This window comes from Protomyctophum bolini (assembly GCF_963924005.1).
Source record: "Protomyctophum bolini genome assembly, chromosome: 23".
NCBI lineage: Eukaryota > Metazoa > Chordata > Actinopteri > Myctophiformes > Myctophidae > Protomyctophum > Protomyctophum bolini.
The window spans coordinates 22039342-22102558 of NC_137884.1; the positions used below are offsets into that span (position 1 = coordinate 22039342).

The 63217-nt window shown below is 43.0% G+C and overlaps 2 protein-coding genes across 2 annotated transcripts; both read left to right on the forward strand.

The window, feature by feature from the left end:
* Positions 1 to 15813: 15813 nt before the first annotated feature.
* Positions 15814 to 36407, forward strand: mapk11 (mitogen-activated protein kinase 11). The gene is made up of 13 exons (XM_080757888.1): positions 15814 to 15985; positions 24270 to 24399; positions 24953 to 25011; positions 26115 to 26226; positions 27342 to 27371; positions 27833 to 27880; positions 28534 to 28648; positions 29049 to 29120; positions 29756 to 29835; positions 31145 to 31223; positions 32335 to 32508; positions 33857 to 33921; positions 36358 to 36407. The coding sequence occupies exons 1-13, from the start codon at positions 15873 to 15875 to the stop codon at positions 36391 to 36393; spliced, it is 1113 nt and encodes a 370-aa protein (XP_080614014.1). The 5' UTR covers positions 15814 to 15872; the 3' UTR covers positions 36394 to 36407.
* Positions 36408 to 41514: 5107 nt separating this feature from the next.
* mapk12b (mitogen-activated protein kinase 12b) lies at positions 41515 to 52023 on the forward strand. Its single transcript, XM_080757156.1, has 12 exons — positions 41515 to 42129; positions 43550 to 43679; positions 44206 to 44264; positions 44775 to 44886; positions 47430 to 47459; positions 47811 to 47858; positions 47964 to 48078; positions 48475 to 48546; positions 48936 to 49015; positions 49320 to 49398; positions 49749 to 49922; positions 50855 to 52023. Exons 1-12 carry the CDS (start codon positions 41990 to 41992, stop codon positions 50917 to 50919), a joined length of 1104 nt encoding a protein of 367 aa, XP_080613282.1. The 5' UTR covers positions 41515 to 41989; the 3' UTR covers positions 50920 to 52023.
* The last annotated feature ends 11194 nt before the right edge of the window (positions 52024 to 63217 follow it).

Genomic DNA, 63217 nt, shown 5'->3' on the forward strand with positions numbered 1-63217 from the left:
TGAGAAACGAGGATAACTTTTTTTTCCTAAATTTCAAAAAACATGGGCTATAACCCATCGTTTTTGTCATTTCGTCATTTTTTTCAAATCCTCGAAAATGATGAAAAACGGCGCGCTATAGTATGCCGTACGATATGGGCTATAGCCCATGGTCCAAAATAATGAGAAACGAGGATAACTTTTTTTTTAAAATTTCAAAAAACATGGGCTATAACCCATCGTTTTTGTCATTTCGTCATTTTTTTCAAATCCTCAAAAATGATGAAAAACGGCGCGCTATAGTATGCCGTACGATATGGGCTATAGCCCATGGTCTAAAATGATAAGAAACGAGGATAACTTTTTTTTCAAAATTAAAAAAAACATGGGCTATAACCCATCGTTTTTGTAATTTCGTCATTTTTTTCAAATCCTCAAAAATGATGAAAAACGGCGCGCTATAGTATGCCGTACGATATGGGCTATAGCCCATGGTCCAAAAGGATGAGAAACGAGGCTAACTTTTTTTTTTATTATTTAAAAAAACATGGGCTATAACCCATCGTTTTTTTTTTTTTTTAAATCCTCAAAAATGATGAAAAACGGCGTGCCATAGTATGCCGTACGATATGGGCTATAGCCCACGGTCCAAAATGATGAGAAACGAGGCTAACTTTTTTTTTCCAAATTTCAAAAAACATGGGCTAGCCTATAACCCATCGTTTTTGTCATTTCGTCATTTTATTCAAATCCTCAAAAATGATGAAAAACGGCGCGCTATAGTATGCCGTACGATATGGGCTATAGCCCATGGTCCAAAATGATGAGAAACGAGGCTAACTTTTTTTTCCAAAATTTCAAAAAACATGGGCTATAACACATCGTTTTTGTCATTTCGTCATTTTTTTCAAATCCTCAAAAATGATGAAAAACGGCGCGCTATAGTATGCCGTACGATATGGGCTATAGCCCATGGTCCAAAATGATGAGAAATAAGGATAACTTTTTTTTCCAAAATTTCAAAAAACATGGGCTATAACCCATCGTTTTTGTCATTTCGTCATTTTTTTCATATCCTCAAAAATGATGAAAAACGGCGCGCTATAGTATGCCGTACGATATGGGCTATAGCCCACGGTCCAAAATGATGAGAAACGAGGCTAACTTTTTTTTCCAAAATTTCAAAAAACATGGGCTATAACCCATCGTTTGTCATTTCGTCATTTTTTTCAAATCCTCAAAAATGATGAAAAACGGCACGCTATAGTATGCCGTACGATATGGGCTATAGCCCACGGTCCAAAATGATGAGAAACGAGGCTAACTTTTTTTTCCAAAATTTCAAAAAACATGGGCTATAACCCATCGTTTTTTCATTTTTTCATTTTTTTCAAATCCTCAAAAATGATGAAAAACGGCGTGCTATAGTATGCCGTACGATATGGGCTATAGCCCATGGTCCAAAATGATGAGAAACGAGGATAACTTTTTTTTTCAAAATTTCAAAAAACATGGGCTATAACCCATCGTTTTTGTCATTTCGTCATTTTATTCAAATCCTCAAAAATGATGAAAAACGGCACGCTATAGTATGCCGTACGATATGGGCTACAGCCCATGGTCCAAAATGATGAGAAACGAGGATAACTTTTTTTTTCAAAATTTCAAAAAACATGGGCTATAACCCATCGTTTTTGTCATTTCGTCATTTTTTTCAAATCCTCAAAAATGATGAAAAACGGCACGCTATAGTATGCCGTACGATATGGGCTATAGCCCACGGTCCAAAATGATGAGAAACGAGGCTAACTTTTTTTTCCAAAATTTCAAAAAACATGGGCTATAACCCTAACCTGACGCTGCCAGATGAGGGCGGTATTGCGGAAACATATTCCCCAACACAACACTCATCTGGGATCTCTGACAGAGTTGAGCCCTGAGTCAGATCTGCTTCGCACCGAACCAATCAGCGTGAGCTAAAGGCGGGATGCGGATGTGACGGTATATAGACACGTCGATATGATTGGTTGTGTTTGCACGCCCACACGGTGATAGACAGACGCTCCCATCCAATCATCTACCATGTATCTTGAAAAAAAGGAACAGCCCCGTCATCGAATTTGCTTCCGCGATCCCAGATCCAAATAAGCTGTGAAACAAATTTGTGTAGCAAGCTTTTTGGATCTGGCAGCGTCAGGTTACTATAACCCATCGTTTTTTCATTTTTTTCAAATCCTCAAAAATGATGAAAAACGGCGTGCTATAGTATGCCGTACGATATGGGCTATAGCCCATGGTCCAAAATGATGAGAAACGAGGCTAACTTTTTTTTTCCAAAATTTCAAAAAACATGGGCTATAACCCATCGTTTTTGTCATTTCGTCATTTTTTTCAAATCCTCAAAAATGATGAAAAACGGCGTGCTATAGTATGCCGTACGATATGGGCTATAGCCCATGGTCCAAAATGATGAGAAATGAGGATAACTTTTTTTTCCAAAATTTCAAAAAACATGGGCTATAACCCATCGTTTTTGTCATTTCGTCATTTTATTCAAATCCTCAAAAATGATGAAAAACGGCACGCTATAGTATGCCGTACGATATGGGCTATAGCCCATGGTCCAAAATGATGAGAAACGAGGATAACTTTTTTTTTCAAAATTTCAAAAAACATGGGCTATAACCCATCGTTTTTGTCATTTCGTCATTTTTTTCAAATCCTCAAAAATGATGAAAAACAGCGCGCTATAGTATGCCGTACGATATGGGCTATAGCCCACGGTCCAAAATGATGAGAAACGAGGCTAACTTTTTTTTCCAAAATTTCAAAAAACATGGGCTATAACCCATCGTTTTTGTCATTTCGTCATTTTTTTCAAATCCTCAAAAATTATGAAAAACGGCACGCTATAGTATGCCGTACGATATGGGCTATAGCCCACGGTCCAAAATGATGAGAAACGAGGCTAACTTTTTTTTCCAAAATTTCAAAAAACATGGGCTATAACCCATCGTTTTTTCATTTTTTCATTTTTTTCAAATCCTCAAAAATGATGAAAAACGGCGTGCTATAGTATGCCGTACGATATGGGCTATAGCCCATGGTCCAAAATGATGAGAAACGAGGATAACTTTTTTTTTCAAAATTTAAAAAAACATGGGCTATAACCCATCGTTTTTGTCATTTCGTCATTTTATTCAAATCCTCAAAAATGATGAAAAACGGCACGCTATAGTATGCCGTACGATATGGGCTATAGCCCATGGTCCAAAATGATGAGAAACGAGGATAACTTTTTTTTTCAAAATTTCAAAAAACATGGGCTATAACCCATCGTTTTTGTCATTTCGTCATTTTTTTCAAATCCTCAAAAATGATGAAAAACGGCGCGCTATAGTATGCCGTACGATATGGGCTATAGCCCATGGTCCAAAATGATGAGAAATGAGGATAACTTTTTTTTCAAAATTAAAAAAAACATGGGCTATAACCCATCGTTTTTTTCATTTTTTAATTTCTTTCAAATCCTCAAAAATGATGAAAAACGGCGTGCTATAGTATGCCGTACGATATGGGCTATAGCCCATGGTCCAAAATGATGAGAAACGAGGATAACTTTTTTTTTCCAAAATTTCAAAAAACATGGGCTATAACCCATCGTTTTTTTTATTTTTTCATTTTTGTCAAATCGTCAAAAATGATGAAAAACGGTGTGCTATAGTATGCCGTACGATATGGGCTATAGCCCATGGTCCAAAATGATGAGAAATGAGGATAACTTTTTTTTTCAAAATAAAAAAAAACATGGGCTATAACCCATCGTTTTTTTTCATTTTTTCATTTTTGTCAAATCGTCAAAAATGATGAAAAACGGCGTGCCACAATGATGTCAGATCATATGAAGTATTACTTTTAAGATAAAATGCAGCGTTGTGATGTACTATGATATGGTAGCAGTCCATGGTCGTGCTCTGTGAGGAGGCCGGGTCCACAGTCACACTCTTCATAGGCTGAGTGAAGGCTCTGTGAAGAAGCCTGGTCCACAGTCACACTCTTGATAGGCAGCTGGGGGTCCATATTACAAGTCCATGGAACTGCAGAGTGTGAGACAAAAATAAACACCAGGGAGTGGCTCCCCGGATGATGAGTTAGTGGCAGGCCTTGCTGGACAGTGAGTCTGTAAAATGTTTATTTATTTATTTGACAGGGAAAATGCTCATTAATCAACATGTCAGTTTTCACATCCATGTAAATGGGCCAGAGTTAGCCAAAAGCTAGTTTACATCTGTAGTCCCTGAGTAGGCTTATTATTATGATAAAACTATCCATACAAAAACACATACAATAAGTGTTAAACAAACAAGTGTTAATAACTGGGAAAAATAAAACTTGTACTGTACTGTATATAGAGCAAAGGTCCGACAGAGATACTATCCAGAGCAAGCAATTTTACAGGCAAATACATTACAATATAATGATATAATTGTGAATACAATTATATATTATCTGACCACATTGATATACCATAACAAGAGGTTGTCATGATAGTTTATTTGAAACAATAAAAATGAAAATAAATGGTACAGGGTATGGTTAACGATGAACGTGTCTGCTTTACTACATATTTTCTAAATTTCACATGACTTCTGCAGATCAGCTTCCACCACATAATTCAAGGAGGTGGTGTTAGGAGTTGGTATTAGAAGGAAATAGTATAGAGGAGGTGGTGGAAGCTGATCTGCAGAAGACAAGAACATGTGAATTCACTCACTACCGCTTTTACCTGCACGTGCTATCTATACAACACTCAAATATCATTCCCAACACAAGGATTAGCCGTTACAGCTAAACATCAAATGGAGAGACACTGATCCAATAAATAAACTTTTTCATGAAAACATTCAATGTTAGTTTCCGTCTGACAGATGAGGCATAACTTGTCCACAGGTCTTTCCAGTGTGCTTGTCTTGGACTGCACACAAATGACCAGCTCCTTTCCTCAGGTACTGTATCATCTGTGTGAGTCTAGACATACAGTAGCACTATAGTATCGATGCATAGTTTATTATATAGAAATTTTAACGGTTAGGTTCTTCACTTACATATGATACTTGATGACTATTCCCAGGCAGGCAGACACTCTGTTGCTGGCTCCATGAAGAGGCCTGGTCCACGGTCACACTCTTGAGGCAGCTGGGGGTCCATAGTAGAAGTCCATGGACCTGCAGACTGCAGAGGGGGAGACATACGCTCCCCGGACAATGAGTTAGTGGCAGGCCTTACTGGACCGTGAGTCTGTACAGTGTTAATAACAACCGCACTGATGGGAAACACAACCAGGATCATACCGATCAGTCCCCAAGACACTTTACATGTAGCTAAAAGGACCGACGGATACTAGCCAGAGCAAGCAATTTTACAGGCAAATACATTACAATATAATGATATAATTGTGAATACAAATATTATCTGACATAATTTATACCATGACAAAAGCTTGTCATGGTAACGTTTATTTGACACTTATGTAGTAAACTTATGTAGCCGCACACGCAGGCCACACACGCAGGCCACACACACAGGCCGCACACGCAGGCCACACACACAGGCCGCACACGCAGGCCGCATACGCAGTCCGCACACGCAGTCCGCACACGCAGGCCGCACACGCAGACACGCATGCCGCACACGCAGGCCGCACACGCAGACACGCAGCCCACACACGCAGCCCGCACACGCAGCCCGCACACGCAAATCTACAAGCTCACAATATTAAATATAAAGGTATTTAAGTTCAATCTGACTTGCCTAAGCCTACCCTGTTACATGTATTTTTCAGAATGGACAAAATCAGGTATCATCTGTGTGACTCTATGCATAGATACTGCTACTGTATGTCTCGTTTCATTACATAGACATTTCAACAGTTAGGTTCTTAGCTTACATATGATACTTGACTATTTCCTACTAATTGTAGAGGAGGTTGTGGCAGCTGATCTGCAGAAGACACGGAAATGTGAATTCACTCACTACCGCTTTTACCTGCACTTTCTATCTATACAAGGGACTATCATTCCGGGTTACAGCCATAGCTAACGTCATCAAATGGAGAGATACTGCTCCAAAAAAAAGCTTTATCATGAAAACATTAAACGTAAGTGTCAGTCTCACAGATGAGGCATAACTTGTCCACAGGTATTTCCAGTGTGCTTGTCTTGGCCTGCACACAAATGACCAGCCCCTTTCCTCAGGTATCATCTGTGTGACTATGCATAGATACTGCTACTGTATGTCTCGTTTCATTACATAGACATTTCAACAGTTAGGTTCTTAGCTTACATATGATACTTGACTATTTCCAGGCAGGCAGGCACTCTGTTGCTGGCTCCATGAAGAGGCCTGGTCCACGGTCACACTCTTGAGGCAGCTGGGGGTCCATAGTAGAAGTCCATGGACCTGCAGACTGCAGAGGGGGAGACATGAATGAATTGTGGACCCTGTTGTAAACAAGTGTAATGATTAATTGGGTCGTCTACTCATAGTTTACAGTCTTTGTATTGAGTTTGTGCTTGAAATGTACTGTAATTCTGCAAGCTGTTAATAAATATTTCAATCAATCTGATTGATTAATCAGAAGGCGGGATAGAAGTGACATCACACATTGTGTTGTGTTGTGTGTATGGGTGGGTGTGTGTGTGTGTGTGTTTTGCCCCTACAGTTTAAACCTGAGGCAGTGTAAATGTTTAAATGATTAAATGTCCATTTTAGAATAAAATTACATTAAAACAAAAAAAGTATTTTATGTATTTGAAATACAGAAAATACTCAATTTGAAAGTATTTAGATACAAAATACATCTCATTTCTTCCATCCCAGCGAAATACAAATTACAAAATACAAAAAAGTATTTCAAATACGTATTTCAAATACATGTATTTCAAATACTGCCCATCTCTGTTTGTGCCCACGCGCCTACTGTGGCCTCTAAACTAACCGTACACAGCAGATTAAACATCAAAATAATACCAAAAGCAAATAAAGTGCATAGCAGCAACATCTAAAACACATCAATCAATATTAATATTGGCCCAGTATGCACCCATGTCCTCAGCCCAATCATTGCACATTAGGCCATGGGACAACGGCTTCTAAAAGCTTTAGATTTTGAGATAGTTTGCCCCCAGGCAGCACACAGCAAATAAACAAATCAAAATAAGGTCAATATGTCAAACCAAATTCACATAGTAAAGTAAATATATTGTAAATATATATTTTATAAATAAAACATTAGGGCAATAATCAGTGAGGCAAGATACTAAGATAATAAAGTTACAAGTTTATAATTACTAGGGAACATTTGATTATTAAGGTCAAACAAGACAACATGGAAACAGACTAAAGTGCACAAATGAACAATATGGCCAACAGTGGCATGTGCTCAACCAAACAAAAGCCAAATTAGCAACATTGGCTGAAACCAACAAGGCCTACCATGTGCTTTCTCCTTCACCCTGCATGAGAGGGTACCCCATTTCCTGCAGCAGAGGCAAAATGGCTCTCAACTAGGAGGAACAAGACTTTTGTGCTTCCTGCTGGTCATGTGACTAGGTCAGGTGCAGTAAGTGCACCCATTCACCTGGATTCCCACATACATTTTGACCATATTTGAAAATAGCCGATCTACAAGCTCGCAATGCAACTCATTGTTTGAGCTTGTACAGCTGCTATTTTCTAAAAGGTTTTTATACATTTGAAAACTTGAAATGGGACATTCTGCACAATGAGCATAGGCGGATCCTCAAAAAAGATGAAAAACGGCGTGCTATAGTATGCCGTACGATATGGGCTATAGCCCATGGTACCAAAATAATGAAAAACGTGGATACATTTATTTATTTTTAATTAAAAAAACGATGGGCTATAACCCATCGTTTTTTTCATATTTTTTCAAATCCTCAAAAATGATGAAAAACGGCGTGTTATAGTATGCCGTACGATATGGGCTATAGCCCATGGTCCAAAATGATGAAAAACAAGGATTAAAAAAAAATTCAAAAATTCAAAAAACGATGGGCTATAACCCATCGTTTTTTTCATCTTTTTTCAAATCCTCAAAAATGATGAAAAACGGCGTGCTATAGTATGCCGTACGATATGGGCTATAGCCCATGGTCCAAAATGATGAGAAACGAGGATTTTTTCTTTTTAAATTACATCTGGCCACAGAAGATCACGGGATCAACTGAATGTCACTGTCATATAGACTCAATATGTTTGTCTAGTAGGACTATAGTAAATAACAATAAAAAAGAAAACGCTATATGATTTTGTAAAAAAATGAAAAAAAACATATTTAGCCCCATAAAATCGAAAGAAAGCAGCAAATGATAGAAAATGTACACTCATCTTTTACTTTCTCTAATAACCTAAAACATGAACCTTGGTTGAAAAAAATATAAAGTAAAAGTATCAATAGTGCTGTATAATAGTGCTGTATAGAAATACTCAAAGTCATAAAAGTCCAGAATTTAAAATGTACTTCAGCAAAACTACAAAAGTATTGGTTTTATAGCTATTGAAAAATAGCAGATCTACAAGCTCATAGCACGGGTGTCACCCAGTGCCGTGCTACGAGCTTGTACACATATGCTATTTTTTTTAAATCATGAAGATGTGGTGCAAATATTTGAATGTATATTCTTTTACATCAAACTTTTTTAACTAAAATAATCTTTACTTCGGTCACTGGAAAAACATATTTTCAGATGGGGGTCGGTGGCCAATTACATATATTTTTGGGGGTCCTTGACATGAAAATGTTTGAGCACCACTGACATAGAAACATGGGCTTTTCAGAAAACTGTCAGGATTTAGAAGGCATTTGTAGAATAGTCCTCAGGTCTAAATGGTTAATGTATGTTTTGTAATAAATATTTAAAAGAAATCTGCAAGTAACTAGTAACTAATGTTTTCAAATAAATGTAGTGGAGGTAAAAGTATAATATTTGGATCGGAGATGTAGTTGTTAGTAGAAGTAAAAAATATTGGGAAAAAACTCAAATTGCAAAAAAGGAATGACCGAAAGTACTCAAATTCCCTCGAAAACCGTTTATAACATTGTAGTAACCTTGCAATAACATTGTAACACTGTAATAACATGATTGTAACATTGTAACACACTCACCGGTCTGCCGGGTCCACAGGCCGGGGAGAGGCAGGGAGCCAAATCTGTACCTCTCCCCCCGCTGTTCTGAGAAGGGTTCCAGACAAGAGCACCAGGCATCATTCTCCTTTAAAAACAAACAAAAAAAGTATATATATTATAAAAAGATCAGACCCCGTCTGATGTGAGTGGTGCTGTACTGTACTGTACTGTACTGTACTGTACTGTACTGTACTGTACTGTACTGTACTGTACTGTACTGTACTGTACTGTACTGTACTGTACTGTACAAGCCCTCCTCCCTGGCCTGTGTGGCCTTTGTGGTGAACAAACGCTATAACACTATTTTCGTGCTCGGACCCAGGGACACAGCCACACACATAGCTGTCTATAGGAGTGGTTGCACCACTCAAAAATCACACCCGTGTGAAGTGATCATCATCAAGAATGGTGGTCCCTTAGTGTTCCTGAGTGTTCCCACCGACATCTGACTGGTTAGCGGATTTGCTTGTCTACATACGACATACATTTTTCCTTCATTGTCAATGGCAATTTATGTTTTGATGTTTAATTTACGTCATGTTTGAAGGAAATTTGACCTAATTTCTCCTGTCATTGGCAAATATTGAGACGTGTGGGGACAAATGCTGTATTAAAAAATAATCACACTCGTGTGAAGTGAGGGGTGTCTTATCATCGTACATCATCATGACGTAACGTATGTCGATTTGCTCAGACACATATGACGTAAATTCACCATTCATTGTCAATGGGAACTGAAAAAAATAAACCGAACAAGAAAACTGTGTTTGAATTGATTTCGGACCAAAATTGGGCATAGGTTCGCCGTGACATTACTCCTTTAACCCATTTTGGACTGAGGTCGTTTAAAAAAAGGCTTCTAGATCCCAAAAGAAAATCTGAAAAGCCAGTCTTTCTTTGTCAAATATAAAATAGCAGACCTACAAGCTCGTAGAGCGCCACTCAGCTTGTAGATCTGCTATTGTTATATAGGGAAACTGTTGGACGTTGTTATATAGGGAAAAACATAAGTAGGCTACAACAGTAAAAAAAAAAATTACTTGAGTATTTCAATTTCCAGTACTTTTACTTCACTTTCACCACTCTCAGGGGCAAATATTGTACTTTTACTCCACTACATTTATTTGAAAACTTTCCTTACTGTATGTTAGTTTGTACATTTAGAGCAGTGGTTTTCAACTCTTCATATCAAGGCCCAGTATTTATTTATTGGGCATTTGAGCCACTGAACCACCATTTGACGACATTTAGCCTCTCAGACCCAAAACTAAAGAATATTTTCATGTCGTTGGATAAGATCTTGCTGTATTGATGTTGGTACCATTAGGAGAGATAACAGGCAGACGTTGATCAAAATAATTCTTCTACATTCTCTAATTGTGTGGACTTCTGATCAATTAAGTAATGCAGATGTTTAATAATTTAACTCTCGAGAGCGTAAAATGATACCAGGTCCATTTGGTACACGAGTAAGACGCGCGAACGCGGGAAGCGAACGCAGATCGTAAATTGCAATAACAATTAGAAAAATTACGAATTAGTGTCACTCAGCTCCATATATGGGCACAAAAGGGGCCAGGTCCACAACAAACAAATCACTGGCCCCTTTTGTGCCCATATATGGAGCTGAGTGGACCTGGCCCCTTTTGTGCCCATATATGGAGCTGAGTGGACCTGGCCCCTTTTGTGCCCATATATGGAGCTGAGTGATTGCTGATGCAACACACTCCATATTTGGATAGCGGGACAGACACACGGACAGACAGACAGACGCACGCACAGACATGATCTGCTAGGTCTCATAGTAAGTGCTCACTGCGTTCGCAATCATTACTACAAAACACACATCAACCACATTAAGCCCTATATACACTTCGGCCATTTGAAAATTGCTGATCTACAAGCATGCGATGCGACACATTGAGTTTGTAGATCTGCCATTTTCAAAAATATTTGTATACAATTTATACATTTGAAAACTTGTGTGAAATGGGACATTCTGCATAGTAACTATGATCACTATGAAAACCTGCAAAACAAGTGGCTCCGTCACCATATACGGGCGTCAGTCCATCACGACTTGTGACACGAGGACAGAGCGACACGGAGGCTGCCATGACACTCCATATATAGGCATTGCATTGGGACTGGATTACCCAGAAGCCCTGAGAATTAGACCAGAGGACGATTCTACGAATGCCTTCTAAATCCTGACAGTTATGAATATTTTATAAGAATATTTTCAAAAATAGCAGACCTACAAGCTCGTAGCTTGAGCTTGTGAGCTATGAGCTTGTAGATCTGCTATTTTTCAATGGCTAAAGTATAACAATGCTTAAAACACCAAAAGGGGTTCCCGCCACAAAATGGGTTAATATTCATCAAAACCAGAGCAGAATTCCCACCACGGGACTCAGGCAATCAATTAATACAGTTGCAACGACTATAGAAATTGTGAAATATCCCTTCAAGAAAAAGTATCAATGCTTCCATGTGGAAATATATCCAGATTTCAAAATGTACTTGATTAAAACACTGTAGACATGTTATTTATTATGAGCTACTTTCTGTCAAGAAATTCTGTGCAGGTGATTATTTTTTCTAAAGTGTTGGAAGCGCTCATTGAAGTCACTGAACAGCCCTGCGTACCACCCGTTTTGAATTTGCATAATGCAGGAGGCAGCATCACGGCCAGTTACATTTTGTGCAGGAACCCCTTTTGGTGTTTTAAGCATTATGTTATACTTTAGCTATTGAAAAATAGCTACTCTACAAGCTCATAGCACGGCACTCGGTGCCGCGCTATGAGCTTGTAGAGTAGGTCTGCTATTTTTTTTTTAATCATGAAAATGTGCCTCAAATCTTTGAATATATATTCTTCAATTTCAGTTTATGTATATACTAATAGAAAGACTACTTTCCTTAGTGGAAGCACTCTGAGCCCCCCACCACACGTATAAACTGTACTTTTTGGCCAAAAAGGGATTTTGTTTCCACCGGAAAAAAAAAAAAATTTAGTTACTCCGCTGCGCCCTCTACTGATATTGCCCAGAGAACTGCCTCATAGAGGATATTTTTCCTCCGGTGAAAAAATATCCCTTTTTGGCCAAAAAGTACCGTTTATGTGGTGGGGGGCTCAGAGTGCTTCCACTAAGGAAAGTAGTCTTTCTATTGACACAACCCGCCTTTGTTTTGGTGAGTAGCAAAAACGTTCTTTTTATTTACGCCAAAGAGGAGAGGCTGGTCTGATTTCGATTTGAGATTTAACATTGGAAGTCCCATATCCTTGTACTGCGCGGGGCAGAATCGTAGAAGCAGTAGAAGGATATGGATCAGATCTAGTAGCTCTTCTTTTCTGACTTCCAACATGACTGTACTGTACTGTACTGTACTGTACTGTACTGTACTCCTCCCTGGCCTGTGTCTGTGTGTTAGGCTGTGCAACAGTGACACTTGGTGAACAAATGCTATAACACTATTTCTGTGCTCAGACACAGACACATATACCACTCAAAAAGACAAAACGCCATACAAATATGAACATGAACACCCCCTCCTCTACAGTGCTTTGGCCCTTTCTAATCAACAGGATTACCAACAACACTGCAGATGAGACGGGCCAATGACCCACAAATAATTTAGATTCCGCAGTGTCAACAAATTAATTTAAATAATGGACCCTGATGTGAAAGGGGTTGAAAAGCACTGAGCTAAGCTAACAGTAGGCTAACACCGGCAAACACTCACGGTGACTCACCTGCAGTTTGATGCAGCTGATGGACATAAAGGCCTACTTCTGTTTCCACAGCTTCTTCTTTATAGTTGTTTGGTTTTTCACCAGCCATGGTAAAAAAACACTGACGACTCTCATTAACTCCATGTAGGCCTACATGTCAATAAAAGTTGCATTCCGAGGTGTTTAATATTAAAACAAACGGATTGTTGTAACAAACACTGTCTCTAGTCTAGAGCAGCGTGTTGGGCGTGGGTGTGGTAGTCGTGGTGGTGTGACGTCACTGTGACCAAAAGGTGGCGTGCACGAGCTACATGCACGTGCGTTATCATGGATCCCACTTCAGGCACAGCTCAGAACCCCGACTGCAAAGATGCGCGCACGCACACACACGCACACGTACGCTCGCAATAAACTCTTATATGTTCAACAGCAGTAGATAGGGAAGATGAAGAGAAGAGTTGTGTAATTTCAGAGTTCAACAGTGTTACGACTGTGGTCGTAATCGTATTCTGTTAAGCGGCTGCGGTTGTATTCTGTAATGTGGTCCTATACTGGCTGCAGCCAGACATGAGCCTAAAGAAATCGTAGGCGCAGACGTCTCGGCGGTTTTTAGACAGCTGGTGGATGGAGAAAAAGCTCCAGTCCGCCGACGACTTGCGCGCAACGGCCAGCCCACAGCTGACGCTCTCCTCTGCGGCAGAGACAGCTGCCGACAAGCGTGTGTCACCCGGCAGTGATAGGCACTAGCCAATGGAACAGATGCAGCCGCAGCCCATCCACTGGGCGGGTATTCACTTGTAGTTTTCTTCTTTCACGGAGTCAAACGCCCCCTGGGCAGTGGGCACCTCGAAGTAACATTCTGTCCACTCCAAATTGTTAACAAAACATTGAAAAATCGTCTGAAGAAATGTAAAGCAGTGGTTCTCATGTTTGCTTCAGATCACCCCTGTAATCTTTTCATCCATGGCACCCCTGGCTGAATTACATTGTCATTTACTGTAACCCTGATCCATGATGACATTGAAAATAACTTTATATTTATAAAATAGCGCGTTCACTTCACCCTCCACAGCCCTTCTCATCATCAATAACCTCATTCTCCGTGGTGTAGTGGTTAGGATTCTGCGCTCTCACCGCGGCGGCCCGGGTTCGATCCCCGGTCAGGGAACACTGTTTTATGATGAATTCCTGTTCTGTTCTTTAACTATATAGAAGTGTCTATTTATACGTCTCTAAATGTTTTGATGAATTGAACCATGTGGACCCTGTTGTAAACAAGTGTAATGCTTAATTGGGTCGTTCACTCACAGTTAACAGTATTTGTATTGAGTTTGTGCTTGAAATGTATTGTAATTCTGCAAACTGTTAATAAATATTTAAATCAATAAATCAAAAATATCCTTCTCCTTCTCACCGCCGGGTGACACACTTCATTTTTATGCTTGTCGGCAGCTTACATCTGACGCGGAGGAGAGCATCAGATGTAAACTGGCCGTCGCGCAAGTCGTCGGAAAACAAAACTATTGTAGCTTCGGCAGGGAGGCGAACCAGGGTTGCCAATTCCAAAGGCATATACATTAACCACTCGACTAGAAAGTCATAACTTGACAGCCATGTTGCAACGCAGCAGCATATAGCCTACACTAGAATGCGCCTTTGTCTGTCAACATCTTGTCACTCACTCACTTGTCACTCTCACGCCCACTTCGCCAACCAAGAAATAGAAGACTACATGCCATTGAATAGGCTTCCGGGTGCGTCCCCTCTCGGGACCGCCCACTTTCCGCAGAGTAGAGCGGAGACGTCTGCTACCTACGATTTCTTTAGGCTATGGTGTGACTGCAGGGACTGTGACATGACTTTCTGCCCTGGTTTGAAGTGGTGCGCGCGCCCTGCGCAGCGCTCTGTGCATCGCCCAGATGGAGATGGCACCGTGGTTGTCAATTAGGGTGTTGAGAGTGTAAATGTGGTCTGTTGTGCGATATTTTGGTAGAAAGCCAATTTGTGATTTGCTCAGCCTCAGGACGTTGCTTTCTGTGAGGAAATTTAGAATTCTGTGGTTGAGGATCATGCAGAGGATTTTTCCGAGGTTGCTGTTTACACAAATCCCGCGGTAGTTATTTGGGTCATATTTGTCTCCAGTTTTGTGGAGTGGCGTTATAAGCCCTTGAACCTTGATTCCATGTGCTGGGGAAAATCCCAGAACTGAGCACGATATTTAGGAGTTTTAATATGGCCAGTTGGAATTTGAGGTCGGTGAATTTTATCATTTCATTTAGAATTCCGTCTGCCCCACAGGCCTTCTTGGTTTTAAGTGTTTTTATTTTGTCTTTAGGTTGATTTGGTAATCTAGTGGATTCTGTTTGTAAAGAAGATGTTTAGTTGGACCAATTCCATGTCCCTGTACCAACAGGAGGCGTCCACCAGATGGTGGTGCTGCATGCCGTTTATACTGCAGTGGAACAGAAGTCAGTCGGTTTAACGTTGAATCACACTGACACACTTTAAATTAACTACAGTTTGTTTTTGTTTTTAATAGAGAGAGATGGACACTCAATAGTCTACATTACAACGATTATAGTGGCAAAAGTTGTTGTTTTGAGAGAGAGAGAGAGAGAGACCGGCTGCCCAGCAAGACAGCCAGCAGGGCGAATCGTGCATCATGCATTGCAGTCAGTCTGTGTTTTCTCTTGGCAGACGAGTTAAGGGTTAAGGCTGGGACCGACCGACCGAGGCTATAGTATAGTAGCATAGTAGCGTGTGTGCGTGTGCGTGTGCGTGTGCGTGTGCGCGTGCCTGTGTGTGTGTGTGTGTGTGCGTGTGTGTGTGTGTGTGTGTCAGACAGTGAGCAGCCCAGACATACCGGCTGCCTTGCCTTGCCTTCTGATCAGATAGATAAGACAGAGATCTCATCGTATCTGCTGAATCATTCCGGGGTTAGATCAGATCATGTCCGCCAGACCGGGCTATTACCGCCAGGAGCTCAACAAGACCGTGTGGGAGGTTCCCGAGCGGTACCAGAACCTGACTCCCGTGGGCTCGGGAGCCTACGGCTCCGTGTGGTGAGTAGATAGCCTACTATAGACAGTCACATAGCGGTACCACCACAACCTGACTCCCGTGGGTTCCGTGTGGCGAGTACCTATGTAGACACAGCGGTACCAGCCCTATAGCGAGTTATGGACCAGAGCTACCACAACCTGACTAGTCCCGTATGGGCTCGGGACTCTGGAGGGCTCGGTGTGGTGATAGTACCACCAGAGGCTGCAGACTCCCGTACGGGCTCGGGTCCTCGGGAGCCGGTATGATGAGTAGACGGAGGAGGGAGGGATGGATGCATGGATGGAGGGGCGAGGCTGCTGTTCACATATAGAATGATCCGATCAAAACATAATTAACCATCCGATCCATCGCTGCACGTAGAAATGTTATAGCTGTAACCTACTATTATTGTTATTATTATTATTATTATTATTATTATTGGAGTAAATGTTGATGCAGCAGCAGCTATAGGCCTGCTATAGATCATCAAAGACTGAGAAAGGACTTATTATCGTCTGGTCTGGAAAGAAAGATGCAACTTTGATGATGCATGTTGTTGTTATTACAGTCATTAGCCTGTAAGTGTTGTGCTTTTTACGCTGAAACGTGCTGGGTCATTGCATAGTTTGTAGATTGTAGAGAAAACACTATAGCATGTAATATATATATATATATATATATATATATATATATATATATATATATATATATATATATATATGCTATATATCATACATACATGTATACATACATACATACTGTACATACATACTGTACACACACACACACACTTAGGCTTTAAATAGTGTATAGTTGTACGTCTCTAAATGTTTTGATGAATTGAACAAGGTGGACCCTCTTGTAAACAAGTGTAATGCTTTATTGGGTCGTCCACTCACAGTTAACAGTTTTTGTATTGAGTTGTGCTTGAAATGTACTGTAATTCTGCAAACTGTTAATAAATATTTGAATCAATCAAAAACACACACGCACGAGCGTGCACGCACACACACACACACGCACACACACACACACACACACACACACACACACACACTAGGGGGATATGTAGAAAAGATATACATTCTATGATATAGATTATAGGCTATAGGTAGGATCTGGTCCATAGCCCTAATGCCCCTTGCTGCTGTTGGGCATTAGAGCTATATGGACCAGAGCATAGGCTATAGGTAGGCTATACCAGCATGTCTAGACTTCAATCAGAGCTCTATGGGACCAAAGGCAGGCCAAACCTATACCCTCCTGGGCTGGACTCTATGGGACCAAAGGCAGGCCAAACCTACCCTCCTGGGCTGGGCTCTCTATGGGACCAAAGGCAGGCCAAACCTACCCTCCTGGGCTGGGCTCTCTATGGGACCAAAGGCAGGCCAAACCTACCCTCCTGGGCTGGGCTTTCTATGGGACCAAAGGCAGGCCAAACCTACCCTCCTGGGCTGGGCTCTCTATGGGACCAAAGGCAGGCCAAACCTACCCTCCTGGGCTGGGTTATATGGGACCAAAGGCAGGCCAAACCTACCCTCCTGGGCTGGACTCTATGGGACCAAAGGCAGGCAAAAGCAAGGACTTTCTATGAGGACAGGAAGCGAAGACCGTATACGGTGGACTCCATGTTGCTCCCTGGAAGGAAAGAAACATGCGCAATTGAGACCAAGGAAGCTGAACGCATAAGTGTTGGCTGCAATATAGCCCATTGCGCATGATTCTGTCCTTCCAGCGAGCAACCTTAGAGTATATATTAATAGAGACGCCACCAGATTTCTCCTCCCATCCACTTGCATTAAGTTGCTCAAAAGCACATGAGGCGATTTCAGTCATTTCACTCCTCCTTCCGGGTAGGAACAGAGTGCATTCTGGGATGGATTGGGCCCAAACACTAAAGACTTTTCAGTGGTTAGAGCGGACGTAGAATATGCACATCGACAGGCTGGGTGCTGGGCTAAAGACCATTCAGTGGTTAGAGCGGACGTAGAATATGCACATCGACAGGCTGGGTGCCTGTCGATGTGCTAAAGACCATTCAGTGGTTAGAGCGGACGTAGAATATGCACATCGACAGGCTGGGTGCTGGGCTAAAGACCATTCAGTGGTTAGAGCGGACGTAGAATATGCACATCGACAGGCTGGGTGCTGGGCTAAAGACCATTCAGTGGTTAGAGCGGACGTAGAATATGCACATCGACAGGCTGGGTGCTGGGCTAAAGACCATTCAGTGGTTAGAGCGGACGTAGAATATGCACATCGACAGGCTGGGTGCTGGGCTAAAGACCATTCAGTGGTTAGAGCGGACGTAGAATATGCACATCGACAGGCTGGGTGCTGGGCTAAAGACCATTCAGTGGTTAGAGCGGACGTAGAATATGCACATCGACAGGCTGGGTGCTGGGCTAAAGACCATTCAGTGGTTAGAGCGGACGTAGAATATGCACATCGACAGGCTGGGTGCTGGGCTAAAGACCATTCAGTGGTGCTAGAACGCCACACCTTAGAGTATATATGAATAGAGACGGCGCCCGGAGGAAACCCTGCGGAGAAATGGACATAGTGGCCGAATTTGGTATTGCAGCTCGAGCCAGCGCTGGTCCGTTGACTATCATTGCGCACGTTCATGTTATCGGGGCCATGACACGTGAACGAATGTTTCACACAAGAAAGCGCACAAACGGCACAATGATAGTCAACGACCAGCGCGTTCATGTTATTGGGGCAATCCATCCCAGAATGCACTGTGTTCCTAGGAGTGAAATAGCCTCATGCGCTTTTGAGCAACTTAATGCAAGTGGATGGGAGGAGGAATCCGGTGCCGTCTCTATTCATATATACTCTAAGCGCCACACCCATATGTCCAGTAGCATGGAAGCCAAAAATAAACCTCTACTACTAAACCTCTACTACATCAATGGAACTTAAAGCGCAAATAACATGACCTCTATACCAGGTGTTCCCAAACTGTTTTGGACCAGGTACCCCTTTTGGGGTAGATCTTTTTCCAGGTACCCCCTCATCCTCGCAACACGGATAACAATATATTTACAACCACAAGCAGTGTTTCCTGCAGGAATGTCTAAATGTAGACGTCTAAATGTAGACGTCTAAATGTGTACGTCTAAATGTAGACGTCTAAATGTAGACGTCTAAATGTGTACGTCTTCTCTTATGGGGGTCCCTGGCATATCTTTTCAAATGGGGGTCCACGGGCTAAGTAGTGTCAATTTGGGGGTCCTTGACATGAAAAAGTTTGGGAACCACTGCTTTCAACACTTTAGCACTTTATGAACATGAACAAAATAGATGGGTCCCCCCTGGAACTCCCTCAGGTACCCCTGGGGGTCCCCGGACCCCACTTTGGGAACCACTGCTCTATACTACATCATTGGAACCTTTAATATTTAATATTAAACCTCTACTACATCATTGGAACCTAAATATTTACAGGGCGTTTTGCTTTTACCAGATTTAAAATCCATCAAACGATATGTCGTCATGAAACAACTTCCCGTATTTTCTGTATAGCCTTGGCCTATATTGCTCCACTCGCAGACATGTTGTAACGCTGAAATGGCTTTGTTTGTTTTGTTAGTTTATTTTCTTCTTTTTGAGGGGGTGCTAGCCCCTCCAATGTCCAGCTTGGACGGTTTGTGTATAAACACAAACATTGTGTTAAACACAAACATTGATGACAAAAGTGAGGACGCAAATTGTGATTGGCCGGAACGAGATGATGTATATGGTAATAAGAGCGCCCCTCACTTCACACGGGTGTGATTTATTTTTCTCTTTCTTTTTTTGTGGCCCGCTCTGTCTGTTGCCCATGGAGATCCCGTTGCTATGGGAACGGTGTCATGGTTACCATGGGAACGGACAGTGTCACGGTGCTAAGCACGTCTGTCAACATGAATCCATGTGTCCATGCATAGACCTATGTATATATAGGTGTCACTGTCAGGTGATCCCTGCATGAGAGAAAAGCCGTTTTTCACAACGTCAGCATTAAGGGCCTTGAAAATGTGAAGCGAGGAACGCAGGCGTTGTTTCCTGGATCAACACAGGTCTCCTCCAGGTCTGCTCTAGAGGGGCGCAACAACGCAAGCGTAAAAAAAAAAGCTAAACAGAATCCAGGTCTCATGGTGAGTCGCGCGCGCGGGGGGGGGGGGGGGGGGGGGGGGCGTGTGCACGTAACGAGCATGCGCGCAACAAATTAACGGGGCCGCGTTAATTTGCTGGCTGTAGGACTGTCGCCTCCTTATGGGGGTCCCTGGCATATCTTTTCCAAAGGAGGGGTCCCCGGGGCTAGTGTCTATGTCAAGATTGGGAACCACTGCACATAGAGCCGATAAGTATAACCTGTCTGTCTGTCTGTCTGTCTGTCTGTCTGTCTGTCTGTCTGTCTGTACCATGTCTGCACTTCCGCTCGGGTTGCAGACTAATGACTGGTCTAACCAATGACTAGAGTCTAAACCAAAAACTGTCTAAACTATAAGTACTGCACCTCTCCTCTCTCCTCCTCTCTGTCTCTCACACACACACACACACACACACACACACACACACACACACACACACACACACACACACACACACACACACACACACACACACACACACACACACACACACACACACACACACACACACACACACACACACACACACACACACACACACACACAGAGAGAGAGAGCATGCATACCCCCACACACACCACCGTGGGCTATAGCTGTCTTCCCCACCATGTATTGTTGTGGCCACTGATCTCCAGCCATTGTGACTGACTTTCCCATGGAAAGACTGATTGATTAGCAGCTGGCTGGAGGAGGGTGAGGGGCTGATGGGGGGTATGTTTTGTTAGAGGGTGGGGGGTAGCTGCAGGGTCCATTAGGGGTCACAAGGGGAGTCTACTCTATACAGCCTCCCGTTCTCTGTTCATGAAGACTGGTGACATGGCATTCCTGAGGTCTCGGCTCAGACAAGACGCGTATATATTACCATGCTATATGCTATACATTACAAATCATGCTACGCTAACTTTACAATTTCATCCTTGAAAGTTGCAGCGCGCACCCTATAGCCCAATGGTAAATCCGGCACTGCCAATAACAATCAATTATTCTTTAGTTTTGGGGTCTTAAATGAGAGGCTAAATGTCATCAAACGGTGGTTCCGTGGCTCAAATGGGTCTGAGAGGCTAAATGTCATCAAACGGTGGTTCCGTGGCTCAAATGGGTCTGAGAGGCTAAATGTCATCAAACGGTGGTTCCGTGGCTCAAATGGGTCTGAGAGGCTATAAATGTCATCAAACGGTCGTTCCGTGGCTCCAATGCAGAATAGATAAATGGGCCTTGACATGAACAGGCTTTAAACCCACTGGTCTATATACTGTTTAATAACATCAGTTTCAGTTCTGATAACATCTATATTGGTCCACGAGTCGAGGCGGACTCAAGGGTGTCTCTCTCATCGAGCTCGTGCACTTCTTCTATTCCGTGTCGTTTAGCTGCTGCTTCTCCTTCGCCATGCAAGTTTCGGTAGCGTTTCTCAATCACTTCTCCTTCCTGTTCTGTTCTGTCTCCTCCAGGGAGGCAGTGAGTGGTCGGAGCTTCCGCTCTCTGACAGAGAATGAACCCGCATTATAGAATGAAGACAAGCTGCTTTCTATTTTACCGCTCTGACTATAGCTGCATTTTACTGATGAAAGAATGGAGAACAGCTGTGAAGCAATTCGGTTACATTAGGAAATCCCCAACCCATAGCTGTTTTTAACCCATTCTGGGCGGGAACCCCCTTTTAGTGTTTCAAGCATTATGTTGTGATTTAGCTATTGAAAAATAGCAGATCTAGCTCGTAGCTTGTAGAGGGGGATCCCCGGAACTACGCATTTTGAGATGGGGGTTGGCAGACAATTAGACGATTACATATATTGTTGACATAGGGGTTTTTGTATTTATTATAATCTGGATTCATTTTTAAGTGAACTGTTGCAACTGCCTTATATATGAAAGGTACTAGATAAATTAAATTGCCTTGCCTTGCCTTCAAGGCATGTGTGTTGGGTACATGTATGTTGGGACTCAGGATTACAGGGTGATTCAGGGTACATGTATGTTGGGATTCAGGATTATAGCCTGATTCAGGGTACATGTATGTTGGGACAGGATTACAGGGTGATTCAGGGTACATGTATGTTGGGATTCAGGATTATAGCCTGATTCAGGGTACATGTATGTTGGGACTCAGGATTACAGGGTGATTCAGGGTACATGTATGTTGGGACAGGATTACAGGCTGATTCAGGGTACATGTATGTTGGGACAGGATTATAGCCTGATTCAGGGTACATGTATGTTGGGACCATAGACTGTAAAAAATATGGACAAAGCGTCCCGCGGGTCTAACGTGAACGTAAAATGAAGCCTGTCAGTCCTTGCAATGGAAGTCGCCATCTTTCTAGATCCGTTTTGGCCCAGTTCAGGCCAGCTGGCCCATTGGCTGGCCCAGACAACGAGGCGGGACTTCCCCCTTCTTCTTCGTTGGTTTTTATTTTGACTCGAGTGGGTGGGGGATCCCGTTCATAGACTGTAACGGTAGCCACGCCCCTCAGAACATGCGCGACTTTATGGTCATTTTTCTAATAAATGGGACCATAATTTTCCAAAAGGAATATTATGACATTAGAAATGAGACTTTAAACTAGTGACTGGAAGCAAAAAGTATTCATGACCATGTTTATTAAGGTAATACAGTCTAGGTGAAGTTGGGCCCAAATACATGGACTTCTATGGGGCTATGGGTTTTTTTGAGCCCAATGAGAGCGCCACAACAGGCCATTATATGAACTTTCATTTCCTTAGTGGCTTCACAAAATATCCGTCTGACTGCCCCCTGGTTGGGACTCAGGATTATAGGCTGATTCAGGGTACATGTATGTGGGACAGGATTACAGGCTGATTCAGGGTACATGTATGTTGGGACAGGATTACAGGCTGATTCAGGGTACATGTATGTGGGACAGGATTACAGGCTGATTCAGGGTACATGTATGTTGGGATTCAGGATTATAGCCTGATTCAGGGTACATGTATGTTGGGACAGGATTACAGGGTGATTCAGGGTACATGTATGTTGGGACAGGGTTACAGGGTGATTCAGGGTACATGTATGTTGGGACAGGATTATAGGCTGATTCAGGGTACATGTATGTGGGACAGGATTACAGGGTGATTCAGGGTACATGTATGTTGGGACAGGGTTACAGGGTGATTCAGGGTACATGTATGTTGGGACAGGATTATAGGCTGATTCAGGGTACATGTATGTGGGACAGGATTATAGCCTGATTCAGGGTACATGTATGTGGGACAGGATTACAGGGTGATTCAGGGTACATGTATGTTGGGACAGGGTTACAGGGTGATTCAGGGTACATGTATGTTGGGACAGGGTTACAGGGTGATTCAGGGGTACATGTATGTTGGGACAGGATTGCAGGGTACATGTATGTTGGGACAGGATTATAGCCTGATTCAGGGTACATGTATGTTGGGACAGGATTACAGGCTGATTCAGGGTACATGTATGTTGGGATTCAGGATTATAGGCTGATTAAGGTACATGTATGTTGGGACTCAGGATTGCAGGGTGATTCAGGGTACATGTATGTTGGGACAGGATTACAGGCTGATTCAGGGTACATGTATGTTGGGACTCAGGATTGCAGGGTGATTCAGGGTACATGTATGTTGGGACAGGATTACAGGCTGATTCAGGGTACATGTATGTTGGGACTCAGGATTACAGGGTGATTCAGGGTACATGTATGTTGGGACAGGATTACAGGGTGATTCAGGGTACATGTATGTTGGGACAGGATTACAGGGTGATTCAGGGTACATGTATGTTGGGACAGGATTACAGGGTGATTCAGGGTACATGTATATGTATGCATTGTGCAGCAATGCTCGCCTTCTTATGCAATGTGTGGAATGACACATTTAAAAATAAGTTAATGAACATGTCTCTTTCTCTCTTCAATTCAAAGGAGCTTTATTGGCATGAGAAAACGTACGTTTACATTGCCAATTGAAAGCAGTATTTAATAAACGTTTTTGCATCTCTCTCTCTCGTCTCTCTCTCTCTCTCTCTCTCTCTCTCTCTCTCTCTCTCTCTCTCTCTCTCTCTCTCTCTCTCTCTCTCTCTCTCTCTCTCTCTCTCTCTCTCTCTCTCTCTCTCTCTCTCTCTCTCTCTCTCTCTCTCTCTCTCTCTCTTCCCCCCCCCCCCCCCCCCTCCTAGTTCGGCGTATGACGTGCGGTTACGCCAGAAGGTGGCGGTGAAGAAGCTGTCCAGGCCGTTTCAGTCGCTGATCCACAGCCGGCGGTCGTACCGAGAACTGAGGCTGCTGAAGCACATGAAGCACGAGAACGTCAGTATGACGAGCGTCTTTAACCCATTCTGGGCGGGAGGACCCCGTTTGGTGTTTTAAGCATTATTTAAATCTTTAGCTATTGAAAAATAGCAGATCTACAAGCTCGATCTACAATACTGCTATACGAGGTTGTAGGTCTGCTATTTTTTGAAAAATCGCGAAAATCTTTTAATATATTATTTCAGAGCGGACGTTTTTAACTCAAATCTTTACTTCTGGGGGGGGGGGTCCTGGAACAACATATTTTCAAATGGGGGGTCGGCGGCCGATTACATATAATTCTGGGGGTCCTTGACATGAAAAAGTTTGAGAACCACTGATACAGAATCATAGGATTTTCAGAAAACTGCCATGATTTAGAAGCTACGTTATAGATGAGAAGGGACGCCGTTTTTGGGGGGTTGAAAACGCCACAAAGGGGAAACTCCAGGTCATTGGCCTATATTGGATAGATCTCTGTGTTCTTATTGGATGCCTCTCTGTGTCCACAGGTCATTGGCCTATTGGATAGATCTCTGTGTTCTTATTGGATGCCTCTCTGTGTCCACAGGTCATTGGCCTATTGGACGTCTTCAGCCCCGCTGCAGCATTAGAGGACTTCAACGAAGTGTAAATGTTTTATATTACCAGTTTTGCCGCGATGCGACCCGTTTGTGAGCTTGTAGATCTGCTGTTTTCACCAGTTTGGGTCCCCGGGGCGAATATCTGTTTTGGGTCACAGGGGGGGGGGGGGTATTTTATTTCTTTCAGAAATGAAGAATCTTTCACTCAATAGGAACTGCTCCTGTCGCAAGTTGATGATGTCATATGTCCATGTGTGGTCTAGCCCTATGGAATGTAGCCTATGGAATGAACATGTTAATAGAAAACAACCTAATATACTTCCTAAGGATAATATGAGCAACAATGCAATATTTTAAATACTTTTTATTAGCATGTGCAAATTGTGCATTCCATACATTCCATAGGGCCAGACCACACATGGACATATGACATCATCAACTTGCGACGGGTGCAGTTCCTATTGAGTGAAAGATTCCCTATTTATGAAAGAAATTACATGATTATGTGTTTTATTTATTTTTATTTTAGTTATAGAGAGCAAGTAGCCTATAATGTTTAAGGCATATTTGTCTTATTATTTTGTCTGAATTTTTTATAGCATTTTTATTATTATTTTTATTATAGCTTTAAAAAAGCCATGTTGTTTTTAAAACATCGTTTTTTTATAAGGCGGGCTCAGGGAGGACAGAAGGGAAAAAGCCAGCTTGATCTAGACTTTCAGTATATATGTTATATCATAAATTAAAATCTTGGTGTTTTGCCAATTATTTGGTGTCCCACTTGCACTACCCTCACAGCCCACCAGTGGGCCTCAACTCGGGTCCGCGAGTCAGGAGTGTCATTCCCAAACCTATCCGGGTTGTGCAAAAGGACGCGCTGCGATTGGCCAGTCGCTGTGATTGGCCAGTCGCTGTGATTGGCCAGTCGCTGTGATTGGCCAGTCGCTGTGATTGGCCAGTCGCTGTGATTGACATGCCTAACGACCCTAACCCCAACCACAGTAAAACTATGCTTTCCCGGGGGGGCGTGGTTATATAAGCTTGGATTTGGAATGTCGCGTTTCAGGCTGTGAAAACATCTGAGGGTTGGCATGGCAACCATTCTAACCTAAGTCCCGCCCGCCCGCACTCCTCTCCCTGATTGGCTAGCTATCTGGTGACCAACCTGATGGGGGCGGACCTAAACAACATCGTCAAGTTCCAGCGACTGTCGGACGAGCACGTGCAGTTCCTCATTTACCAGCTGCTGAGAGGGTTAAAGGTAAATATTAATTAACACCCCGTCCCCAGGACGAAGTTCTTTGTCCTTTATATTAGTAACGCCCAACGCCCAAGACGAATATTTATCCAAAAAACGAAGTTCATTGATATGAAAACCGATTGCATCGCTCCACAGCCTGGGAACAGTGAGACGGCAACGGAAATCTTAAAACGTTAATAACTCGCGATCTAAATCATCCCGTCTAATTATTATTTTTAATCCTGTGTTAAGCCCTATACACACACCGGGTGCGCTGCGACGCGGCACAGGCGTTGCCGCGCGGCAAAAATAGAACGGTGGCGTATCGGAGCGTCAGGCGAGGCGTGAACGCGTGTCGGACGGAGCCGGTGTGGGTTAGGTTCATTGAAAATAACGGAGGCGGCTGTTTTGACGCGCGGCGTTTGCAGACGGTGTGTGTAGCCCTTTATTAAATTTAATTTAATGGATTAAATAACCCCGGGGCAATTAAGGTGTTTTAACGTAGTTTAATTACAAACTGCATTTACCAGCTGCTGCTCGAGGTAATTAACATAGTTTCATTACCAACCAGTTTTTATTTCATACCAACCGACTTTTACTTGTATTTCTATATTGCAGTATTGATACTTTTACTTAAGTAAAAAATGGAAGTTATTTTTCCACGACTGGTTGACCCTCCTTGTCTCATCTTTGTCCACTCTCTTCTCCTCTCTCTCCTCCCCATCCATCCCTCCCTCCATCCCTCTCTCCTCCCCCACCCCTCCCTCCATCCTCCCTCCCTCCATTTCCCCATCCCTCTCTCTCCTCCCCCACCCCTCCCTCCTCCATCCCTCTCTCTCCTCCCCCACCCCTCCCTCCTCCCTCCCTCCTCCATCCCTCTCTCTCCTCCCCCACCCCTCCCTCCTCCATCCCTCTCTCTCCTCCCCCACCCCTCCCTCCTCCATCCCTCTCTCTCCTCCCCCACCCCTCCCTCCTCCATCCCTCTCTCTCCTCCCCCACCCCTCCCTCCTCCATCCCTCTCTCTCCTCCCCCACCCCTCCCTCCTCCATCCCTCCCTCCATCTCCCCATCCCTCTCTCTCCTCTCCTCCTCTCTCCATCCATCCCTCCCTCCATCCCTCCTGTGGTTCTTCAACAGTACATCCATTCAGCAGGACTGATCCACAGAGTGAGTTGTGCTTCTGGAAACTCTTCCTTCTTTCATAACGTTAACCACAACGTGGCACGTGAGGAAACAATAGCAGAACTACAAGCATGCGACACGTTGTGAGCTTGTAGATCAGCTATTTTCACTACTTCACTACAAGCATGCGACAGTTTGTGAGCTTGTAGATCAGCTATTTTCACTACTTCTCAAACATTTGTTTTCTAATTTAAGTAATTTTTGTTTGGGAGCTCATAAAACGTTAATCCAAGCTCGCTCTAACATTAAAAACGTTTAAAGGTTTTAACGTTAAAGACGTTTTAACGTTAAACACAAATTAACGTTTAAAACGCTTTAACGTTTTTTTTAACGTTAAAGCGCTACATTTTTTAAAACATTTTTTCATAAAACATTAATCCATGTATGCATGTATGTAATGTCATGTTGACCTTTTGACCTTCTGTCTGTGTCATTGCCCATATAAGGACTTGAAGCCCAGCAACGTAGCCGTGAACGAAGACTGTGAGCTGAGGGTAAGACCACACCCACACCGTATCCATGACAACCGTATCCATGACAACCGTCTCCCTGCAACTCCTCCCTCTAGACCAGAAAATTGTTAACACCCTGAGCGGCAAGGACGGAGTTCTCCGTTCAATCAATTAGTAATGCCCAGTGTTCAGGACGGAGATTGATAAACGTCAGATAAACAGAGATTATTGATATCAAAACCGACCGCATCGCTCCACAGGCTGGGAGCGTCTGTTGCGAAACATTCAATGTTATTTTCTGGTGGGACGTCATTGAAAAGGTTCCCACGCCGATTTTAGCCGACGAGAATGAAAATCTTAAAACGTGAATAACTCTTGATCTAAATCATTCCGTCCAATTCTAGCCAAACATTATGTGTTATACGGCCCACCGCGGTCCCGTCGCTAGTCGCGGTAGAATTAATCATACCTCCCGTTGTTGTCGATCGTGTTGTCAAGTGTTTTGGTTTTAGCTACTTCAGCCACATCCGGGATAACATCTGGTCCGTCGCTAAAACTGCTATAAATCGCTGGGCGCTCTGAATTAATGGATCAAATAACCCCGGGCGTTCGGGGTGTAAACACGTTATAGCTCAGGCTAGGCTAGGGCACTATCACACTGACAGAACGTGTCCGTCCTTCCGTCTGTCCGACAGATCCTGGACTTCGGCCTGGCCAGACAGACGGACGACGAGATGACGGGCTACGTGGCGACGCGCTGGTACCGAGCGCCAGAGATCATGCTGAACTGGATGCACTACAACCAGAACGGTGAGGAGACGAACAGCTCTGAGAGAGAGAGACGCCACATTCTAAATAACTTTAACCTTTCCAGGCTTTCCACCTCGGAGGAAAGCCAACGTTCCAAACGTTCCAAAAGTGCCGTGTGATACTGCATAGCAAGTGCTTTCTACTTTTGGTACTTTAAGTGCATTTTGATGCCAACACTTTCCGTTGACTTTTACTTGTAACGGAGTAGTTCTACATTTCAGTATTGGTACTTTTACTTAAGTAAATTGTCTGTCTGTCTGTCTGTCTGTCTGTCTGTCTGTCTGTCTGCCTGCCTGCCTGCCTGTCTGTCTGTCTGTCTGTCTGCCTGCCTGCCTGCCTGCCTGCCTGCGCCTGCCTGTCTGTCTGCCTGCCTGCCTGCCTGCCTGCCTGCCTGTTCCAGTGGATATCTGGTCGGTGGGTTGCATCATGGGAGAGCTGCTGAAAGGGAAAGTCTTATTTCCCGGCAACGACTGTATCCTTTTTATTATTTTAACTTATGACTGTAATCACTGTATGCTTAATTAATTAATATTAACTTATGACTGTATGCTTAATTCATTAACCCATTTTGGGCGGGAACCCCTTTTGGTGTTTTAAGCATTATGTTATACTTTAGCTGTTGAAAAATAGCAGATCTATGAGCTTGTAGGTCTGCTATATTTGAAAAATCGTGAAAATCTTTCAGAGCGTTAGTTTTTAATTCAAATCTTTGCCTCTGGGAGGTCCCTGGAACAACGCATTTTCAGATGGGGGTCGGCGGCCAATTACATATAATCTTGGGGGTTCTTGACATTAAATAGTTTGAGAACCACTGACATTAGAAACATAGGGTTTTTCAGAAAACTGTCAGGATTTTGAAAGCATTTGTAGAATCGTTCCCAGGTCAAAATGGGTTAATATTAACTTGTGACTGTATGCTTAACTAATTCATATTAAGTTATGACTGTATGCTTAATTAATTAATATTAAGTTATGACTATATGCTTAATTAATTCATATTAACTTATGACTGTATGCTTAATTCATGTTAAGCGTAGCTCTCATAGCTCATAGCTCTCGGTCCCGCCCTCGGCCTTAACCCCTTAACTCCCGGCTGCCTGTCGTCAGATATCGACCAGCTGAAGCGAATCATGGAAGTGGTGGGAACGCCCACGGCCGAGCTCCTCGCCAAGATCTCCTCCGAACACGTAAGACCGAGCAGCGACGTGCAGAGAGTGTTAGAGGGGGCAGGGGCTGAAACCCCGTAAGAGGGCACTTTTGGACAAGAGATTGCCAAAAATAGCAGTTCTACAAGCTCACAAGAGCTCACAAGAGCTCACGAGAGCTCACGAGAGCTTGTAGAACTGCTATTTTCGGGGAGCAAACCAGCAGCTAGTGGAGATGCGGGTGTGTAACGACATTGGTCAGACAGGAGAAAGTTCAGGAGGCAGGAGAAGAAAAGGCTATTCTCCTGAGAGGAGAGGAGAGGAGAGGAGAGGAGAGGAGAGGAGAGGAGAGGAGAGGAGAGGAGAGGAGAGGAGAGGAGAGGATTTGCATTTGCATTTCTTTCACCATGTAGTAAACGCTGCATTCGTGGTCTGGAGAGGGCAGTTGTTTTACAGACGGGGTAAAAGGGGCAGGAGGCTGAAGCCCCCTTTGATGTCTATGTGTGCACATCCCTGAGAACGAGCGGAAGAAAGAGTGTGAATGTGCCCTGTACTGTACTGTACTGTACTGTACTGTACTGTACTGTACTGTACTGTACTGTACTGTACTGTACTGTACTGTGCTGTACTGTACTGTACTGTACTGTTTGGCCATTCCAGAATATCCGATCCTCAAGCTTGTGAGCTTGTGGATCGGATATTGTCATAGGTTTTTTGAAAACTTGAAATGGGACATTTCTGCATAACGAGTGCTATGGATAAGTTTTGATTCCCATCAGTGTTGTTTTCGTCGACTAAAACTAAGGCGAAAAATGTTCGTCGACTTCCTTTTTTCACTGACGAATGAAAACTAACCTATTATGATGACTATAAGACTAAATATACTGACATTTTCGTCAACAAATAAAAACTAGACTAAAATGTTAGGAAGGGACTAGTGGACAAGAGATCCACTATAAGTCATTTTACACTTGATGCATGCTGAAAATAGCCTATCTACAAGCTGTGAGCTTGTAGATCGGCTATTTTCAGCAAGTGAAAAAAACTGTCATTACGACGGCATCAAGGCCCGACAAAAAACATTTTGTTCAACTAAATCAACTGTAGATTTAGTCGAATAAAATCCCATGACATTTAGTCGACTAAAACTAGACTAAACACATTCCAGGTGGGAAAAAAATGAACAAAAATCATTTTTGCTGCCAAAAACAACACTGATTCCCATATTATTGTACTTTCACTGAAAGTGAACTCAATTTAGAATTCTGGACTTTCACTCAGTATCACTGACTGCATGCAGTACTGATATACTTGTATACTTAAGTAAAAAGAGTATTTTTCCCCCCCGCAGGCCCAGAAGTACATCCAGTCTCTTCCCTTCATGCCCCAACAGGACCTGGAGAAGATGTTCAGAGGAGCCAACCCCCTCGGTGGGTCACTGTGTGCATGTGTGCGTGTGTGTGTGCGTGTGTGTGTGCGTGTGTGCGTGCGTACACTCCGTACAGCCATACACCTTCTTAGAAATGTCTCTTGGAAATGTACCCGAGTAAGAGTAATAAGTATTAAAAAACAAATCTAATACTCAAGTAAAGTACGGATCTTAGGTACAGTACTCAGTTACTGTCCATGTCTGCCCTGTGCTGACGTTTGCATTAGCTACAATAACCTTAAAGGACCACTTCACCACTTTTCAACCTATCTCCATACATAATAGGTCCTCACTAATAATCATGAGAAAATTGCGCACATTTTTTCTACTCTGTCTGTGTCTCATAGGAAGGCTGTGGGCAGTTCAGAAATAGTCTTCCAGTGACATCATCGATGGGGAATACAAGCTAATAGAAACTGCAGGCTTTCTTGTCCTGAAAAGTTGCAATGCGAAAATGGAAGCCATCGTTTTCACGATAATGAAAATATAAACATTTTTGTAAAGAAATCTTGTTTAAAAAAAAGATCTGCCTAATGATGATGTCACTGGAAGACGGTTTCTAAACTGCCCACAGCCCTCCTGTGAGACACAGACCGAGTAGAAAATAATCGTGCCATTTTTTTGGGAACCAACCGGTGGGAAAGAACTGAACCGGTTCCCACTGGGAACCAACCGGTGGGAAAGAACTGAACCGGTTCCCACTGGGAACCAACCGGTGGAAAGGAACTGAACCGGTTCCCATTGGGAACCAACCGGTGGGAAAGAACTGAACCGGTTCCCACTGGGAACCAACCGGTGGGAAAGAACTGAACCGGTTCCCACTGGGAACCAACCGGTGGGAAAGAACTGAACCGGTTCCCACTGGGAACCAACCGGTGGGAAAGAACTGAACCGGTTCCCACTGGGAACCAACCGGTGGGAAAGAACTGAACCGGTTCCCACTGGGAACCAACCGGTGGGAAAGAACTGAACCGGTTCCCACTGGGAACCAACCGGTGGGAAAGAACTGAACCGGTTCCCACTGGGAACCAACCGGTGGAAAAGGGGCCTCTGTGTCTCTGTGATCATGTGCTGATCTAATCTGGTTCTGTATGTGCATGAATGAACGTCAGCCGTGGACCTGCTGAAGCGCATGCTGGTTCTGGACTGCGACGGGAGGATCTCGGCCAACGAGGCGCTCTCCCACCCGTACTTCTCGCAGTACCACGACCCGGACGACGAGCCCGAGGCCCCGGCCTACGACCAGACCCTGGAGAGCAAGGACCGCACCTTGGACCAGTGGAAGGGTGAGTGTTAATGACCTCACTGACCGCACCTTGGACCAGTGGAAGGGTGAGTGTTAATGACCTCACTGACCGCACCTTGGACCAGTGGAAGGGTGAGTGTTAATGACCTCACTGACCGCACCTTGGACCAGTGGAAGGGTGAGTGTTAATGACCTCACTGACCGCACCTTGGACCAGTGGAAGGGTGAGTGTTAATGACCTCACTGACCGCACCTTGGACCAGTGGAAGGGTGAGTGTTAATGACCTCACTGACCGCACCTTGGACCAGTGGAAGGGTGAGTGTTAATGACCTCACTGACCGCACCTTGGACCAGTGGAAGGGTGAGTGTTAATGACCTCACTGACCGCACCTTGGACCAGTGGAAGGGTGAGTGTTAATGACCTCACTGACCACACCTTGGACCAGTGGAAGGGTGAGTGTTAATGACCTCACTGACCGCACCTTGGACCAGTGGAAGGGTGAGTGTTAATGACCTCACTGACCGCACCTTGGACCAGTGGAAGGGTGAGTGTTAATGACCTCACTGACCGCACCTTGGACCAGTGGAAGGGTGAGTGTTAATGACCTCACTGACCGCACCTTGGACCAGTGGAAGGGTGAGTGTTAATGACCTCACTGCCATCGATAGCCATCAAACAAGTGTTGATTTCGTTGACTAAAAGTTACGACGAAAAATGTTCGTCGGCTATACCCTTTTTCACCGGCGAAAACTATTTGTAAACTAAATGAAAACTAAGCTATGACGACCGAAACTAAGACTATAGATATATTGACAATTTCGTCAACAAATAAAAACTGGACTAGAATAGTAGTGGAATACTAGTAGTCGACCAACATTGTTTTGCCGTCTTGCCCGTTTTCAGTCGACAAAGTCGCCGCTCTGCTCTGCTGTAGCAACGCTAACGCCAGTGTTGATTTAGTCTTTTTCCACTGACGAAAACTAAATAAAAACTAAGCTATGATGATTAAAACTAAGACAAAATTTACTGACAATTGTGTCATCAAATAAAAATTTGACTAAAATGTTATGAAGGGACTAGTGGACAAGGGATCCAGTAAGTCATTTTACACTTGGTTGCATGCTGGAAATAGCCGATCTACAAGCTCACACCGCGACAGCATCACGGCCCGACAAAATACATTTTAGTCAACTAAATAAACAGTAGATTTAGTCGACTAAAATCTTATATTTAGTCGACTAAAACTAGACTAACACAAAAACATAAATGTGACTAAAACTAAATGAAAACTATTCAAGAGACTATTATGACTACAACTAAAATCTAAATTTGCTGCCAGAAACCAACACTATGGCTAACGCACACGGTCCTTTCCTCGTCCCACAGAGCTGGTGTTCGAGGAGGTGAAAGGCTTCAAGGCCAAGCCCGTCAAGAAGACCGACAACCTTCAGGTGGAGCCCTGAGGAACCCCTTCCCTCCACCCTTCTGCTCTTTGATTTCTTCTGATCGTTGACTTCCTTTGAAGGATGGCCAGACGGCCAGAGAGCATGGTTCACAGTATAGAACGTACAATTACAATGACGAGAGAGAGAGAGAGAGGGCATTTTCCGGCGTCGCCGATAAATCCCGCGGCAGTGTTTCCGCATTAGTCCGACACCTCTTACACTGTAAACCCTAACCTAACCCTAAAGCCCTTTAACCACACCAAAGGGTCACCATGGAACTCCAAACGGTCGCAAGGAGTTAAAATGCTAAAACCGTCTCGACCCTTTTCTTTCATGACTACGAGAGACCCAGAAAAATAATTCCCCGTTCATTTTCCCCATAGACTTTTCAAAAAGTATTTATTTAAAGACGTTTATACGCCGCGGACAAAGCCAACTGGAGTCGTGACAAATCATGACAATAAACACAATGTTTTGGGGCCGATCAAATCATTTCTTAGAAGAAAAACAAAACAAAATGTGTCGTAACCTGCCTTTTTGTCTCCACCAGGCCGAAGGCATGGGGAGAGAGTATGTTTTGCACTCCGTCCGTGTCTGTGTGTGTGTGTGTGTGTGTGTGTGTGTGTGTCTGTCCGTCCGTCCGTCCTTCCTGCCTTCCTTCCTTCCTTCCTTCCTGCCTTCCTGCTTTCCTTCCTTCCGTCCGTTACCAGCTAATCTCCACCACCGTTGGCCCGATCCATGCCAAACTTTGCACACACACTCCCCGGATGCCAACGACGAACCTCTGCCCCAAGTACCAAATAAAACACCCAATGCATTCTCTATGGCAATAGCACAAACCTTGGCATGCTACTAGTCCTACATACTTAAACCTACCAACCCCATTCTTCAACGGCCTGTTATAGCGCCACCATGAGGCTGAATTAGGCCAAACACATTTCTGTAGATTACTCGTACACATTGTATCCATACATCACACAATTCGGTATACACTATCTCCATAGTCATGTGATCAACACGGATCTGCACCATTTCCCATCTTCCATCCTGATTGGCTAATATTGGCTGCCAAAGCTCACATGATTGGTCCATTTCGAACAAAATGCCACAAATCACAAACACAGTGTGCAATTTCCGTGAAATTATACACGCACATTTCCACTAGGCCGATGACGACATGCCACTAATTTTTTCCCCAAATCAGCCTCATGGTGGCGCTATTCCTCAACAAAATGAAGAAAATTGTTGCATATTACTCCTAAACATTTTGCCAAACATCACACACACTCCTATCCTCCTGGTGGAGACCTGTGCCCAGAAGGGCACTTTCTCTAGTTTTTCTTCTTTCTAATTATTTGATCGGCCCAAAACATTGTGTGTATCGTCATGTATGATTTATCACAACTCCAGTTGGCTTTGTCCGCGTCGTATAAACGTCTTTAAATAAATACTTTTTAGAAATTATTTATTTTCCGGGTCTCTCGATATCACTGCAGGAACAACGCCAAAACCGCCTGGACCCGTTGGCGTGGTTATAGGGCTTTCCACTGTGACCTTTGGTGTGGTTATAGGGCTTTACACCGCGCCAACGGTACACATGGGTTAAAGTTCTCAGTCGTGTTGGTGTTAGCATTATGTTATGCTTTAGCTATTGAAAAATAGCAGATCTACAAGCTCATAGCGAGTGGCGCGCTACGAGCTTGTAGATCTGCTATTTTCGAAAAATCGAAGAACGACTGACATAGAAACATAGCTTTTTCAGAAAACTGTCAGGATGTAGAAGACATTTTTAGAATCTGATCTCAGGTCAGAATGGGTTAACGTCTTCCATAGAAGTGTGTCCTGCACCAAAACATAGGCTCTCTCTACAAGCTTACAACACGTCGCAGCGTCTGCGACGTGCAGACGCTGCGACCTGCAGCCGCTGCAATGTGCAGACGCTGCGACCTGCAGACGCTGCGACCTGCAGCCGCTGCGACCTGCAGCCGCTGCGCTCCCCCTAGCTGGCAGAGTGGCGTCTGGCGGCCGCTGCCGGGACAATGACCTCGCTCCTTCTCGCAATGACAGGGCTATAGACGGAGCGTTCCTATTGGTTATACTGTCTCTATAGTCTGGATCAATGGTTCCTATATGGGTCCCTTCTTAGTTTTTCCTACATTTTGTTATTAATTATTATGATTTCGAAATATATAAAGAAAAAAAACATTCCCCTGTCCAAAGAAAAGCAAAACTTTTCATGAATTAAAAAAACCTGAATTCAATTATTTTGAAAGTAGCTCTCAAGTCCAAAACGTGTGGACACCCGCTCTGGGTGGCAGAACAACCGTATCCCGTCGCTGGGAACAGCCTTGTGTATGCATGGGTTCAAGGTTCAGTGCCGTTTTTGGGGCTATTTTGGAGGTTTTGTGAGATTTTTTTGTGTTTATTTCTTTTGCTACACAGCGCTCCCCTAGCCGACCTGGCGCCCTAGACGCGTAACTGTTTGACCTGCGCCTCGAGCCGGCCTCGTGTGAGAGAGAGAAAGAAGAACAGCCAGGACACACACACACACACACACACACACACACACACACAGACACACACACAGACACACACACACACACACACACACACACACACACACACACACAGACACACACACACACACGCACACACACAGACACACACACACACACAGCTTCTGCAACTGCAATGATTCTCTGTACTTGACCCTTACAAAAAAATCACACCCGTGTGAACTGAGTGGTGCAACTCCCCCCCTCCTCCTCCTCTCTCTCTCTCTCTCTCATTAGCAGGCAACAGAGCAGCACTATCTCTCTCTCTCTGTTTTTTTGCACAGCGCCCCTACTGATACTAATAGTCATATACTGGTGCTCAGATACACATAGGCGGGTGGGTTACACAGACATTGCTGGTTGTAGGAGTGGTTGCACCACTCAAAAACAATAACTTTACAAATAAACTAATAATAACCTTACAAATTTACCAATAACCTTACAAATAAACGAATAAGCTATACAGAAACCTCCCAAAGCTTTAACACAAAACCCCCTATAGCCCAGTCCCAGATAGTCCACACAGATGGCATGTATAAGCAGTCGTTACAATACAATGGATTGTTCTTTTTTAAATACTGTATATAGATTTATATGTCAGCGACAATAACGTTCACGTCACAAACCTCTACTTGGTTAGCAGATACACGTTAGCATATAGTTAGCCTGCCCAGTCTTGCATGACGGCCGTGTGTGTTTTTATCACGCAGTATGTTACTGATGTACCACCGTACTTAATCCGTTAGGATCCGTAAGGACCACTTCGCCACTTTTCAACATATATCTTCATATAATTGGTCCTCACTAATGTTCATGATAAAAATGTCTCATAGGAGGGCTGTGGGCGGTTCTGAAACCAGTCTGTGTCTCATAGGAGGGCTGTGGGCAGTTCTGAAACCAGTCTGTGTCTCATAGGAGGGCTGTGGGCAGTTCAGAAACCAGTCTGTGTCTCATAGGAGGGCTGTGGGCGGTTCTGAAACCAGTCTGTGTCTCATAGGAGGGCTGTGGGCGGTTCAGAAACCAGTCTGTGTCTCATAGGAGGGCTGTGGGCGGTTCAGAAACCAGTCTGTGTCTCATGGGAGGGCTGTGGGCGGTTCAGAAACCAGTCTGTGTCTCATGGGAGGGCTGTGGGCGGTTCAGAAACCAGTCTGTGTCTCATGGGAGGGCTGTGGGCGGTTCAGAAACCAGTCTGTGACTCATGGGAGGGCTGTGGGCGGTTCAGAAACCCACAGCCCTCCTATGAGACACAGACCGAGTAGGAGAAAAACAATAGTGCTATTTTACCATGATCATTAGTGAGGACCAATTATACAAAGATAGGTTGAAAAGTGTTTGAAGTGGTCCTTTAAGACTGCTTATTGCATCTGCCGCGGTATTGTCGTATAAAGACAGCTTTATGATCGACGGTGAAACGAGGCAACGCCAAGAATGTTATTTTTTAAATTTTATATATGATCTGTGTGTGTGTGTGTGGGGGGGGGGGGGGGGGGGGTGGTCAAACAAAAACGTTCTTCTTCAGATGACAAATAATTCCTATCTGCACACATGACGTCTAGATTTGACAAGTCTTTTCTTCACTAAAAAGTAAAAACCTATAGCTTTGTCTCGCAGACAGCGCTGCGCTGTGCTCGGTGTGTGTGTGCTGTGCACATGCAGGCACGTGCACACATCAAAGGGGGCTTGGAGCCTATAGCTGCCCTTTTACCCTTCTGTAAAAGAATAACACCCTGCCATATCAAGACCATGAATGCAGCATTTAGCATACCATGTGAAAGAAATGCAAATGCCCTCCTTAATTCCTTTCCATGCCATACCCGAGGCAGCGTTCAGGAGAATTGCCCCCCCCCCCCCAGATCTACAAGCTCATAGCTTGTAGATCTGCTATTTTTGTGTGACGCAAATCTTAGAATATATATATTCTGAACATGTTTAACTCAAATCTTTACTTCCTGGGGGGTGTCACTGGAGCAACATATTTTCAGATGGAGGTCCACAGCCAAATACAGATAATTCTGGGTCTCCTTGGCATGAAATAGTTTGAGCACCGCTGACATAGAAACATAAGAAATTCCATCCATACTAAAACACATGAGTGAAAAGTAGTGAAAATAGCCGATATGCAAGCTCGCAACGCAGTCGAAGACTCCAAAGTGCTGCGTTGTCGTGCTTGTATAGATGTGCTATTGTTCACTAGTTTGGGTCTCGCGGTACGAATGTCCAAATCTGTGTTTTGGGTCTGGCGGGCCTTGCTGCCGTCGACTCGTCATGACTGATGTTACACTGGCTCAGTGATCGCTTATCCAGCCCTCCTTATACCTAAACTTATTTGCCTTTTACTATATTTTAAAACATTTAAAATGTGTTCAAATTATAGCCTATCTAAAGCTCACGTGTCGATGTATCGGCTATAGTTAAACTATTTTTAAATATTTTAGAACTGCACACATGTACGCACGCACGCGCGCGCACGCACGCACACACACACACACACACACAAGAAAGGTCCAAAAAGTCTGTCAGTTGCGGTATACGTCCGGACTAGGACAGGAGCGGTTTTTTGAATGTTAGTGTGTTACTATGATATGCAAATGTTCATGTTGTAAATGTGATGGATTTATAAACAGCGAATGTATACAACTATGTCTGTAAAGAGTGAGATGATGTGTGTCTTTTTGATTACAGGGTGGCATGTATTTTAACCTCAGCCGTATGTATGTATGTACGTACGTACTTACGTATGCTTCAAACACTGAAGTGAATTGTTACCACTTTGGTATTGAAATGCTTCTTCATTTATTGTATGGCTAAAACAACATTGTATGGCTGCACAAAATAAAGAGTAAAAGTGTACTCTGTCGGAGTGTGTTTTTAACGGTATAGCTTCATTTTCAAGTAATTTCCTGGTCAAGTGAATATCACGCAATTTGTATGAAAACTGAGCTCAATACTGTATATCAAACATGAAATTCAAGTGTGTCTGACTGTCTATCTGTGTGTGCGTTTTGTGTGTGTGTGTGTGTGTGTGTGTGTGTGTGTGTGTGTATTTGAGTTTGTACTTAAAGGGCCACTAAAAGGGTCACTAATGATGTTTGGGAGACAAGAAACACTTTCCTGGGGGTTTTATGTGGGTAATAAAATGAGTTTTTAGATATTTTATTATTTCAAAGTGTCTATGATGTCATAGACACTGGGCTCACACTCATTTCCTGGACTACATGTTGTCTCAGTAAGACTAGTAAGTAGTAGTAAGAGTAGTGCACCAAAGCATTATGGGAATTGTAGTCCAGGAAGCCCAGTGTCCATGACATCATGAATACTTGGAAATACTAAAATATCTAAAAACACATTTTATTACCCACATACAATCCCCAGGAAAGTGTTTCTTGTCTCCCAAACATCATTAAATTAAGATCTGTTTGCAAAAGGGGTGAAGTGGCCCTTTAACTTGAGTAAAACTATTTACGATATCCAATACTAAAGTAGAATACTTACTTATACTCCACTACATCTGTTGCAAATATTGAACTTTCGTACTTCTACATTTATTTGAAAACTTTAGTTACTTTAGTAAACTTTGAAGATTTGAATTATTATTACAAAACACATTAACCACTTCAGTGCTATAAACCTTAAAGGTCGGTGCAATGCAAAGCCACGCATTGTGAGCTTGTGGATCTGCTATTTTCAAAAAATATTTTTATAGCCTACATTTGAAAACTTGAAATGGACCACTTCACCACTTTTCAACCTATATCTTCATGTAATTGGTCCTCCTCACTAATGCTCATGATAATACCAACATTTTGGGGCTGTGGGCAGTTCAGAAACCAGTCTGTGTCTCATAGGAGGGCTGTGGGCAGTTTAGAAAAGAGTCTGTGTCTCATAGGAGGGCTGTGGGCAGTTCAGAAACCAGTCTGTGTCTCATAGGAGGGCTGTGGGCAGTTCAGAAACCAGTCTGTGTCTCACAGGAGGGCTGTGGGCAGTTCAGAAATCAGTCTGTGTCTCATAGGAGGCCTTGGGCAGTTCAGAAACCAGTCTGCGTCTCAAAGGAGGGCTGTGGGCAGTTCAGAAACCAGTCTGTGTCTCATAGGAGGGCTGTGGGCAGTTCAGAAACCAGTCTGTGTCTCATAGGAGGGCTGTGGGCAGTTCAGAAACCAGTCTGTGTCTCATAGGAGGGCTGTGGGCAGTTCAGAAACCAGTCTGTGTCTCATAGGAGGGCTGTGGGCGGTTCAGAAACAGTCCACCATGCAGTGACATCATCGATGGTGAATTCAAGCTAATATAAACGGCAGGCGTAGTATTTGTGAAAAGTTGCAATGCGATAATGGAAGCCATCGTTCTCACGATATAGGCTAATACAAATCTAATGGTATTTGAACATTAGTGAGGACCAATTATATGAAGACAAGTTCAAAAGTGGTGAAGTGGTCCTTGTAACAGAGTATTTCTATGTTGCAGTAGGCCTTGATACTTTTACTTATGTAAGAAATGTTAATATTTTGTATTTACTTACTTACATTATTTTGAGAAGAAATATGATAGACAATTTACTTTATCATATATATATATATTTAACATATACAGACAGAGATACGCTAAATTCTAGCGTGTAGAATAAAAATAACAAATTAAAAAAGTTCCAAGAGCACCATCTTCTGGATTCCTGTATAATAGCACATCATATGTTTTAGAGTAGATCAAATTCACAGGAATAAAAAAAGTGGGATTGTTGTTGTACGTCAGTCCAAAATGTACGGGAGATCTGGCAATTAATGGGGGGGGGGCGTTTCTACTACTTGAGCACAAAATGAACAAGAGTTATCATCAATGGTTTTGGGAGTATTTGCCCAATTTTTTCCACCACTGGTGACGTCTAAAGGAGGACACGCCCATCAACAATGCCCACGCAAGCCTGCGGGAGGGTCCCAGTAGAGCAGGCTGTTTTTGGGACACACAGAGGGGGGTTTGGGGGGGGGGGGGGGGGGTATGTATGTATGTATTATTATGGGCTGTCCTGTCCTGAATTAAGTGGCCTCCTCCTGCTTTTATCTCTCCTGGGTGCCATCCGAGCGGACAGGACAGTCACACTAGAGGACGCACTGCGCATTTTAGCATTTTAATCAACTCTTTCTCTCCCTCACACACACACACACACACACACACACACACGTCACACACGTCACACACGACTGGAGGACACACAGCGACGCGTTGTGACTGCAGGACTGCCCGAGCTTGTAGATCTGATCTGCTATTTTAACTTCATGCGGAAATAATAGAACACACCAAATGTCTCTCTTTTTTGTGGCTATAAAAAAAGAGTTGAATTGGGAACCAGAGGAAGAACCGCTGTTGTAAATATAGCCTCCGTTCCCTGCAGGCTTTAATGGGTCCATTTGGTTAAAGTTTTGGACCTCAGAGGAGTGAATTCAAAGAAGAAAGAGCAACCCCCTCCACTTCCAGCCTCCAGCCCAGCATCGATCCGGTCGATCAGCAGCATTGATCGATCAGATATCGTCATGTCCAGCAGCAGCAATAACAACACTTTAAAGTCCCGGACGGGTTTCTACCGGCAGGAGGTGAACCGGACGGTGTGGGAGGTCCCGGACCGGTACCGGGACTTGAGGCAGATCGGGACCGGAGCGTACGGAACGGTGTGGTGAGTTTACTGAGTCACTGAGTTCATGGAAAACTTTAAATAGAGGCTACACAATGCTTTCTTTGATTGTAGGATTAAAGTGGGTTGTTTTCCAACCCGTTTTCATAATATCAATTGGTCCGTTATTCATTCGGGATTTTTTTTAAAGCCACGTAGCCTCTCAGACCCAAAGGTTTTGTTTGTTATCGTTGGATTATAGGATAAGATTTTGTCCATGTTGGTAGGCTACCATTAGGAGAGATAACAGGCAAAACGCTTTTTTATAAATGAAGTAAAATCCAGATGTTTAACAGTAATTTAAGTCTTGAGAGTGTAACGGATACATTTGGTTTCTTTATACGCTCTCGAGAGTTAAAGATCTAATAAAGGGTCCATTTGGTTACCAACTTTTCGATCATTGAGGACCACTGCACTAAAGAAATAAGCGAAAACCACAATTAAGATCCAATAAAACGACCGTTTCTGTGTTTATAGCCCGTCTAAAAGACAGATAATTGCCCGGCGGTGTTTTGTTTTCATATATAAATAGTGTTTATATACGTGTTCTTTTTTTATTTATTTGTTTGTTTGTTTGTTCAGGGGGAAAAATAGAATATATCATCACTCAGAAAAATTTTTTAAGACGTCCTATAGTTTCCAAAACATCTCTTTCTCTCTCTCTCAGACCTACAATAGTTGGCTGTGATTTGTGATGTTATTGTGTGTGGAGAGAGGGAGAGAGAGAGAGAGAGAGAGAGAGAAAAGTGTAAACAAAGACTCCCCCCCCTCCTGCACTGAGGTCTTCATTCATTGTCTAGCAGTCTGAATCAGTGGTTCCCAAAGTGGGGTCCTTGAGGGAGTTCCAGGGGGTCCCCAGCTAAATGATAGTTATAGGAACCAAATGGACCCTTATGAGTCTGTAACTCTGAGAGTGTACAAATGGAACCAATGGTCCCATTTGTACACTCTCAGAGTTAATTAAATTAACATAATTGCTTTTACAATATAAATTGGGGGGTACCAGAGATAGAAATGCCATTAAACGGGGGTCCTTGGGGCTAATGAGTGTCAATTCGGGGGTCCTTGACATGAAGAAGTTTGGGAACCACTGCTGTAAAGAGCCTGAGTAAAAGTACTTGATCCTCACATGGTTTACTTGAAGTGTGAAAGTATCAATACTGAAATGTAGAAATACTCTCTAAATTCTAAATGTACTCTAGTAAAAGTACAAAGGTGTCGGTATCAAAATGTACTTGAAATATACCAAAAGTCAAAATGTTTTGTAATAATCATCAAAGTAACTAAAAGTTACACGCACGTACAGGGTTTGTTGAACAAACTGTACTTTCCCGTGCTTTGCTGTTGTTGTTAATAAACTGTTAATAAAGTATTGAATCAATCAATTAAAGTGAATCTCCATACCGATCCTCTCTGGTTTCAGTTCAGCGTTGGACCGGCGGACGGGCACTCAGGTCGCCATCAAGAAACTCCACCGGCCGTTCCAGTCCAAACTGTTCGCCAAGCGGGCTTACCGAGAGCTGCGTCTGCTCAAACACATGAAGCACGAAAACGTGAGTTCAAACTGTTCGCCAAACGGGTTTACACATAGGTGAAAACATGAGTTTAAACTGTTCACTGTTCGCCAAACGGGCTTAGAGAGAGCTGAAAACGTGAGTTTAAACTGTTCGCCAAACGGGCTTAGAGAGAGCTGAAAACGTGAGTTTAAACTGTTCGCCAAACGGGCTTAGAGAGAGCTGAAAACGTGAGTTTAAACTGTTCGCCAAACGGGCTTAGAGAGAGCTGGAAACGTGAGTTTAAACTGTTCGCCAAACGGGCTTAGAGAGAGCTGAAAACGTGAGTTTAAACTGTTCGCCAAACGGGCTTAGAGAGAGCTGGAAACGTGAGTTTAAACTGTTCGCCAAACGGACTTAGAGAGAGCTGAAATCGTGAGAAGAACGACTGACATAGAAACATAGCTTTTTCAGAAAACTGTCAGGATGTAGACGACATTTTTAGAATCTGATCTCAGGTCAAAATGGGTTACGAGTTTGTATGCATGTCTCATCATGTGACCGTACCGTTTCTCCCGTTGGCCAGGTGATTGGTCTACTGGACGTGTTCACCTCAGAGATATCGCTGGACCGATTTCACAACTTGTAAGTGTTGCCGTCTTGTTCCCTGTACATAATGAATTATATATTATTATACAGAGACTCTCACACGTGATGTTGTTGTTGTTGTTGTTTTTGTTGTGGGTTACATTTTTGTCAAAATGTATTTTTTTGCCACACGACACGACATACAAAATTAGAATGACCAGAAACACATAAAGAGAATGAATTAATGACCACAGCAGGTCTGTTGAGAGTGTACGAACGACATCACGACATGGAACCAAATGGACCCGTAAGGTCTATTTGTACACTCTCAGACTTAAAGGGAAACTTCACCCCTTTTTGCAAAAACATATGTTAATGACGTTTATCTCAGTAAGACAGCCCCTCCCTCTATCCACAAGGAGGAGCAGTGCACCAAAGCATTGTGGGAATTGTAGTCCAGGAAGGAAGTGAGGCCAGTGTCCGCATAACATCAGAGACACTGGGCTCAGTGCTAAAATATAAAATATAAACATTAAAATCATTCAAAACGTTTCTCTACCCATGCAGCTACCTGGTCATGCCGTACATGGGGACAGACCTGGGCAAACTGATGAAGATGGAGAGGTTGTCAGAGGACCGCGTGCAGTTCCTGGTCTACCAGATGCTCAAAGGACTCAAGGTATACATGTACATGTATGAGGTTAAGGGACTTACGTGGCCGGTTAAGACTGATATGAGGTTAAGGGACTTACGTGGCCGGTTAAGACTGATATGAGGTTAAGGGACTTACGTGGCCGGTTAAGACTGATATGAGGTTAGGGGACTTACGTGGCCGGTTAAATTAAAGCAAAGCATGAAGAACAGCCAAAAGGTCCTGCTGTTAATCGAGTCCAGACATGAAAACCTTTACAGAAAGCTCAGTAAACTAGGCTTCAAACCACAGTTAACCCCTTTTGGCTTTTAAGGATTATGTCATGCTTTAGCTATTGAAAAATAGCAGATCTACAATCATGATAATGTGAGCCAAATCTTTGAATATATATCTCTCAGAGCCAACGTTTTTGACTCAAATCTTTGCTTCTGGGGGGGGGGGGGGGGGAGGGGTTCCTAGCTGGAAGTTTTGGAACAACATATTTTCAGATGTAGGTCCGCAGCCAAATACAGATAATTCTGGGGGTCCTTGACATGAAAAAGGTTGAGCACCACTGACATAAAAAGAATGTTTTTTTTCTCCAGAAAACCTTTAGGACATTTTTTTAAATCGGTCTCAGCCCTAAAAAGGGGCTTGCCTTGTAGTTAAAAGGGGTTTGTGAAGCACTCGTCTCTTATCACACACGTTTTATCCATGTTTGGAGTGAACCACAATCACAGGCACGGTGTGTTCCACAACGTTTCTCTATGTGGAAGAGAGACCTTGAGATGAGATGTCTGTCTGTCTGTCTGTCTGTCTGTCCTTTGCTGACCCATATACTTTAGGCATTTCTCTCACCCAGATACAGCAACGTGCAGCTAGCCAATCGCGGTGCGGGAGGCGGGACATGCATGGGAAGTGAGGAAGAGAGAATTTCAGAGAATGTCAAAACTTAGAAAAAATAGCCCGGGGGGGGGGGGGGGGGGGGGGAGCCAGTCACCCAACATCTGAGAGGACCTGTGATGTCATGCCATACTTTTTAATTTGTGTTTTTTCTATTCATTTGGTCATTAAGGTCCACAGAATGAGAGGTATTTTTGTATACCACACCATTAGACAACATTTCCACATTTTCCAAATTTCATTATGCTTTTAAGTAGCATGTGACATGTCAAACTAGGGGGTTGTCATCATTCTGAATCCATTCCAAGCCTTAGTTTAGCACAAAAAAACACAAAAAGGCCATAGCCGTCAGCACAAATGTGATGAGGTCAGCACAGTTGGGCAAGTGGCTATGGCTGAATTTAGGCCAAGCAGTGTTTTTCAGCCCATTTCAATCCATGCAGATTGAAAGAGGATAATTCAAGCTTGCACTATACAACAACATTGGATGGCATTGCAACTCTAGATTCAACCCATTATAAAAAGAAATCTAGTGTTGCAAATTGCGGCTAAGTAGTATAGTGCCCCCTCTCAAATATCTCCATAGCACAATAGTACCCCCTCCAGCAGACTATAGTAGTCACTGACACTCCTTTGTAATGTAAGTATAGGTGGAGGTCATTGTAATGGAAGTATAGGTGGAGGTCATTGTTGCTTCTTGCCTAACAATGTAAGACGACCGAGTGGCCAATTAACTGTCACCTGTATGCACATGCAAATCACCTGTGTGGACGATCGAGTGCTCCAGCTAACATTTAGAACCAAATGAACCCTTACAAGAAAAAAGATCAGAGTAAATGACAACCAAACCAGTCAACAGATGGCTCTACACACAGTAGGCCACTCTACACCAGCAGGTCTCAGGCAGGAACGCCTGAGTGGCAAATAATCCCATACATACCAAACAGAACAGTCCTATTCTGATCCTATTAAATTATGTTAAACTCACCAAACATTGCAGCTGTACGGAAGGCTTTAATTATCCTCTTTCTCTCTGCAAATCCACCGTAGACATGTTGTTATGAGCTACTTCCTGTGTCAACACATTGCATGCAGGTGATTCTTCAGTGTCAGAGTTTGGAAGCGCTCGTTTTCAACGACGCAGCGTCCCCGCTGGAGGGAGTTGGAACTTTCTTCATGTCGATAAACTTGTAAACGGAGGTCGGGTGAATTTTGTGCTGCTGTCTGCGCTGTGCCTCTAGTCCACATGCCCAAAAGAACAGTGCGCACGCTTACTTACTTACTTACTGTGCACACAAGAGTGAGAGAGAGAGACGTGTGGAGCGTCCAGGGTGTTTTAGAGAAGGGAGAAGAGTCTGGGACGTGTGGAGCGTTGTCCAGGGTGTTTTAGAGAAGGGAGAAGAGTCTGGGATGTGTGGAGCGTTGTCCAGGGTGTTTTAGAGAAGGGAGAAGAGTCTGGGACGTGTGGAACGTTGTCCAGGGTGTTTTAGAGAAGGGAGAAGAGTCTGGGACGTGTGGACCGTTGTCCAGGGTGTTTTAGAGAAGGGAGAAGAGTCTGGGACGTGTGGAGCGTTGTCCAGGGTGTTTTAGTGAATGTTCTGCCAGCCTCCCTTTTCATTAAGTTTGGTTTCAAGTCTCTAACCATCCCTGCCTCTCACCCCCCCTCCCCTCCCTCTCCTCTCTTTCAGTACATCCATTCTGCTGGGATCATCCACAGGGTGAGTGACCTCTGTGACCTTCTAGACACTGTGAGAATCGGGGGGTTGGGTGCGTTGCTCTTTTTTCACGCCCACTCCCATTCATCCCGTCTCCCACACACCCACAGAAACTACTTCATTTAGTGTGTGAGTGCGTGCGTGCGCGCACATGAACATGCCTTCCTCAAAGCAAAGCAAAAGGACTCTAAAGTCCTCCTATGATCTTCACAAAGACTCTCAGAAAATAGCCAATCTACAAGCTCACAACAACACGCCACAATGTTAGCTATTTTCTATTTGATAGGGTACACACATGTGGTTAATGATCTGTTATTTTCTTCATACAACTATCTCTCTTCTACTTCCTAACAGGATCTCAAACCTGGAAATTTGGCCGTGAACCCAGACTGTGAGCTGAAGGTAACCCCCCGTGCTGTGATTGGTCACACACTGACTGGTCAGTGTGCTGTGATTGGTCAGAGACACACCTCGATAACTAACCACCTGTCTGCGTGTTGTTTTCAGATCCTGGACTTCGGCCTGGCGCGGCAGACGGACGCAGAGATGACCGGCTACGTTGTGACGCGCTGGTACCGAGCACCGGAGGTCATACTGAACTGGATGCACTACACGCAGACAGGTAGGACACGCAGACAGGTATAGGACACACAGACAGGTACAGGACACACAGACAGGTACAGGACACAGACAGTTAGCCTATATGACACACAGACAGGTCAGTGAGCCAGCCGCAGTTCTCCTCGTGTCCACAAGGTGGCAGCGAGTGAATGCCAGTGACATGCTACATGTTACTGTTCTGTGTTGTGTATGGAATTGTTGGACAAAATCTTATCCAACTATAACAAAATATTCTTTGGTTTTGGGTCCGAGAGGCTAAATGTCATCAATATTAACTATGTATATAATGTGGATATCTGGTCAGTGGGATGTATATTAACTATATATAATGTGTGTTTTGCAGTGGATATCTGGTCGGTGGGATGTATATTAACTATATATAATGTGTGTTTTGCAGTGGATATCTGGTCGGTGGGATGTATCATGGCCGAAATGCTGCTGGGAAAGCCGCTGTTCAAAGGAAACGATCGTATCCTTTTCAAACATTTCTTTCCACTTAATTGGCCTGAAAACCATAATTATAGCGCTGTAAACTAAGCATTTATTATTGTATCCATATTTTCAGCAAGTGTAAAAATCAGCCATTACGACGGCATCAAGGCCCGCCAAAATACATTTTGGTCGACTAAATCTACACTTGATTTAGTCGACTAAAACTAGGCTAACACTAAATCATTCCAGTTGACTAAAATGTGCAAAAAATGTGCAAAGAATGTGCAAAAAAATGTGCAAAAAAAACCTCGCAATCGCAAGCCACGGCGCTCCTTCCAGCCCCTCCCACCGCGGGGAGGAAAAGCTATAGGTCGCCATCGATACAGTAGAACCGAGTTTGACCCTTGACCCCCAGACGATTCCCAGATCTAGATCAACTGAAAGAGATCATGAAGATCACTGGAACGCCGGGAGCAGACTTTATCCTGAAGCTACACAGCCAAGACGTGAGTTACTGCATCTATGTGATCTGTGTCTATATCTGTCAGTTACTGCATCTATGTGATCTGTGTCTATATCTGTCAGTTACTGCAAGGCCAACCTCTACATCAGAAGTCTAACGTCTTGTTTCCAAACAGGCCAAACTCTACATCAGAAGTCTAACGTCTTGTTTCCAAACAGGCCAAACTCTACATCAGAAGTCTAACGTCTTGTTTCCAAACAGGCCAAACTCTACATCAGAAGTCTAACGTCTTGTTTCCAAACAGGCCAAACACTACATCAGAAGTCTAACGTCTTGTTTCCAAACAGGCCAAAATCTACATCAGAAGTCTACCCAAAGTGCCAAAAAAGGACCTTCACACCATTTTCACCGAAGCCAGCTCCAACGGTACGCTGAGATGCAGATCATATTATAGACCATACATGGGCAGCTGGCGGCCCGGGGGCCACATGAGGCCCCCACCTTCACTTAATCTTGATCTACAAGCTTGTAGGTCTGCTATTTTTGAAAAATCGAAGAACCACTGACATAGAAACATAGCTTTTTCAGAAAACTGTCAGGATGTAGAAGACATTTTTAGAATCTGATCTCAGGTCAAAATGGGATAATATAGTGACCCTCTCCATCGTCAAAGTTGCCCATGAAAACAGTTGAAAGTTGATAAAACCTCTCCGTTAGACCAATGTTGTTTTTGCTGAATGCGTGTCTTTCTGCCCTCCCCCTCCCTCCCCCCACAGCGGTCAGTGTCCTGGAGCACATGCTGCTCCTGGACCCAGAGCAGAGGGTCAGTGCGGCCGACGCTCTGACCATGGCCTTCTTCAGCGAGTTCAGAGAGCCGGAGGAGGAGACCGACGCCCAGCCGTACGACCACTCCATGGACAACACTGACCTGGTCCTGGACCAGTGGAAACGTAAGTATACTTGAGTTACTGACTCCTTCACCTGGTCCTGGACCAGTGGAAACGTAAGTACACTTGAGTTACTGACTCCTTCACCTGGTCCTGGACCAGTGGAAACGTAAGTATACTGAGTTACTGACTCCTTCACCTGGTCCTGGACCAGTGGAAATGTAAGTACACTGAGTTACTGACCACTCAGCCAGTTGATTTCGTCGACTAAAACCAAGAGGCCCGCCAAAATACATTTTGTTCGACTAAATCAACTGTAGATTTAGTCGACTAAAAACGTATGATACAAAAAAATTCCAGGTGACTAAAATGTGACTAAAACAAAACGGAAACTATTCAAGAGACTACGACTAAAACTAAAATAGACACTGGGACCAGTGCAAACCAGTGGTGTCATGCTCGTAGAATGCAGTTACACCAAAACAAATTGTGACGTGCACACCCGCAGGTACGGAGCGGTGCACGTGCGTGCGTGCTCGCCACTAGAACGCATCCCCCGGCCTAGATTCGAGAGAAGACGCAACTAACCTAACCTCGGATCACCAGACTTTCCAATAAGAAGGTGTCTTATTTTACACTTTGGCTATTTGAAAAAAAATTGAAAACGTGGCGCAAATCTTTGAATATAGGCCTATATTATTTTACGGCAAACATTGTTAACTCATATATCTTTGATTCTGGGGGGGGGGGGGGGGGGGGTCACTGGAACAACATATTTTCGGCCAATTACATATCATATTTGGGGTCCTTGACATGAAATAGTTCGAGAACAACTGACATAGAAACATGAGGTTTTTCAGAAAAAACGTCATGATTTTAGACTACTGTTTTGTAGAATCTGGTCCCTCGATCAGGTCCCAATCATGGGTTAAAGTGACTACGTTTCCCAAGCACCCCTCTGGCTTAACGACGACGTGCTTGTGTTTCCCCGACAGGTCACACGTTCACCGAGATTCTGACCTTCAGGCCGGCCAGGGACTCCAAGGAGACACCGCTTTAACGACGCGCACACACACACACACACACGCGCGCGCACGCACACGCGCGCGCACGCACACACACGGACACACACGCACGCGCGGACGGACGCAGGCACCCACGCACGCACACTGGATACGTCTGCACATGCCCATTGCCTCTTACCAAAATGCTGATATCCCCCACCTTTTTCCCTTAGTTTGTTACATAATTTCCTGCTCAATGAATAATAATAAATGTGAAGTAATTGTACAATAATTGTCATGAGGCTCGCTTATTATTTTTCATTGCATATTGTATATATATATGTTGTATCTCTGCGTCTGTGTGCAGTATAGGTAGATTTAAGTGGTTACATAGTGAGAACTGTCCAGATTTTTTGTAAGTGTAAACTTTTGGCGTTTTAAGCATTACGTTATACTTTGGCTATTGAAAATAGAAGATCTACAAGCTCATAGCGCGGCACTCGGTGCCTAAGAGCTTGTAAGTCTGCTATTTTTATTTAATTGCATAAAATGTGGCTCAAATCTTTGAATATATATTCTAGAACGTTTTTAACTCAAATCTTTGCTTCTAAGTGGTTCCTGGAACAACATATTTTCAGAAGAGGGGTGGGTGGCCAATTACATATACTCTTTGGGGTCCTTGACATGAAATATTGAGCACCACCGATACAGAAACATGAGGTATTTCAGAAAACTGTCAGGATTTAGAAGTATTTTTTTAAATTTCGACGTCAGGCCTTAATGGGTTAAAATAATGCACACAGGCATTGACCTGGAAGAGGCCAGACAAACCAAGTATTACACAGTGGTTCAGGGAATTGTCTTCATGTTTACCTTTGGAAAAGGTTGCATACATTCTTCTTAAGGACAAACAAGAAATGTTTCAGGTGTGGGGTCGTTTTATAAGTTACATAAAGAACAATAATTTGTCACATTTAATGGATGGAGCTGAAGAGGAGTAGTGCTGTTGTTGTTTTTTTTTTTTTTTTTAGTTTTTTGGTTATTGTTCTTTTTCTTTCTTTATATCAGTAATTGTCTTCATGTTGTTTTAATGTTCATTGTTCTTTTTTTTGTATATTTGTATTGTATATTTTTGTGTGTAAAAAAGGAAAATAAATACATTGTTGGAAAAAATAATAATGCACACAAACTATTCAAGGTGAAATGAATGCTCTGGTGGCGTGGGAGCAGCATTCTAGTATTCCACTTGTGTTTGACTTTCAGTCATTAACCCATTCTGACCTGAGATCAGATTCATATGAGGTTTCCACCGGACACACACACTGGTCTGATGAACCCATTCTGACCTGAGATCAGATTCTAAAAAATGTCAGTCGCTCTTCGTTTTTTCAAAAATAGCAGACCTAGAAGCTTATAGCGCGCCACTCGGTGGCGCGCTATGAGCTTGTAGATCTGCTGTTTTTCAATAGCTAAAGCATAACATGATGCTAACACGAAAATGGGTTCCCGTTCAGAATGGGTTAATTCTGATAAGGGTTCTATAATTCACCAACTGGGTGTGGTTAGGTAACCCGTAGAGGTGAATAGAGCGTCGCAGTCCCGCCCCCCTACCACCAAGGCCCAGGGATGATTCCCCATTCATTTTCCTCATGGACAAAAAAGTATTTAATTAAAGACCTTTTAAGCCTCGTACAAAGCCAACTGGAGTTGTGAGAAATCATGACAAACAAACACACATTTTTCGGGACGAACAAATAATTAGAAAGAAGAAGAAAACGGCAGGTTACAACACTTTTTTGTTGTTGTTTTTCTTCTTTGTAAATATTTGTTTGGTCCAAAATATTGTTTGTTGTCATGATTTGCCCATACATCCAAATGTCCTGCAGCCTGATTGCCTGATTTAAACAACATTAAATTCACTTTGCCATTCGATCTGCCATTCACTCTATGAATGCGCATACCCTCCATAGAAGCAGATATGGATCATGCAATTAAAGGACCACTTCACCACTTTTCTACCTATTATAGGTCTTCACTAATAATCATGATAAAATGGGCAGTTCAGAAACCCGTCCACCAGTGACATCATTGTTTTTTTAAACAAGATCTTTTTCTTTTTTTTAACAAAATGTTAAGATTTTTGAACAATGAACAAAGTTGAGAACCACTGACATAGAAACATAGGTTTTTCAGAAAACTGTTTAGAAGCCTTTTTTTAAATCGACATCAGTTCAAAATGGTACGAAACTTCTACCACTGTGTATATATATGCATTAGTCCTGTTCCCTTTGATAAGAGCTGCCTGTTATGTTGACTGAACAGTCATGCACGTATACTGTACGCTCTACGCTGCTCTCCATTTCCTGGTGCCCATCCATCGCTGTATGTACAGTATGTATCGCTACAACAATGGAGCGCACCTGTAGCTCAGACCACAACGGAGGACCATATTCACGCCTCAGGTGGATTCTGTTGCTTCTAGTGTTCCTGACGGCAGGTGAATACAAACCCATATTCAGGTGGATTCTGTTGCTTCTATAGTGTTCCTGACGACAGGTAAAAACAAGTGTTTATTTAACCCATTTAGGACTGATCTGTACCAGGAGAGCAGATTCTACAAAAATCACGTCTTCTTAAACATGTTTCTTATATCAGTGGTTCTCAAACTATTTCAATGTCAAGGACGCCCAAAAATGATATTGTGTGTGCGCTCATTTGTGCCTGACTGCCGTATGAACAAGCTGCAATACCGCTGGGTGACCTAAATTCACACCGAGCACTGTAAATATGACTGCAGCCAGACTGCAGCGCTCACTTCACACAGGTGTGATTTTTATCCGACCCTGTAGGACTGCAGGGAACGGCTCTCGCCTCGGAGGAAGAGCCCAACGACCACGATGAAGATCAAAGAGATGATGACGGTGATTTGAACAGTAAGTCATTTTATTTTTAATTTTCTGCTAAGCAGCAAGCTATATATGCTTAGATGATTTGACTAGCTAAGTACTGTTGGTGCGGTGACAGGAAGTTTCAAAGTAAAAGCACACAAAAATACAGGACGTTTCAAAATAAAGGTAACCCTTTTGGTGTTTTAAGCTTTGTTATACTTTAGCTATTGAAAAATAGCAGATCTACAAGCCCAACAGATCTACAAGCCCAACAGACATTGGGCTCGGAGTCGTGCCACTTGGTGGCACGTTATGAGCTTGTAGATCTGCTATTTTTTTTATATTGTGAAAATGTGGTGAAGATCTTTGAATATATATATATTCTTTCAGAGCGAAACGTTTTTAACTCAAATCTTTGCTTCCGGGGGGAAGCTGTACTGTACTTTCTATTTAATATGTCATGTCAAGGACCCCCATTTGAACATATTTTCAAATGGGGGTCGGCGGCCAATTACAGATAATTTCTGGGGGTCCTTGACATGAAATGTTGAGCACCACAGATATAGAAACATGAGGTATTTCAGAAAACCGTCATGATTTAAAAGACATTTCTCTTTTAAATGTCGCCGTCAGGCCTAGGCGGAACAGAGATCCACATAGCGGGTCCCGACTACGTGACCGTGGGCGTTCCCTGCAGCTTCCAGTGCGTCGCCGACTGTCCGTCCCGATCCTGCACGTATTCTATGGCCGTGGACGGCCAGGGGTCACGGGGTCACAGCCAGGGGTCAGGGGGTCAAGGCAACGTCTTGGCCTTCACGCTGCTCCAGTGGGCGGAAACCCTGGCCCTGACGTGCACCGCCCAGGACGCCCACACAGGGGCGACGGGCACGGCCACAAAGACGCTGCAGGTGCTGGGTAAGGTTGTGGCTGATTGAGATTATATAGTGGTGGAAGAAAAAGGCACTCGCATGTATTCTTTTGAGTGGAGCAACCATAGGGTGGTGCTACCACGCCTATAGAGCGTCGCAGTCCCGCCCCCTCGAGAAAATATGTCTAAAACTAAATTAAGTTTCAGTCCAAAGACTAGGGCCGTTTGCACCAAGAAACCTTGATTTAAACCAGATTAAGGCTTAAAGGACAACTTTAGTTTTTTTCAACCAAGGTTCATGTTTTAGGTTGTTATTAGAGAAACTAAAAGGTGAGTGTTAATTTTCTTTCATTTGCTGCTTTCTTTCGTTTTAGGGATTTTAGCAGTTTTTGACAGGGGGGCGGGGGCATTCGAGCATGGGGCTAAATATGTATTTTTTAATACAATTTTATGGTGATTTATTTTTTTATGGTTTACTATAGTCCTAATAAACACCAGGAAATTACATCTGGCCACAAAAGATCACAGGATCTATTAAATGTGACAAACTTACATATTGAGCCTATACACACAGTATAAGCCTTCCCCCAGTAGGCTACCTTCACATTCAGTAGATCCTGTGATCTTCTGTGGCCAGATGTAATTTCCTGACGTTTATTAGGACTATAGTAAACCATAAAAAAATAAATCACCATAAAATTGTGTTAAAAAATACATATTTAGCCCCATGCTTGAATGCCCCCGCCCCCTTGTCAAAAACAGCTAAATTCCCTAAAACGAAAGAAAGCAGCAAATGAAAAAAGATTAACACTCACCTTTTACTTTATCTAATAACAAACTAAAACATGAACCTTGGTTGAAAAAAACTAAAGTTGTCCTTTAATCCTTCTTCGTGCAAACGGCCCTATGACTAAACTAAAATATAAATTTGCTGTCAAAAACAACACTGGTGAGGTGTGTGTGTGACTGTGTGTGTTGATTGAATAGGAACACAACCATGTCGTTTCCATGTCTCTCTCCCTCTTTCTCCCCCTCCCCCTCCCCCTCCCCCTCCCTCCCTCTCTCTCTCTCTCTCTCCCTCTCAGCCGGCCCGGTCAACGTGACCATCTCGGGTCCAGAGGTCATGAACCCCGGGGTCAGCCACAGCTACAGCTGCAGTGGTCACTGCCGACCCGGCTGCACCTACTCCTGGCTGCTGGACCGCAAGGGCCCGTGGCTGGGGGGCCAGGGGAACGTCATCGCCGTTGTTCCCCACCAGGGGGCGCTAGAGGAGGAGGAGGCCTCCTCCAAGACCATCATCTGCAAGGCCACCAACAGCGTGTCCGGACTGTTTGTCACCTCGCTCAGAAATGTGGACGTGACGTGTAAGAAATGACTTGAGTTATTATATATATATATCAGCTTGGCATTCCATTCTCTGGCATTTCTCTTTCTGCAGAATAAAGTATTAAGACACATGCGTGGCCGGTTAAGACTCATGCATGTTGTTACCTTCCGTACGGTGTTTATTTTTCCAGCCGGTCCATCCAGCGTCCACATCGACGGACCAGACTCCATGAGCGTGGCGAGGAAGAGTACGTTCACGTGCGCGGCCGAGTGCCGACCGTCCTGCCGCTACTCCTGGACGATGGACGGACACACGATGAAGGGCAGCCGCATAGACGTCCTGGTGGAGCATCACCACGTGGCCTCGTTCGCCCTCAGCTGCCACGCCCAGAACACGGTCTCCAAGAAGGCTACGGAGATCACAAAACATGTGGTGGTGGGAGGTGTGTATGGAACAGTCTCACTTACACATTTTCAAGATTTATCAAAAAAATAGCAGATCTACATGCAGGCTCTAGCTTCTAGATCTGCTATTTTCCAATAGCTAAAGCATAACATAATGCTTAAAACACCAACACGGGTTCCCGTCCAGAAAGGGTTAAAAAGAAAATCACAACCGTGTGAAGTAAGGGGCGCTCTTATCAGCGTACATCACCATGACATGACATGTCCATTTGCTCAGACACGTTCAGATAAAGGTGTAATGGTGATGTTTCTGACTGTTTCAGATAAAGGTGTAATGGTGATGTTTCTGACTGTTTCAGATAAAGGTGTAATGGTGATGTTTCTGACTGTTTCAGATAAAGGTGTAATGGTGATGTTTCTGATTGATTCAGATAAAGGTGTAATGGTGATGTTTCTGATTGATTCAGATAAAGGTGTAATGGTGATGTTTCTGACTGTTTCAGATAAAGGTGTAATGGTGATGTTTCTGACTGTTTCAGATAAAGGTGTAATGGTGATGTTTCTGATTGATTCAGATAAAGGTGTAATGGTGATGTTTCTGATTGATTCAGATAAAGGTGTAATGGTGATGTTTCTGATTGATTCAGATAAATGTGTAATGGTGATGTTTCTGATTGATTCAGATAAAGGTGTAATGGTGATGTTTCTGATTGATTCAGATAAAGGTGTAATGGTGATGTTTCTGACTGTTTCAGATAAAGGTGTAATGGTGATGTTTCTGATTGATTCAGATAAAGGTGTAATGGTGATGTTTCTGATTGATTCAGATAAAGGTGTAATGGTGATGTTTCTGATTGATTCAGATAAATGTGTAATGGTGATGTTTCTGATTGATTCAGATAAAGGTGTAATGGTGATGTTTCTGATTGATTCAGATAAATGTGTAATGGTGATGTTTCTGATTGATTCAGATAAAGGTGTAATGGTGATGTTTCTGATTGATTCAGATAAAGGTGTAATGGTGATGTTTCTGATTGATTCAGATAAATGTGTAATGGTGATGTTTCTGATTGATTCAGATAAAGGTGTAATGGTGATGTTTCTGATTGATTCAGATAAATGTGTAATGGTGATGTTTCTGATTGATTCAGATAAAGGTGTAATGGTGATGTTTCTGATTGATTCAGATAAAGGTGTAATGGTGATGTTTCTGATTGATTCAGATAAAGGTGTAATGGTGATGTTTCTGACTGTTTCAGATAAATGTGTAATGGTGATGTTTCTGATTGATTCAGATAAAGGTGTAATGGTGATGTTTCTGACTGTTTCAGATAAAGGTGTAATGGTGATGTTTCTGATTGATTCAGATAAAGGTGTAATGGTGATGTTTCTGACTGTTTCAGATAAATGTGTAATGGTGATGTTTCTGATTGATTCAGATAAAGGTGTAATGGTGATGTTTCTGACTGTTTCAGATAAAGGTGTAATGGTGATGTTTCTGATTGATTCAGATAAAGGTGTAATGGTGATGTTTCTGACTGTTTCAGATAAATGTGTAATGGTGATGTTTCTGATTGATTCAGATAAAGGTGTAATGGTGATGTTTCTGATTGATTCAGATAAATGTGTAATGGTGATGTTTCTGATTGATTCAGATAAAGGTGTAATGGTGATGTTTCTGATTGATTCAGATAAAGGTGTAATGGTGATGTTTCTGATTGATTCAGATAAAGGTGTAATGGTGATGTTTCTGATTGATTCAGATAAAGGTGTAATGGTGATGTTTCTGATTGATTCAGATAAAGGTGTAATGGTGATGTTTCTGACTGTTTCAGATAAAGGTGTAATGGTGATGTTTCTGATTGATTCAGATAAAGGTGTAATGGTGATGTTTCTGACTGTTTCAGATAAAGGTGTAATGGTGATGTTTCTGATTGATTCAGATAAATGTGTAATGGTGATGTTTCTGATTGATTCAGATAAAGGTGTAATGGTGATGTTTCTGACTGTTTCAGATAAAGGTGTAATGGTGATGTTTCTGATTGATTCAGATAAAGGTGTAATGGTGATGTTTCTGATTGATTCAGATAAAGGTGTAATGGTGATGTTTCTGACTGTTTCAGATAAAGGTGTAATGGTGATGTTTCTGATTGATTCAGATAAAGGTGTAATGGTGATGTTTCTGATTGATTCAGATAAAGGTGTAATGGTGATGTTTCTGACTGTTTCAGATAAATGTGTAATGGTGATGTTTCTGATTGATTCAGATAAAGGTGTAATGGTGATGTTTCTGACTGTTTCAGATAAAGGTGTAATGGTGATGTTTCTGATTGATTCAGATAAAGGTGTAATGGTGATGTTTCTGACTGTTTCAGATAAATGTGTAATGGTGATGTTTCTGATTGATTCAGATAAAGGTGTAATGGTGATGTTTCTGACTGTTTCAGATAAAGGTGTAATGGTGATGTTTCTGATTGATTCAGATAAAGGTGTAATGGTGATGTTTCTGACTGTTTCAGATAAATGTGTAATGGTGATGTTTCTGATTGATTCAGATAAAGGTGTAATGGTGATGTTTCTGATTGATTCAGATAAATGTGTAATGGTGATGTTTCTGATTGATTCAGATAAAGGTGTAATGGTGATGTTTCTGATTGATTCAGATAAAGGTGTAATGGTGATGTTTCTGATTGATTCAGATAAAGGTGTAATGGTGATGTTTCTGATTGATTCAGATAAAGGTGTAATGGTGATGTTTCTGATTGATTCAGATAAAGGTGTAATGGTGATGTTTCTGACTGTTTCAGATAAAGGTGTAATGGTGATGTTTCTGATTGATTCAGATAAAGGTGTAATGGTGATGTTTCTGACTGTTTCAGATAAAGGTGTAATGGTGATGTTTCTGATTGATTCAGATAAATGTGTAATGGTGATGTTTCTGATTGATTCAGATAAAGGTGTAATGGTGATGTTTCTGACTGTTTCAGATAAAGGTGTAATGGTGATGTTTCTGATTGATTCAGATAAAGGTGTAATGGTGATGTTTCTGATTGATTCAGATAAAGGTGTAATGGTGATGTTTCTGACTGTTTCAGATAAAGGTGTAATGGTGATGTTTCTGATTGATTCAGATAAAGGTGTAATGGTGATGTTTCTGATTGATTCAGATAAAGGTGTAATGGTGATGTTTCTGATTGATTCAGATAAAGGTGTAATGGTGATGTTTCTGATTGATTCAGATAAAGGTGTAATGGTGATGTTTCTGATTGATTCAGATAAAGGTGTAATGGTGATGTTTCTGATTGTTTCAGATAAAGGTGTAATGGTGATGTTTCTGATTGATTCAGATAAAGGTGTAATGGTGATGTTTCTGATTGATTCAGATAAAGGTGTAATGGTGATGTTTCTGATTGATTCAGATAAAGGTGTAATGGTGATGTTTCTGACTGTTTCAGATAAAGGTGTAATGGTGATGTTTCTGATTGATTCAGATAAAGGTGTAATGGTGATGTTTCTGATTGATTCAGATAAAGGTGTAATGGTGATGTTTCTGATTGATTCAGATAAAGGTGTAATGTAATTTTGTTCTTGCTTAATGTAAGTCGCTCTGGATTAAGAGCGTCTGCTAAATGCCTAAATTGTAAATTGTAAATTGTAATGGTGATGTTTCTGATTGATTCAGATAAAGGTGTAATGGTGATGTTTCTGACTGTTTCAGATAAAGGCGCGGCCGTCCGTGCTCAACAACCCACAGTGGTTTTTGTGCTACCCCTGTGCGCCCTCATCATCCACGCCGCGATCGCCCCTTAATCCACAAGGAGGCGTGAGTGGACAGTGAGCCTGAGGTGAGCTATTGTTGTTATAATGCACAGAGAAGATGATTTTTCATGATATTAAGGCTACATAAATATTAGAAGGGCCACCCTAGTGTAGTGGTTAGAGAATTCTTTTATGCCTTTCATGCGGAAGGTTGTGGGTTCGAACCCTGCCTGGGGTCGACGCCAGCAAAGGGCATGCGGTCGCAACCAGAGCCTTAGAGATAGACAGAGTTACGCAAACTGCGTTCACTTAACTGGGACAAGCCCTGGACCGTAAGTAGGCAGAAATACATTGGACTCAGGCGGCAACAGCCCAGCTTTAATGATCTTAACTCCCTTTATTTTAAATTGTTTTGTAGTAATGGTACAACATAAACATTAAAGAGACTTTAGTTGTTACTGTGCAATACTTTAAAACAGTTGTCATGTTGCACACATGCTTAAAATAGCTCTTATTTGCGCCGCCTTGGTCGAAAACATTGAATTTCCGAATCCAGCTTGTCTCAGTTCAGGCTGCATGAACAGCGCTCGAGCATTCGATTTCTGCCCCCTCTATATTGTAACTTACACACACACATACACATTCATTTGTTATTCATCTTTATAAATGGCCCATGAATGGATTATGTCGTCGATTCTATGATATAATCAGGGGTCGAACATTAGTATGTCCGCACAAAGACTTGGCCTCAGCTGTTCTTATTTGGTCATATAAGACCCAATTACTGAATGCCAAGTCTCCAGGTTTTGTTCACAATAATGTGTGACACTACTATGACACTGTAGGAGCCCAACTAGTACTAGTGGTTCTCAAACCTTTTATTTGCAAGGACATACCCTTAACCCCTTAACTATCTGTCTGTCTTGTTTTACTCTTTCAGGTAAAGCACAAGAGTGGAATTTGAAACTGCAGACCAGAACAACAGAAGACACAGTTGACTCAAACAGAATCTCTCCTGGTCACCAATGAACCTGAGCCCGCCGTTGTCATAGAAGTACCACTCGGCCCCACCCCTCTCCAATTGTTTGTGTTTAGGATCCAAGATGGCCGCAGCACCAGGAGGGGGTGGGGCGGAGGTGAGTGGGCGGGGTCGACAAATGCCCGGTCTTACTGGGCTGCGTTCACACATTCAAGACACCTGTGTTGTGTCTGTCTTGTGTCTGTGTATAATGGCCGCTCCAATGCATTTCCAATGGAAGCCCATATGGTTTGACCAAACATTTTGTTTGATGGGGGGAGGGGGGCAGAATACATCCATCAAAGCTGTGTTCAGACACAAGTCAGGTGTAGGGCATACAGTATGTCGACCTCGCCCGCCCGCTCACCTCCACCCCACCCCACCCTGGTGCTACGGCCATCTTGGATCCTATAAACACAATATAAACCGTGCCCACCCACCAGGCGAACCAGGCATACTTAATGAACTGGTGGGCATGTTCACATAAAAACAACATTTTAACAAACACTTTTTTGAAAAGAATCCTTCTCCTTATATAATAATAATAATAATAATAAATGTAATAATAATGGTAATAATAATAATATTAATAATTCAAATTACATACCATTAAATACAACGATGTCTACTGGCTCCCCACCCCAGATGTGCAACATAACCGGATGTTTCACGACTTGCTTGATGGATTCCTGGTCTTTCCTGCGATAACAGTAGCGTGCATTTCTTTCCAAAGCAATGGTGCTTTAGTCTGTAAGACAAGACAAGTCATTGAAACAACATAATAATAATGTATTCGTTTTAGTCATAAGCTTTGGAATACATTTCCATTTAGTTACTTTTAGGCATCTTTTAGTCATCTGAAATGTTTTCATGTTGGTCTGGTTTTAGTTGACTATTAATATCCTAAGAGTTTAGTCGACTAATTCTACCGTTGATTTTGTCGACAAAAATGTATTTTGGCTGTACGTGCCTTGATGGCGTCGTAATGACTGGTTTAACACATTCTGACCTGAGATCAGATTCATACGAGGTTTCCACTGGACACACACTGGTCTGATTAACCCATTCTGACCTGAGATCAGATTCTAAAAATGTCAGTCGTTCTTCGATTTTTCAAAAATAGCAGACCTACAAGCTCGTAGCGCGCCACTCGGTGGCGCGCTATGAGCTTGTAGATCTGCTATTTTTCAATAGCTAAAGCATAACATGATGCTAACACCAAAATGGGTTCCCGGTCAGAATGGGTTAACACTGCTGAAAACAGCCGATCTACAAGCTCACAACGTGTCGCGTGTAAAAGGACTGGTCTTTTAGATCTCTTGTCCACTAGTCCCTCCCTGACATCTTAGTTCTAGTCTTTTATTTGTTGATGAAATTGTCAATACATTTAGTCTTATAGTTTTAGTCGTCAACACTATAGCATCTAGTTTATATTTAGTTTCCGTCATGGTCGTCATGGTTTTAGTGCGACGAAATCAACACTGTTCTGTAAAGTGCATGTCAAGGACCCCCAAATTAACACTAATTAGCCCCACAGGACCCCATTTTTAAAAGATATTCCAGGGACCCCCATAACAGAAGATTTCTTACGTGTCTATAGCACTGATTCTCAACCCAAGGACCCCCAGTTCATACCCTGAAGAAGGCAACACCGGCTTGCCGAAACGCTGGTTTAATAAGGTTTCTAGCATCGTGACTATACGAGCTGTGCGGCCTCTATCCTTTCTTAGTCAAAGGACCCCCAGTTTGACATGCATGTTAGTCTACAGACCGACCCCAAATATAATGGCATTTCTATCTCTGGGACCCTCAATTTATATTGTAAAACCAATGTTAATTTACAAATGGAACCAAAATGGAAATCCCTCAAGGACCCCCGGGGGGGGGGGGGGGGGGGGGGGTCCCCGGAGCCCACTTTGGGACCCACGGCTGTAGTGTTTTGAGTGAATCGGCACATGTGTTTGCGGTGCTGCAGCCTGCGGCCCTTCAGAAGTGACAGCTAAGGAACCACACCCAGCCCTCCGTTATCAGTGAGACACACAATGAATGTGCTAATACGTCGCCGGGGAGCAATCAATCAATCACACGAC

What these genes read in the sequence shown, in the direction of transcription:
- mapk11 (XM_080757888.1), top strand. Translation starts at nt 15,873, where the DNA reads ATGTCCGCCAGACCGGGCTATTACCGCCAGGAGCTCAACAAGACCGTG. An exon ending in AGCACATGAAGCACGAGAAC is followed by an intron (nt 24,400 to 24,952) that starts GTCAGTATGACG and finishes CTGTGTCCACAG; the next exon opens with GTCATTGGCCTATTGGACGT. An exon ending in CACCTTGGACCAGTGGAAGG is followed by an intron (nt 32,509 to 33,856) that starts GTGAGTGTTAAT and finishes CTCGTCCCACAG; the next exon opens with AGCTGGTGTTCGAGGAGGTG.
- mapk12b (XM_080757156.1), top strand. Translation starts at nt 41,990, where the DNA reads ATGTCCAGCAGCAGCAATAACAACACTTTAAAGTCCCGGACGGGTTTC. An exon ending in CTGCTGGGATCATCCACAGG is followed by an intron (nt 47,460 to 47,810) that starts GTGAGTGACCTC and finishes ACTTCCTAACAG; the next exon opens with GATCTCAAACCTGGAAATTT. An exon ending in GATGCACTACACGCAGACAG is followed by an intron (nt 48,079 to 48,474) that starts GTAGGACACGCA and finishes TGTGTTTTGCAG; the next exon opens with TGGATATCTGGTCGGTGGGA.